Source organism: Ammospiza nelsoni, chromosome W (assembly GCF_027579445.1).
Source record: "Ammospiza nelsoni isolate bAmmNel1 chromosome W, bAmmNel1.pri, whole genome shotgun sequence".
NCBI lineage: Eukaryota > Metazoa > Chordata > Aves > Passeriformes > Passerellidae > Ammospiza > Ammospiza nelsoni.
Genome location: NC_080668.1, coordinates 9,975,559 through 10,047,647, shown reverse-complemented (window position 1 = coordinate 10,047,647; position 72,089 = coordinate 9,975,559). Strand labels below are relative to the sequence as shown.

At 45.0% G+C, this 72,089-nt stretch overlaps 1 protein-coding gene across 1 annotated transcript; it reads right to left on the bottom strand.

Moving 5' to 3' along the window:
* Positions 1-22,281: 22,281 nt before the first annotated feature.
* LOC132086175 (E3 SUMO-protein ligase PIAS2-like) lies at positions 22,282-70,726 on the bottom strand. The gene is made up of 13 exons (XM_059491644.1): positions 70,258-70,726; positions 46,973-47,057; positions 46,299-46,349; positions 46,088-46,178; positions 35,151-35,285; positions 31,904-32,009; positions 30,521-30,594; positions 29,530-29,692; positions 28,818-28,949; positions 27,145-27,271; positions 26,486-26,528; positions 24,101-24,241; positions 22,282-22,287 (listed from the first exon to the last, which is right to left on the bottom strand). Exons 1-13 carry the CDS (start codon positions 70,724-70,726, stop codon positions 22,282-22,284), a joined length of 1,623 nt encoding a protein of 540 aa, XP_059347627.1.
* Between the last annotated feature and the right edge of the window lie 1,363 nt (positions 70,727-72,089).

The window sequence follows — 72,089 nt, the reverse complement described above, 5'->3', positions numbered from 1 at the left end:
CTCCATCTGGGACATCGCTACATCGCTGCTGAAAAGAAGACCCAGTGCCAGTGCGGCAGCACCCTCGACGGGAACACTCCTGCTTGCTTGTGGGCCCTCTTGCTTTAGGCCTTTCTTTTTCTTTTTCTTTTTCTTTTTCTTTTTCTTTTTCTTTTTCTTTTTCTTTTTCTTTTTCTTTTTCTTTTTCTTTTTCTTTTTCTTTTTCTTTTTCTTTTTCTTTTTCTTTTTTTCTTTTTCTTTTTCTTTTTCTTTTTCTTTTTCTTTTTCTTATAATAAAAGCTGAAATCACTTTAGTCCAGGAGCTTACTCTCGTTTTGTTGCCATCAGACAGCCTGGGTTGTCCAGGACAGGTAGAAGGTGTGCACATGTGCCCCTTGCATGAGGCAGTTGGGAATGGTAAAGATTGTTGCTAGGGGGGTGTGGCATGGCAACACCTGACCCATCAATCAAGTTACAAGAAAGCAGTCTCTACCAATACATGGCAAAGAAGAGTTCACTGACAGACTTTGGGAGGGGCCAGGGTTGGCTGACGCAGCCCCCAAGAGTATAAAAGACTGAGCATCCATCTTGAAGAGGAACTGGCCATGTGGTGGGCAGGCACGAGGGCAGTTCCCAGCACTGCAATTTTTCCTTTAGTTCTTTTGTTGAATTTTTGTTAAGGTTGTTAGGAAAATTAATCCACAAACACCAGAGGTTTATGTTCAAAAAGGAGACAGAGGAGTCCTTTTACTTTATTCAAATAAAGGGAGAGGCCATGGGGCATTCCCCTGGGATCTCTCAAATTTTTGGAGGACGCAGCCTCCCTTTTTATCCTAATTTCCTGGCCGCATTTCCCTTCTCTCTTTCCCCATTGGCTGAGGTACTTGAGAGGTACAGACTGCCCGATACTCCTGATACCAAAGATTTCCCTCTAATGTATAACCCTCCCTTTTAATTTTTAATTCTTATGGAATTTAGGGGTTTTTCTTCCCCATTGTTTCTTTCATCTTTCAATGTCTAATTTCATTTATTAGCAAACCTAAAGTTTATTTGTAAAAGCAAATATCTTTTCCCATTCATCAATCAGTGGAATCCTTTCCATTGTTTCTTTTATCTCCCAGTACTAGTTTTATCTACCAGCAGACCCACAGCTCATTTGTAAAGATAAATCCACTATTCCTCTCAAGGTTTATTAAACCTTTTAAAATTTTTAAAGTGAGCAGTTGTCTCTCACAAAAATACAACAGAAGACTGAATAAAGAAAATAATACAGTGCTGGGAGCAAAGGATTCTATCACCACGTGCTCATCCACAAAATGGATGTTCCGCTCTTTATACCTCTAGCCCCTCCCAAAGTCTTGTCAATTGACTCCTTCGCTGTTCAGTGGTGATCACTTTCTTGCATCTTGATTGGAGGTCAGGTGCTACCATAGTAACAAGCTGACCCTCCCAAATGCCCCGACTACCCAGGCCATCCCATGATAACAGTGCAAGGGGGAGGGGAAACATAACTATATAGCTACAAAACTTCTCTTAATATTTGCTCTTGAATTGTGAGAGTCAACCATTGCAGTACTCATCTATAGCACCAAGACAAATATTTTTTCATCTATGTACTTCATACAAATTCTGTAATAGTAATGGAAGGCAAAAAGCAACAGAGATCTGACTAAAGAAATAAGAACATGAAATTAGGAAAAAGTGAAAGCTGGTTATCAGGGAATAATTTTAAATACAATTACTCAATAGAACCATAACACTTGGAAAAGCTGCTCTGTCAGCATACATAGATGACGAAAGTGAAGGGAGATGTGCACATCCTATTGATGATCATCGGTCTCAGATTTATTGATCCAGCTTACATACTTTTATAGTAGTGTTAATTAAGCTCATACATATTGCAAAAACCGAGCTCATCATTGGTTACAGATTATATGCCAACCCCTCCTTTGTTGCTAATACCTGTGGTTTCTTGTTGAGGCTAATACTTGTTTTCCACATCCTGCTGTTGACTGTTATTGACCAGCCTCAAGGACTCCATGTTTTCCACTGCGTTTTTCTCATAATTTAACCAAGGACACAGTGTTATTGTTTTTCTCGTAAGGAAAAAAGCTGAGAACTTACTACTTACAGCTGCTTTTTACTGCTTAACCAGCTGTATATGATCATGGCCTTTTTCTATAAGCCATGTCTGAACAAAGCTCTCCACGCTTCCCCCGTTTTCTTTTTGCGCAAGGTTAGTCTGACAAGTTTTTTTCTATCATTCTACTGACCATATTTTGAATACAATTAAAAATACAAGGTAAAATAAGCAAAAGCATTAAAAGCACACCTAGTATCCCTATAGCATATGTCAAGGTTCCTCAGCCATGGCCCAAGTCCCATACTTTTAAGCCATTCATCAATTCCCAGTCCTTCTTCTTCTTTGAGATTGTGAAGTCCCTGTGAAGTCCCTGCTGCAATTCTTTTATCTTAGCATGAATAGATACAGAGTGATCGGACAAATTCATGCAGCACATCCCTTCAAACTCTTCACACCCGTGGCCTTGTGCTAAAAGCAAAAAATCTATAGCGGCTCTATTTTGCAAAACAGCATGATTAACACTTTGTACATCTGCAGTTAACATATCTAAAATTTGTGATATCTTGTTTAATTCACCCTTGGCCCAGCACCCCAGTTGTTTTGCTAAGTTCATAGGTTTGTTTGCAGCACCTCCTGGCAAGATAGTTGAAACCACTACTTGATTCAGCTCACTCCAGAACCGTGGGTCTCCTATCTGACTGCAGTCTAAGTCATGTAGTCTACGCCTCTGTCTGCTTGCATTTTGACTTAGTTGCATTAATATAGATACATTGGGGTGAAATAATGACAATTTTCCCAAATAACAAGGTCCACCCTGTGGCCGGGCTGGTATACCATTCCAGTCTCGGTCCCCACAAATTAAAAATATCCCTGTGGGTAATTTCATCGGTGTCATGATGTTAGTGTCATTACATTGGCTGCATGTCTCTTTCTCAGCTGTTTTATGGCCTGGAAAGGCTCGGGATGACCTTGGACAGCCCGCGCTCCAAAGGACGAAAAGAGTCTTCAGGTTTTTTCTCGGTCTTCAGTGTTTATTAGTTTCTTATCTACAAAATTTTCTCTCGGCCCGACAGAGGTCCGCACAGCAAGCCAGCCTTGAGCACACTGAGAGCCCCCGGGGCAGTCACTTATCTTTATACTCAAAACTACGTATACGATATTTACCTATTTTCCCCAATACCTTTCACCCTTATTGACCAGTGCACTTTTAGTAAGAACCAATCCCAAAGTGCCACCACCACGACAGAAGATGGAGGCGAAGAAGAAGAAGAAGGAGGACAGGACACGCCCCAATTCCTCCATCTTACTTCTCTAGACCCCCCTGTACAGAAATTCTAAACCCTGTGTTTCACACTCTAATTAACTTATCCCTTCACCATTTATCCCAGTGAAATCCTCCCATCCTCATACAGGTGTCGTCTCCCGTGCAGGATCAAAGTCCAGCCACCAGACACCCCTGGCAACATTCCAGGACCTCCGAGCCCCCCAAGGGTGGTCTCGGTGACTCGGCACATCAGTCCTGAGGTGCTGAGATCCCACATCTCCCCCTTCTGTTTGCACTAAAAAGACCTCTTTTGCTACCTGACTCATGACACGTCTCAGACATGCAAAGATGCATGGGACAACAAGTATGAGGACTAAGAGAATTATTAAGATATAGAATCCTATCTTTAAAATTCCTCTCCATATGGGAGAGATGTCAAAGAATTCTACCAGCTCATCGATCCATGATCCTGTGATCTCGCCAAATTTATTTATGCTGTCCTTTATGTTTTGAATACTTGCATGAATTGATCTTGAATGATCTGAGAGATTCATGCAGCACATCCCTTCAAATTCTTCGCACCCATGTCCATGAGCAAGCAATAGATAATCGATCGCCGCTCTGTTTTGAAGAGTCGCCTGTCTTACACCACTGATGTCTTTTAACATGTCATCCAATGCGACAGACACAGACCGTGCATGTTTGCTCAACCAACAACCCATGCGGTCGATTTGAGTCAAGGCCACCCCTGATGCTGCTTGAGGTGAGAAGATTGCTGTAGCAACTCTCGCTGCCTTGTCCCAAGAAAATATTTCGTCATTGCAATCTGCCGCATAATGTTGTATTGATCTTTTTTCTTTGCACTTTTTCTCTCTTAGCAAGTTCAAGTCAGGCGATACCATTGAAATTTCCCCAATGCTGCATGGACCTCCCGTGGCATTAGCACTGGGACTTGGATCGATCCTCTGGTAGTTTCCTCTGTGTATTTACACTATGCTGATGCATTCTTATAGAATTCATGATTGGGAGTCAAATTGATAGTTTTTGCCTTTGTGACCTTAGGAGTTTCAAACTGCATGCAGAGTTCCATTGTCATGGACCCAAAAATCTCCAATTCCTGAGGTTCCGTAGAAGCCACAGGAAGTAGATGTGTCCAAGCACACCACTCTTTCACAGGATCTTTAATGACCTGCGAGATGTTAACTGCGGAGTGCCCTGGAATTGGCCATTCGTCCACTGGCAATCCAACTATGCATGCTGAAAATGGTTTCCCTGGCCTCGAATGTGTCAGGCAAATACTATCTAAATTCGCTGCCTGAGCTAAAGTCTCCCATACATTTTGCTTTGGTTGACTAATAGGTAAATTTTCCCCATTGCTTATTGCAATGAATGAAAGAATGATGCACACAAGGATCATGAAAGTCATGACTTCGCTTTTGTGTGAAATCACTGTTTTGTTTTCCATTCAAGACCCTAACAGAAAATCCCCAAAGTCCTTAGTTTCTTTTTATATCTCTTCTGAGTCGCCTCTTGCAGTCTGAGTCTTGACTTCTGTCTGAGTACTCGTCTCTTTGTTTCTCAGATCAGCGTTCTCCTGTTCTCACGTTCGAAATGGCTTCACGTGTCATGCTGACACCCACTTTAGACCTCGATCTGTGGAAACACAAGCGAAACCCTTGCCCCAAGTGATTAGTTTGAAAGGACCCTCTATTTGTCCTGTCTCTGGGTTTCTGATCAAAACTAAAGGATTTTCCCTTAGCTTTGCCTGTGTGCTGTTTAGAAAATGCCTCACGATGGGTGGATTAGGTTCTGAGGATGAACTATTTAGGAAATTCAACACATACAGTGCCTTATTTTATTTCATGTGAGGTGTTGCCTCTGGCTCACCCCTTCTTTGTCTGTCCAGAAGGGACTTCAGGGTGTGATGTGTTCTTTCAATGATTGCCTGACTTGTGGGCGAATGTGAAATACCAAACGTATGTTTGACACCCCATCTTTTCAGGAATTTGTCAGGCACCCTGCCTGTATACATTGGGCCATTGTCTGTTTTTATCTCCTGAGGCACACCTAATGATGCGAATGCTTGCAGAAAATGTCGACAAGCATGGTCCGCTGTTTCCCCTGCATGTGCTGAAGCAAAGACTGCACCTGAGAATGTATCTACAGAAACATGAACATTTTTGAGCCTCCCAAAGGATGGATACTTCGTGACATCAGCTTGCCACAATTGAAGACTTTGCAGTCCCCGCGGATTGACTGCTCTGGTAGAAGAAAGTGGCTGCACAAGCTGACAGTCTGGACAAGCACTAATGATCTCCCTCACCTGACTCTTTGTGAGACGAAAGGACTCCATCAGCGCCTGTGCATTCTGATGAAAGAACGCATGACTTAATCTTGCCTGCTCAAAAATGTCCAGCAGTGTTTGCGAAATGGGCATTGTCAACCTGTCCGCCCGAGCATTCCCTTCCGTTAAAAACCCCGGAAGTGTTGTGTGCGCTCTAATGTGCGTGATAAAATATTCTCTTTCCCTGCTCTCTAGCAATATTTTCAAGCTCGTCAGATATGAGTATAAAACCTCATTACTGACTTCTTTCAAGAGCAAACCCTCCAATCTCTTGACCACGCCCGCAACATATGGGGAATCTGTCACCAGATTGAGAGGTTGTTTGAACAACTGAAATGCTCGGACAACAGCTGCCAACTCCACAATTTGTGGAGAGCCCTGAACCATCTTCACGTCTGATTCCCCATCCCCTGTTGTTGAGTCTCTCCACGTGATCACCGACTTGTGTGTCTTCCCTGAGCCATCAGTGAACACTGTGATCCCGTCCAAAGGTTCTTCACTTATTCTTGGTTTTGCTCTGTAACATATTTGTGATTGTAGTATTCTATGCTGTGGAAAATGGACTGTGCAAGTTCCTGGGAACGCTAACAACGCGATTAATAAGTCTTTCGATTGTTGCATTGCCCAATAGAAATAGTCTTGCTTAAGAGGTAATCTGATGACTGAGAATTCTCGTCCTGCCATTGTCAGCAACCTTGTTCTCGCCTTTATGATGATTTGTGCTGCCATCTCTAAATCTGTGAGAATTGTTTTTGCAGGCCTGTGTGGTAGGAAAACCCACTCTATAATTATCAAAGAGTCCTTTTGTGATTCATCCCATTGGAAGATCAAACCATGGAACTGTGTTTTCTTCCCCAGCACTGCCAACTGAAAAGGCAACATTGGAACAAATCCATGTGCCTGCCTTTTCTGTATCGCGTCTGTGACTTTCTTCAACTCTTTCTTCACTTCTGGCGTGAGTGTCCTGGGAGATCGAATGTCTGTGTCTCCTCTCAAAAGATCGAGCAACGCTGGAATGTCGTTGTTTGTGATTCCCAAAACCGGCCTCATCCAGTTGATTTCTACCAAAAGCTGTTGCAAATCATGCAAATTGTTGATCTTAGTGCTGATCTCCATTTTCTGAGGTTTTATTGTTCTTTCTGAAAATTTTCCACCCTAGATATTTCCAAGGCGCAACCTCTTGAATCTTTGAAATGCTGACTTCCAGACCTGCCTTTTGCACCTCTGCAATCACACAGTCACGAGCTTCTTGCAGCTCCTGTCGTGTTGATGCTGCAATGAGCAAATCATCCATGTAATGAATGATCTTCACCTTCGGAAATTTCTTCTGCACTGGTGCCAAAGCTCGTGCCACGTACCATTGACAGATCGTCGGAGAATTTTTCAGTCCTTGTGGAAGGATGACCCAATGGTACCGCTGCAGAGGCATTTCCTTGTTGATACTCGGAACTGAAAAGGCAAATCTCGGAGCATCATCTGGATGGAGTGGAATACTGAAAAAACAATCCTTGAGGTCAATGACCACAAGCGGCCATTCTCTGGGAATCATTGAGACAGATGGAAGTCCCAGCTGAAGTGGTCCCATGTCTTCTATGACTTCGTTGATCTTCCTGAGATCATGTAACAACCTCCATTTGCCCGATAACTTTTTCTTGATGACAAACACTGGAGAATTCCAAGGGCTGTCTGTTGGCTTGATGTGTCCTTTCTGCAATTGTTCTTGGACCAGGTCTTTCAAAGCACTCAACTTTTTCCGCTCAAGGGGCCACTGATCCACCCAAACTGGATCATCTGTTTTCCATGTCAACTTCAATGTGGCGAGTGCCGCAGTAACCCCTATTAAAAATCCACTTCGATCTTCGGGCCCCATTGTGCCAAAAGGTCTCGACCCCAGACTGTGATCGGCTTTTGGACTACAAAAGGACGAATGATCGCCGTCTTGTCTCCTGGTCCCGTGACAACGACAGAATTCTCACTTTGCAGACACAGAGATGCTCCCCCTATGCCTGAGAGAGAACCCAAGGGCGCGACCAAGCTCCAATTGCGTGGCCGAAAGATGTACGATATTACCGTTACATCCGCCCCTGTGTCAAGCATACCTCTGATTGCTATTGTCCTGTCTCCACATGTCAATTGGCACGTGAGCGTGGGTCAATCTCGACCTATGTGCTTCACCCATGTTGTGTGTACTTCAACATGTTCCTTCATAGGGAAGCCTTCTTCGTCGAAGATTGACATGACCTCTCCAACTGCATGTGGCGGCAATGCAAAAGCTCTCGCAACCACAGTATTTTCCGGTACAGTCAATGGTGGACGAAGCGCTCTTGCCAAAACTGTCAGTTCTGTATTTTTGTCTGCTGAGACAACCGTAGGATACACTATGAGTCCAAGGATACTGCATTTATCTTGCCCAACTATCAAGAAATCTTGTTTCTTGTATGAGTCCCCGCGGATACCCGTTGGAACCTCCGCATGATTTTCGTCTAGAAAGCATGCTAGTTTTGAAGCTGCCAATGCACACTGTGCCCCTGGTGGGAGGAGGTCTGGGTCGCTATGGAATCGACTGAGGGTTTTGCTGAGGGCATCTGCTTGTCGCTCACTGATGATTGCCCTGTCTGCTCTTGTGCCACCGCCAGTACTTGTGTCTGAGCACGCCGGTGATTTCCCGCGCTGAGTCTTCCGTTTCCCGGATGCCGTAACGGATTTCCTTCCACGTCTGTCTGAGAATAACATCCTTTCACAGAGTGTCTTCCTTTTCCGCATTGCGCACAAATTTGCCTTTCCACTTTTTGTCCTGGCGTTGGTGTATGTGTTCGTGGACAATTCTTTCTCATGTGTCCAAACTCCCCACATTTGTAGCACTGTCCTCCTGGGGGATTGCTCTTTTTCTTCATTGTTGCAAGAACTTTGTTGATGTTCTCGTCCTGTTGATGGAGTATTTTTTCTAGCATCTTTTCTAATGTCTTGTCTTCTGATTGCCTCTCTGAATGTCCCTTTGTCTGTTCTTCCCATTCCTCTCTTAATTCGTTCTTCACAATCGATGCGACATGCTGAGGTGTCCCCACCTTGCTGCATGCCTCCACCATCTCTGCCAAGGATGGCCGTCCTGGCATGGCACTAATGACCCGTTGACAATCTGGGTTGGCATTGCCGAAAGCTAAGCTCTCCAAGAGAGGCCTCTTCGCTTCTTCAATTGTCACCTGTCGATCCACGACTTGCGTGAGTCGATCAATGAACGACATGAATGGTTCTGCGGGACCTTGCCTGATGCAAGAGAACGGAACATCCGGAGCTCCTGTTGGTGTAATCTGCATGATTGCCATTCGTGCTGCTTCTTTGATGTCGCTTAACACTCTTCGTGGAAGCCGCACTGCTTGTTCCCCTGGGTTGTCATCTGGAGGATCTCCTGCTAACTGTGCTTCTGTGAGGTTTGCGTTTGGCCCACCTTGATATCTATTCCGTAACTCAGAAAGATACTTTCTCCACCTTTTTCCCAGACGAGACTCTGTGTGTCAGTGAGAATCATTGCTACAATGCTTCGAATATCATATGGCGTGAGGTCATACGTGGTGAATGTCCCTCTTAATAGTTGTTTGAAATATTGTGAGTTCAGCCCAAAAGTTTGAGCCGCCTTCCCTAAGTCTTTGAGTGTCTCATGACCCATCCTTTCCCATCTTGGATTCTGTCCCTGGGCATCACATGTCACCAGCATTGTCAAATCTCCTGATCCTGGAAATAAATGCTTGTCTTTTGCCAATGCTTTTCTGATGCGCTTCCAATCCATCGTCTTCACCGGCTCTTGAAATTCCTCTTCTTGAGGTTCCATTGGGATTTGCATGAATAATTGTGTTGTGGATGTCATCGGTGATTCATCGCATCTCATTTTTCGCCTTGAGGTTTTTGGCCTCGCTCCTAAATCCAAAAAGGAAACTCGAGGATCCTGTTGATATTTCTTTTTCGCTGTATCAAATGAATGCAAGAAGCTTTTTGCTGCTTCTGCTGCTGACAGCATCTGTGTCGGAACACCTTCCGATGCTGTGATCCTTATGACATCTTCTCCTTGTAGCTGTGCTTCATCTGAGCTTTCATCATCCTCATGAAATCCCGAAGTCAATGGATAATCCCTTTGTTGTGTTAACATTGTCTTCTTTGAAGTGCTTTTCTTTTTGAATATTGTTGGAAAAAATTGCTGCATTGTTGCAGTCTCGCCACGAGATGGCGCTGCGGCTCCACCGAACAGATCCGGCATGTCGTGCACTTCTGTCATCCCCCCACGAGGTGGCGCTGTCACCGGACTCCGTGGCTTGGATGACGGAATGAACTCGACTGCTCCTCTTCCAGCCGACTGCCGTGATTGCGATCTCGTTTGAGACCGAGTCTGCATGGCTTTTAATTAAGCTGAAAATGGAGCTTGAACACCAGAACCTCTCCCTTGAAGGGAAGAGACTTGGACTCCAAGGGTTTTGATTAAAGGCACCAAGTCTGGAGAGGGGGTGGAGCCCCGGGATGTGGAACCCCGAGCACGGCCCCTCCTCGCCCGAGACGTCACAGGGGACCGGGCCCACCTCCGCCCGCGCTCTGCTCTCCACGCATGCATGCTCTCCGAGCCGCTCCCTGTCTCTCCCGAGCTAACGTCACTCTCTCCTCCTCATCCCGCCTCCGAAATCTCCTCCCCTCCGTCTGTCCCCGACTCTCTCTCCTCCTCCTCTGACGCTGTGTCCACTCCCCTCACCGGTGCGCGCAGCCCGCCCCCCACCGGCACCCGGGCCCGCTCCGCGATCCGAGCCGACTTCCGCACCGGGTCTGACGTCACAACCGCGCGCCTCCTGCGTCTCTCTACGGTGGCCCTTTGGGGCTGTGCATCTCCCCCGAATTCGCTGCCCGTGTCTAACGCCCCTGCGCTGGTTTGTGACTCCCCCCCCAGGTCTTTGCGAGTCCTGCTATCCGCGCGCGTCTCTGGCACCGTGCCGGCCGGAGCGTTGTGCTGACAAAAGCCGCACCGGAACTCCTATCTCCCGTTACCTCCTTACCCGTGCCCCCCGCCTGCACCTGCACCGCCGCAGCCTGGCCGCCCTGCTCTGCCGCCGCCGCGCCGCCGTGCCCGCAGCGAGAAAGCGCTTCTCCCGACCCCTTTTCTCCCCCTAGGCCCCCCTTTCCGATTTCACGTCTGAGTTGGATCCTGAATCCCCTGTGCTCTCTGGGGTTTTAGGATGCTTTGGGGATTTCCTGGGGTTTCTGGGTCTTGGAATCGGAGGCTTTGATATTATTCCCTGCTCCCGTTCCTCGAGAGCTTTTTCCCCCTGGCTAACTGAGGCCAAAGCTAATCTCTGCCGAGAGCCTTGCTCTCCTCCCCCTTCTTCTAAGGGTCTCGCAACTTTTCGTTGCTTTTCCAGTCTTTTTGACTGCACAGAAATGCCTTCTAACATTATTCTTGCTGGCGAGAGCAGCTTTAACACTGTCTCATCTTTTTTTGTGGCTAAGAGATATAAGTGCCTATTAATTTCCTGCCAAAAACCTACTTCGAATAGCAGACGTGTCTCTGTAAATGGATAATTAAGTCTCACCCACAATAAAAGCTGTTTTAGCTCCTTCTTTGGGATCCCTTCTGTGTATGATTCAGCCACGCCTTGTAAGGCGGAAAGAATTCCCAGCTGTTCCTGGGAGAGTGTGCCCCCCATGTTCTTATTTTTGACCTTCTCACCGAATCTGTCGTCAGAGTGGTCCGAAGGCTCCCGATCTCCGTCCAGCAGGTCACAGGTGATGGATCCAGAGGCGCCTTTCTGGTTCCGATCTGGGCTGCTCTGCTACGAACTTTCTTCGGCAGAAGCTGAGAGATGTAATTCTCAGTGGCTGCTGTTTTTTCTGACTCTCCTGGCCATTTTTTTTTTTCTTCTTTCTTCTGGCTTCTCTCCTCAGGAGTTATCAGTGCTCTCCTGGGAATTCGTCCAAGTCCGGAGCTCTCTGGGCTCTTCAGCTCTTCAGGGCTGACACCCCCCCGTCTGGTGGGGAGTAGCCCACACAGTGGACGCCACTTGTCTCTTTCTCGGCTGTTTTATGGCCTGGAAAGGCTCGGGATGACCTTGGACAGCCTGCGCTCCAAAGGACGAAAAGAGTCTTCAGGTTTTTTCTCGGTCTTCAGTGTTTATTAGTTTCTTATCTACAAAATTTTCTCTTGGCCTGACAAAGGTCCGCACAGCAAGCCAGCCATGAGCACGCTGAGAGCCCCCGGGGCGGTCACCTATCTTTATACTCAAAGTTACGTATACAATATTTATCATTTTTCCCCAATACCTTTTACCTTTATTAACCAGTGCACTTTTAGTAAGAAAAGTGCCACCACCACGACAGAAGATGGAGGCGAAGAAGAAGAAGAAGGAGGACAGGACACGCCCCAATTCCTCCATCTTACTTCTCTAGACCCCCCTGTACAGAAATTCTAAACCCTGTGTTTCACACTCTAATTAACTTATCCCTTCACCATTTATCCCAGTGAAATCCTCCCATCCTCATACAGGTGTCGTCTCCCGTTCAGGATCAGAGTCCAGCCACCAGACACCCCTGGCAACATTCCAGGACCTCTGAGCCCCCCAAGGGTGGTCTCGGTGACTCGGCATATCAGTCCTGAGGTGCTGAGATCCCACAGCTGTAAAGCTGCTGAGACACTGTGCCCAGACTCAGAGATGAATCTAAGGTAGCCCATGTTCCTCTATGCTGATTCAACTTCTGAAGATTTAAGGGATCAAAACTGAACCATCCGCCATTTGAGGTGTTAGTCATACTGGCGTTTGCACTTCCGAAAAGATCCAATTCCTCTGGAGGAGAGTGCAAGGTAGTATTAAGTGATAAGATTATTAAGCATTGGCGGTAGCCGTCACTTTGGCTTGCAGTATACCCTTGTTGTGTGGGTAATCTAATGTTTGTCATATTATGCATGCATAGAGTTTGGTTATTAATCAGACTGCAGAATTCCCGAGGAGACCACACTGGGAGTCCCATCAAGCATGTTCGAAATGGGTTAGTAACTCCTCCAAGGCTAAGACAAAGCGATGATTGGTTAATTTGATTAGCAAGCGTTATCCATATATTATCTCTTGGTTGATTAGAAGTGTGTTACCCCTACTACTCCAGCCACCACCGCACTAAGCAATATAACAAAAATAAGCCTCATTTTTCTGTTCTCTTTCTTGCTTTCTTTTTCTTATCAGCCTTTAACTTTACCGCTCCTGACACTTGTAGTCTCCACTCCTGTAGTTCCTTAATGCAGTGATGTAATGCCTTATCAGGATCTCCTTTAACGGGTCCTACAACAGAACGCTGTGTTAAGGGCACCAATTTTCTACACCTTGCAGAGGCTATGTATGACCTACTTTGAGCATTAACCCTTTTCAGAATATACTGTACCTCCAAAATTTTCTGTTCGTGATACTCATAAAGATCTAAAGCTGAAGCTGTATTTAGCCCTGTCTGTCTTCGTAGTTCCCATTCCCAATCATGGCCCCATGTGTGTTCATGGTCACAGGTGTTACACCACAAGCGCCAGAGCAACGACTGTTCCACCCAAAAGGTCCTACCACAACCTCCACAATATAGTGCTACCCAAGTGGCACAATTCGGGCTGCGGCACTCAAGGCAGTTCTCCCTTGCCGGCCCCCTTATGTGGAAAGATGATAATGATTCAATGGTGTCAATCAGTTCCTTGGCCGTCTGGCAGCGGCGTGTCACGGCCCTGACGACCGCTTTCAAGTGTCCCTTCAGCTGTAGCAGTAGTGGTTGTAGGATCAGGGGCAGTTTCTTCTCCAGATGTTCCTTGTCCCCTTCCGTGAGGTGGTCCACCAATCGCTGCATCAAGAACAGGTTTAGTCCACTTGGCAGGTACCCACAGTGCTCCTGCAGGGGTGGAAATACAGAGATATCCCCTTCCCCAGAACAGGACCTTAGCAGGATCCTTCCACAACCCTGTCTTGGGGTCCCTGTATCTTACCCATATTTCTTTCTTCTGCTCAGTAACCTCTTTTGGCTTATAATGCAGTCCTGCCGAGGGTTGCCCTGCATCCCCAAATACACACAAGTGATTGATCACAAACAAACTTTTTAGCAACCTCGCCTGGGGGTCAGTTACTCCTTCGTGTTTGGCTAAATACCTTTTCAAGGTACCATTTGCCCTTTCAATGATGGCCTGCCCTGTTGGGGAGTTTGGGATACCTGTAACATGTTCGATTCCCCAATTTCTTAAAAATCTCCATATCCTCTGACTGATATAGGCAGAACCATTATCCATTTTAATTCTTTTTGGTGTACCCATTACTGCAAAGCAACTATACAAATGCCTTTCCACATGTATAGCTCTTTCTCCTGTCTGAGCCATTGCCCAAATATATTTACTATAGGTATCAATAGACACATGTACGTATTTTAGCCTGCCAAAACTAGGGACATGTGTGACATCCATTTGCCATAACTCATTTGTTTGCAGGCCTTGTGGGTTTACTCCTAGGCCTAAACCACTACCCCCATTATGGTGACTACAAGTTGGACAGGCCCTCACAATGGCTTTTGCTTCCGCGAGTGTTACCTTAAACTCTCTACTTAAGCCTTTTGCATTTTGGTGAAACATTGAGTGAGCTTCTCGTGCCAATTGGTGATTTTACAGGGGTGTGTTTTGGGTTATAGTAACCAATTTATCCACCCTATCATTCCCTTCTCCTAAACCAACATTCCATTTGTGGCTCCTAACATGAATTACGGCATAAGCGTGCTCCCTTGATCTTGTAGCTTTCTTCAGCTGCATTAACAGTTTGTACAGTCTCTGATTTTCTACCTCCTTTATGGAGGCATCTTCAATTCTTGCTACAACTCCTGCAACATACAAAGAGTCTGTAACAACATGCAATGGTTCCTTAAGCTGTGCCATTGCCCATACCACTGCTAACAGTTCCATGGTTTGAAAGCTGTCCACTGCCTCTGCTTGCAAAATCTGATGTTTCCATACTCCCTTTTCTTGCCAAGTTATTGCAGCAGTTCTTGACTTCCTGTCAGCATCTGTGAATGCAGTAATAGCATCTGTTATAGGGGAGTTTTCTCGCTTTGGGCGAGTTATCCAGTCCCAGTCCCCTATCCACTGAACCAGAGCTGGTCGAAGCTTGTCCGTTTCAGTGGGGCAACATGCACCTAAAAGAGCTTCCTGCAGTTCTTTTGAATTATTCAGGTACCAATCCAAAGTGTCCTTTTTCATTGGCATCCTGTAGATAGCTGGTTCCGCCCCTACCACCTGTAACATCCTTTCTCTGCCTTTCTTTATTAGATCTGCTAACATTTCAACCTTTTGAAAAAGAGTTTTAGTTTGTTGTAACCGAGGGGAAATCCATTCTAGTATCCGTGTCTCCCCCGTTTTCTTTTTAAATTGCGTTAGCACTCCAAGAAGATATTTTGGACCATTCCAAATGGTCAAGTCTATGGGTAGTTCTGGATCCCTTCGATAAACCTGTCCATGTGTAACACAGTCCAGAATTTGCTGAATGACCCGCTGTTGTTTGTCAGTGATTCGCACCGGGCAGGCTAGGTCAGTTCCTTTCAGTAGCAGGCGCAACTCATCCAGTAGTTCGTTGGGTATTCCCACTATTGGTTTTAGCCACTGCAAATCACCCAAAAGTTTTTGAGCATCATTTAAAGTTGCCATCTTTGTTTTTAACTCCAATTTCTGAGGTTATGTGGTTTTCTCCGACATGGACCATCCCAGATATTTCCAGGGGGCTGTTGTTTGAATTTTCTCAGGAGCTATCACTAAAGAATACTGTGCCAGCGTGGTCCTTATTTTCTGGATTTGTTGTTCTGTAAAAGGCACGGGCTGAGCAAACAAGACATCATCCATGTAGTGATAGATTACTGTGCTCGGCCATTGTTTTCTTAATGATTGCAATGCTGCATTAACATAAAGCTGACACAAGGTGGGGCTGTTGCGCATTCCTTGCGGAAGTACAGTCCACTCGAACCTTTGCTCAGGCCCTTCCCTGTTAATCGCAGGCAATGTAAAGGCAAACCGTCGCATATCTTGTGGATGAAGGGCAATAGTGAAAAAGCAATCCTTCAGGTCAATGATTAGCAGAGGCCAATCCTTTGGAATCATTGCAGGGTTAGGTAATCCAGGTTGCAATGCGCCCATAGGCTCCATTTGATCATTAACAGCACGCAAATTGTGGAGCAACCTGTACTTCCCAGATTTTTTCTTTATTACAAAAATTGGAGTATTCCAGGGACTGGTAGATAACCGCAGGTGTCCTTGTTGAAATTGTTCTGATACCAGCTGATGTGCATGTTGAAGACTTTCCTCTTTTAAGGGCCATTCCTTAACCCATACCGGGGTGTCAACAGTCCAGGTGATGGGAATCGGGAAAGTCCAAGCAATGGCTTTTACTCCAAAGGGTGTTCATTGGTTAAAACAGCTCCCAATTGAGCCATAATGTCCCGCCCTATAAGGCATTGCACGGTAGGTGGTAATTGGACTACTGAAAAAATAGTTGTTAGCTGTTTTCCATCAATGCGAACCCGGAGGGGAGGCGAACGGCTAGCCAGGGTAAGGCCTCTGACCCCAGTCACTGTGGTGGCTACTGGCTGCAAAGGCCAGTGTTGAGGCCAACAGCTAGGGCTAATGATGCTGGAATCTGCTCCAGTGTCCAGCAAACCTGAAAATGACCTTTTTTGTCCTTGGAATTCCACTTCCACCCTTTTCTTGGGTCTCTCAGAAAGGTTTGAAGTCAACAAAGTAAGTCCTCCAGTAGATCCAAAACCATTTTCTCCCCTCTCTTGTCCTTTTATAGCCTGTGATCCCTTAGTCATTTGCTCAAGTGGTACCAGCTGAGCAGTCCTCTGTCCCTTATTACTTTGGAGTGGGGGAAAAGGGGTATACGCTATCACCATAATTTCTCCCGTATAATCCGCATCAATGACGCCAGGCAAAACAAATAATCCCAACATAGACGCAGATGATCTTCCAAAAAGCAAGGCACCCACCGCTTTATCCTGTATAACAATAGGTCCATGAATCCCTGTCGGGATTTTTTGCGGGTGCGGGGTCATCAACGTAACATCTACTGCGGCTGCCAGGTCCAGGCCGAGGGTCCCTGTTGTGGCGGGTTGGAGGCAGGAGGGGGTGCTGTTGCTGCTGCAGCGACAGCTTGTGTCGGGATGCGGTCGCTGCGGTTCGCGCTCCTGGGGAAGTTTCCCGATCTCTGTCTGCAGGCGCCCGTATTGTGGGTATCCGAGCGGCACTTTTGGCACCAAAGTCCTGTGGCTTGGCATTCCTGGCGCATATGACGCATGCCTCCGCATCGATAACATTTCATGTGGTTCCCTCTACTTGTTGGTGCCAGTGCAGCTGACGCTTGAAGTGGTGCAAGAGCAGCTAACACCTGACTTTGAGAGGTCTTTGCCTGTTCATGTAAGCCTATTCCTAATTGTTTGATCGCATCTACTACAAAGGCTTGCGGTCCTGTTGGCATCAAAGCCATTCTCTCTAATGCCTCCTCTATAGTCCAATTGGCACCCAGAGTATTAAACACGCTCCTAGTAGTAGAATTACAATTTTGGAGGGCACACTGCTTGAGTAATGCCCCCCTCATATATTCTGGCACCCCGTCCCTTTCGATTGCAGCAGCTGCTTTATCAATAAATGAGCCAAATGATTCTTCTCTCCCTTGCTTAATTCCCATATACACGGGTACCCTTCCCAGCTCTTTTACCCTTTCTATGGCAAGCCTGACCAACCTCATAGCCTCCCGGCACTTCTCTTGCCCCAGCAAAGCTTGTGCTTCGGTACGAAGAAAAGGTCCCAAGCCCATAAGCTCATTCACAGTTATACCATGGAGAGGATCTCCCTGCTGTCGCTGTACCGCTACACATTCATTACCAAGCCCTTGCCAATGAGCATTGAATAACAACTGCTGATGTTGAGTAAATATAAATTTAGCTATTCCCCGACAATCATTTACCAAGAGAAGACTGGTATCAAAAATATAGTCTAACATTTGTTTGGCTGGCTCACTTTTCACTTCAAATTGACTAACAGTAGACCTCAGCTGAGACAGTAATTTCCAATCAAGGGCTGTAATGGTAGCCTGCATGCCCCCTCCCTCCTGTGGACTGAATACAACAGGACAAGCCAGCTGGGTAGCAGTGCTGATAACCTCATCATCCCCTTTCTCCATGGCTTCTCTTGCAAGCGCAGCCCAAGCCCCCCTGCGCTCCCTCGCAATAGCCTCCGCTAGGTTGTTTTCCGCCCCAGGGATCGGCTCATTGATTTGCGTGAGCTTATCGGGTGGTCTTGCCCACGGCTCCTGTTCTTCAGGAGGTGCAGAAGCCTCAGAAGCGCGGTCTATACCCAGTCCTGGCAAAGCCGAGGAGGACGGCAAGGCAGGCAAGAAAACCATCCTAACTGCAGGGGCGAGGTGAGTACCCGCTTCCTGATTATAATCTTTATTACGGCCATATGCAGCTGTTGCCTGTTCGGCTGCTTTTTTCTTGGCCTGATGCTTTAACATCTCATTGTGAACCACCCTCCATAATTTACCTAACTTCTTGGCAGTTTTATCGTCCTCTAAAGTGGCCTCCCACAATACATCACCGAATTTACACCACTCTGTTAACTCGTGAACAGTATGGGGGTTAATAAAAACTCCCTTAGCGTAGCCATAAGCCAAAAGCCCTGGTAAATCCTTTTGCAAATCTATTCCCCTAACCTGCCGTTTTTGTAAAAAGGCAGTAAATAAATTATATGCTGCTTGCCTCTCCATACCTAAATCGTCAGCGCTGTTGCAGCTCTTCAAGGTCGCGGCAGCACATATCAGTCGGGCTCATCTCTACGACACCCGAGGCACGGCGCGTCTCAGCTTATTTTTTCTCCTTTTTTTTTTCTCCGCGCTTTTCTGCCGTCCCGGCTGTTTCAGGACCTGACCCGGTTCTTCACTCTTCCGTGGTGTGTCGCCATATCACGATCGGGGGTCACCATTTGATGAAAGTGAAGGGAGACGTGCACATCCTATTGATGATCATCGGTCTCAGATTTATTGATCCAGCTTACATACTTTTATAGTAGTGTTAATTAAGCTCATACATAATGCAAAAACTGAGCTCATCATTGGTTACAGATTATATGCCAACCCCTCCTTTGTTGCTAATACCTGTGGTTTCTTGTTGAGGCTAATACTTGTTTTCCACATCCTGCTGTTGACTGTTATTGACCAGCCTCAAGGTCTCCATGTTTTCCACCGTGTTTTTCTCATCATTTAACCAAGGACACAGTGTTATTGTTTTTCTCGTAAGGAAAAAAGCTGAGAACTTACTACTTACAGCTGCTTTTTACTGCTTAACCAGCTGTATATGATCATGGCCTTTTTCTATAAGCCATGTCTGAACAAAGCTCTCCACACATAGACAATGCCATTATTCCAGCTCTCTGAAAATGACTTTATTTTCCTGATCTGTAACCCCTTCTATATAGAGTACTGCTGAGGTTACCCCAGAAACACTATGGAAATACTGTGCAGTTACTACAGCTTCTATCTTCCAAAAAGTCAAGCTTCTCCCACAGCAAGTCAGAGTACAGTATTCCCACACAGAATACAGCAGTTACTGAAGTGAAAGAAACCACAAGTGTGAAATCCTATTCTGTAATCCTGCACTGGAGAGAGCAATTCCTTTTTTTTATTCTTACAGCTTCCATAGAAAGCACAACCTTCACTTGATCATCTGGCAATTTCAAAGTGTACCTAATCTAAATTTGAGTTTAAAGTCCTTTTTTCTTATCACTTCTTAAATTTCTCCAACCAGAAATTCAACTACATTCAATTGCGCATAGTTTGGAGCTTTTGGTAGTGGGGATGTGTCCTAATTCCGACATGATGGCACAGAGACTGTGTAATACAGGTTTTGCATAGATAGTCTGTCTCTGCCCCGGCCGAAAGAACATTAAGTCATAACAGCTTAGGATTTTGTTGCATTTGTGAAAAACATGAAATTAGGGTAAAAAACCCAAACCAAACAATCCCATTTACATTGGCTTCCCCTATGTCCCCATTTAAGGGGAAGATGGGGAACAAGAGACATACAACACAAGTTATGGCTATTTCAAAGCTTCATGGTCTTAAATGAAGTTTATTACAGGCCCCAGTGAAAATATTAAAAATTCACCAATGCATACACTTCTGCACTTTTGCCCAGGTTGTTGTTATTCTAGAGTAGTTAAGCACCCTTTTTTATTGAAAAGCTGTTTGTTTGTTTTTACAGTATTGCTGTGTTTTACAACAAAATTAAAAACCATTTGTGGTATCCACCCAGCAACAAAGTTTCCCCAGAACAAACCAAAAGCATAAATGGATGTTATGAAAGGGGCCTTTTCTATGCCAGCTGTTTAATGAGTAAGAAAAAAAAAATCTATCACTTCTGTTTGGTGTTGATGAATTTACTCCATTTTCCAGAAGGCAAATCCTTTGAATAAATATCAGAATAACTTCCGAGATTATGAATTTCCAGAGATATAAGCAGCAGCTCTCTGGGAGTCCTGTGCTGCCCCTTGTTTCAGTCCAGTGAGATGATGTCAGGAGCACTGCCTTTGCTTCTGGTTAATCACTTCTGTCTTGCTCCTGCTGGAGGAGCTAACATGTGTGCTGCTCTTGTGGTGGCTGGTTCATGTGATGATGCTGCCAGGCACACTGCTTGTTAAGGTTGAGGTGGGACTATCCAAAAACATAGGAGGACAGTACTGCTTGAAACAATGAAGAATGAAGAGATTAACTGCACAAGGGAAATGTATACCCTGAAGAGCGACAAGCACAAAACATTTTACTATCAGAACCTTGTTATCACATGCATAGCAAAAACCAGAGTTCTGCAAACCAGCAAGTAATGAAGCTAAGCTGAGCCATGAGTCCTCTCCCTCATCCTCCCCTTTTTGTTTTTCTTATTAAATAGTTCGCTTGAACATTTATTAGTGGATGAAGAAACACTGTCATGTCCACAAAAAAAACCCACCCACCCACAAAAACCCTTAACATTTGGAGAATGTTCACTGCCCATAGGTACCGGGCGCAACTGCCTATTTCAGGTTCCTTTCATCATGAAAGGCAGCAAAATACTTTCTGCTCCTTCAGTGGAGGTTAGAATAATTTCAGCCCCTCAAATAGCAGCAGCTGTACTAATCAACATTTTCATAGTATACACCTGCAACAATATATGCAGGTATTGAAACATTTTATTAGTGATAAATGAGCCCTGATCAAGTCTGATAAAGAAAAATTCTTAAGTTGATTTAAATTTCCTGAAGTGAAAGACAAGCCATTTCAGAGCTGAACATTCTAAGCATTTAGAAACAGAACAAGGTTGCCACATGCCAAAGAAGGTAATATACCCCATACACATGTTGTTTGACACACTTTATTTTCTCTTACCCTGTGGATTCAAATCTTGGGCATATGTTTGAAACTGAGCCTGAGCTGTTTGAACTGTCCAAAATGGACAGTTCATAGCAGCAAACCTGCTTGCAGTCTTCCACATGAACAAACTTCTGTTATTCCCGCTTTTGGCAGTTCAGATCTCAAGGTCAGACACAGAGTATTGCAAGATGCAGTAGAGTGGAAAGAAAAGGAGGAAGTTCATTTTTAAGACACCAGAAAGTCAACTCTAAGAGACCTACTACTGTTTTATTCTAGTGACAGAGGTGAAAAAGAGAGTCTGCTTCAGATCCTCTTGTCTTAGTTAGGGAGCTGATATTCTCCCACATTTCAAGGCTGTAGTCTGTCTGCATAGGAATCTAGTTACAGTAAAAATTGTTCTCCCTAATGGTGTAAAGTTTAAATTTCCAGGGAAGGAAAAATACCACCTGGTTCCTTATGACCTACAAAATTTCCATATAATCCAAAGCAAATGGAGTTGAAGTGTTGCATGGAGAATTTATTATAAAAGTATTCAGTCATGTGCCCTTCAAATTAATTATGATATTTTCTTTAGAACCTAATCTTCTACTAATATGAAAAAGAACAGAAATAACAATCAGTGTGGTCTATTTACAGAGCTTAATCTGGCCTGCAGATAGACAGCATAAACTAAGAGCATGAAGGACATGATCATAAAATCTCACAATGGTTTCGATTGGAAGGGACCTTCAAGACCACCTAGTTCCAAACCCGTGCCATGGGCAAGGACACTTTCCACTAGACCAAGTTGCTCAAAGCCCCATTCAACCTGGCCTTGAACACTTCCAGGGATGGGGCATCCACAGCTTCTTTAGGCAACCTATCCCAGTGCCTCACCACCCTGAGTGTATTTAAGTTAGCGCTGTGCAAGTATCTGTTTTGCCTAGAAAGGCAAACTACCAATAAAGACTGAGTTTCCACGCCTGGATTTATCATAGTAAGGCTAAACTCAATCCTCCCTTAATGCATTTTCATTACCACCTCTTGTTGGGAAAATGGATTTTCCAGGTCTGTGGGTAGGTCTAAGCAAGTGGACTGCATAAATATGATAGTTATTTGAGCAGTATGTCACAAAAAACAGACTTGAAAATTAACCACACAGCAGTTCAGAAACATACCTGTGAATTAACTGGGATTAGTGAAAGAAAATTCAGTCCTAGAAAGATGGATAATAAATTGATGAGTCTTTCTTTTATGCATACACAACAAATTTAAGGAACTTTTTTTGTGGTCATAGAACAGATTTTGCAATTGTTACACAGCTTCTAAATGGAATATACTAATGTGACACCACTCTCAATGACTGCCTCAGACAGCAGCAAAATGTGTTATCTAGTACAAGTGTCTCTTTTCAAGAATGAGGATGACACAATGATGTATTATTCACTGGATATTGCTGGGTGGTTCAATGTGGTTGCTTAGATGGAGGTTGCCATTTGGAGCTGTTGGTTCATAATGCAAGTTTCACTGCATATTGTACCTGACTTGGCCAAACTGGGACATGAAGAGTGCCATCACAATAAAGACGCTGGAATGAAGTAAAGTCACAGCATGCACAAGTCCAAAACCAAGCAGCAGATCTCTTCCTCCGCCCATGGGCAGTCAATAAGAAAACATTTTTAATATCATCCCCATTTTGTGTCTAGACAAATAAAAGGGACAAAGAAGAGGAAACTACAAGTAGTTCAAGGTATATCCTCTAAGATCAGTGACAACTAGCATCCATCTTTTATACCAATAGCATGTAAGCATTTAGGGAAGATGTTTAAAAATATGAAACCAATGAGAAATTATGGCCTTTTTTTGTTTTGTTGTTAAATATTTGCCTTGTGTTTGCTATGACAACAGAAAAAAATGGTAAACTTCTTCCCTCTCTCTCCTCTCACCTCCAAATCTGTTCTGGCCAGTGTTATCTCCCCTTTTTCCATCAGAGAAAAAAATTGAAGGAGATTTAAGCTTAGCTGCTTTTACAGAATTGACAGCTTGTTTTGGTCTTGCACATTTTAGAACTTCAGTCAATAGAGATAGACAACAGTTCTAGATTTCTGCTCTCTGAGCTTTCTCTCCTATCCAATTTGGGAAGACAACCAATGTCTTAACAAGGGAGAAGTAGAAGGAGGGAGCAGTAAGGGAAACAAAATGGACAGGGAAACAAAATGGACAGAGAAACAAGGGGAATTATATCCATTTCACTGCCAAACTGGTGCTGAAAGAAGAGGGGGAAAAATGGGCAATGTTTCAGGGCAGAAATGAATGCAGGCAATGAAAGGAGGAGAGGGGAAGTACAGGAGGGCAATGTGACACCTGTCAGCACAAGTAACCATTTCCTGGGCTCTGGGTTTGTTACAGCCAGCAAAGAGAATCCTCAGAGTCTCTATACACAGTGTTTTTTTCAAGGAGCCAGGACAGAAAACAATCAGTATCCCCACCTTTTGTCTGATATTTAGCAGCAGTGTTGAAGAATACATCATAGGCATTTAAGGTATGTCTAGGTAAAGAAAGTCAATAGATGTCAGCTTACAGATTGTAGCTCACCTTAACACCTTTTTCATACAGTCTAGACAGAGCACTACTACAATCAGTTAGCAGAATATCTACATCTAGGTTTTGGATGAGTCAGTGCCATCCCACATCTATTAATTTAAAGAAGTAGCTACTCTCCCTCGCATCTACAACACGTAACTATCAGATGTTTACACAAAGTCTAACTGAACATAGCAAGAAGTGTTTCTGGTTGCCATTTCAAAGTGCCAATTTGTACCCCAGAAGCAATGTTTGTCACACCCCTGTTGCAAAATGCAATCTGAAACTGGAAAAAAGTCTGTACTGGGCTTGTCTAGACATCACATCAGTGCAATACTGCATATAGTCTTGTTCCATTAAAAGCAGTTGATCAATTCTCCAATTTTTACCCACCCCACCATTTAATAATGCTGTCAAAATACATGTGAAAAATAAGCACCACCTACCTGGCAAGTCTGATAAATACTGGATATTGGTGGATGATGGAATGGTACTGGGTAGTCTGTTAATGAAGGTGGAATAGCAGCAGCATCAACTGTTGTCATGCTGGGCACTCTGACAGTAGGTGGCTGATACACAAGAACCCCGTTTTTCAAACAGCATGGGAAATTACAAACAACCTGGTTGTTAGTTACAGAAAAAAAATTATGCACCACTGTGCACTTTCATCCACAGGGTCACTATGTTATAATACAACTATAGCATGGCTACTCACTGTACAGTATTCCAACTCTAATTTCCTCTTTCATACCAGTCTTCATAATAACATGACCCTATCTTGGCTCTCAACAGCAGCTGTGACATAAGAGCAAGTTAGCATTAAAACAAAGTACAGTGCTGGAGTAATTTATAACAGTCTACCATTCAGAGAAAGTAATGTAGTAAGTAATCTATCTGTGGAGTACCCTGGAAGGGATGTGCAGGTAGCCAGAGCCAGGAGAGTGCTTGTTTGAATTTCTCTATATAACTGTTCCTCAGTGACAACCTGTCACGCCAAGGGCGCAAGTGACCGTTATTCAGCCTCTGAAGCACAGATTACACATGGGAGTTAAATATCAAAACTCATCTTTACTCACAGCCTGAGCCCAAGCTAAGTTCAACTCTCCAAGAGCATACAACTAGTTAAAACCCTTTTGCATCCTCACCTGCTGCCCAATTACTTCACAGCACTGTTAAAGATGACACCACAGGCATTCAGGCACCAGCCATATGCATATTTCATAAACTCCAAGTCAGATGGAAACCCCCAGAATCCCATTTCCAGCTGCTCTGCATTGCTCCCTCCAGCCCACCAGCCATGAGTGTTATACACTCATGTCTTCCTCCCCAGACTGCTGCCTTGCTACTTCTGAATTCAAAACCTTGGATTTCAGACCCTTCCTTCTCAAGCATCTCTTATAATTCAGCCTACATTGTTTCTGCCTATAAGAAGACACCCCACAGTTTTGTCAAAACTAGCATTCAGGCAACATTGTTTAGAGGAGATAAGATATTCCCCAAAAGCCTGGCTTTGACTTGGATTTGAAGAAAGAAAAAATGCCATATCCATACCCAAACAGCAAGGAAAATACATCACTCACAGAGAGACAAGAAAACTCAGTCCCTCTACAATTACGGTTGCACATAGCCATCTCAAACAAGCACAGGAGCATGGAAGCAAGTCTCGGTGCCTTCTGAAACTTCATTAAGAGATGCATTTGCAGCTATTTTTTCATATAAAAATTAAAAACCATGTCTCTTGCAGAGGGACTCCTCCACAATTCTCACAAAAAGCGACAGAATTTCAGTATTGCTGCTGAAAGTGGTTGAAGATGACCAACTATTTGCTCACCAAAAATCACACATTCCTGTGAACTATAGACACAGTACACCTACTCATTACTTCAAGAGTTGGCAAAACAGAAGGGGTTTGTTTGTATTACTATTATTTTAGTACAAGACATTAGCCACTACAGTGAGAAACAGAAACACACCTCGTGCAACACTAACAACTCATTATTAAAACCTGATGCTTGGAATCACCCTGTCGAGCAGTGAGCACTGGTGAGCCTAACCAGTGCCCCTCACTCCCTGCAGGTCTCCTGTGCCCTACGGGCCATGAGCAAGAATGTTATGGAAGCCACAAACAGTACCTGCAGCCAAGGTGGGCAGACTGGGACAGACAGGTGACATAACAGTAAAGAACTTGGTTAAGCCTGCCACTGAAGTCAGGCATGACAACAAAGATGGAGCAGTTGACAGAGTACTTGGGAAGTTATTGGTTGTGCTAACCAAGTTGCAGGACTGACAGATAACCATAGCCAACAACAGTGTCCAAGACATTCCAGAGTGTAATAGAGGAGGAAAAGCTTGTCTTGATTCAAAACAGCAAAGTGCCTCCCTTCCAAGACTGACAGGATGGATGATAAACACAACATAGCCTCATTTCCTGGGCACCAGAGCAGATTAGATAAAGGGTATAACAGTGAAAAAAAAAGCCTTAAGATGACACTAACTTAACAAGAATGCATAAAGCTACTCCACTTGGCATAATCTACTTTCTCAGGAGAATCTTGTCCATTATCTTAATCAACTTCCTTTTCTATGGAGAAATGGCCCTGCAAACACATCAACAGTGAGCACAAGCTTTTTGTGATATGTAAAACTATTTAATAGTGTTTTGTCTGTACAAAGGTACTGTATCAATACAACCTTCTGCAAGGAGAGGCCTAGAAATTCTCCTCTCGAAGTGTGGAGCTGGATCCTGAAGAGAGATTAAAAATCCATTTCTCTACAGATCAGTTTATCTGAAACATTACAGAATTACAACTAACTTTAAAATTGACAAACCCTTTGGTTGGGCTTCCTTGTGTTTCAGACATAAATATGCACTTCCTTTTGTGTCCTGGGGTGACGTTATGATGCTTGTATCCACATTCATATGTTCTGTGCCTTTAGGACCGGCTCTGAAGAGTGGAAGTTTTGTTTGGGTTTCTCTTATCAGGGACACAGAGATGGGCAGTACATAGGGCTGTTTTCGCTTCTTGCTTTTGGCTTGCTGCTTTGCTTGCTCTCTTTTTTCTGCTCTTGCTTCTGCTCTGCTTTGGCCTCTGCTTATTAGCTAGTTTAGCTAAACAGTCCAAATTCCTCCCTGGGCTGTTTCTCTTCTCCTTTTCTTCGACCATCTCGAACCTGCTCCGGACTGGGACCTGGGAACACCGAGGGTTTGCACCGTTTGGCTGCAGCAGCTGCCCAGCGCTGGAGGGACTGAGAACAGAGCAACCACCCCCGAAAGAGACTTTCTGATTTTGTCATCTTTCTCAGAGCGGTGTCATCTGGTATTGTTCATTTTGTGTGCTGGGGGGTGCTGGGCCTGTCAAATAAACAGGTTCTTTCCATTCCTCTCTGAGGAATTCTTCCCGAACCAGTTGGGGGGAGGGGCCGTGTGGGTTTGCTTTCCGGAGGGGCCCTCCTTTGCAGATTCTTTAACAAATTTGCCCTAAACCAGGACATTTTGGTAGGAGGATCTTCCTCTTCATCAGAAGAGCTTTCTACTGTCAAGTCAATAATATCAACTTTCTTCTTGTTCACTTCATTGGTCACTGTCACAGAACAGGGTTTCCTAAAAACACTGGAACCTGAAGAAGATAATAGAACATCACTGTTTTCTAAATGCTATTGACATCAGCAGTTTCTATCTGCAACAGCACCAGATTATCTTCCTGGCCACTACAGAGAATGCTATTGCCAGGAACTGTTTTATAAGTTTTCTATGTGTCGAGGGTTGACGCTGGTTGAGGCTGGAATTACAACTGCACCACGAACTTTGCTTTGATTTCTTCTTACATATATTATCACAGAGGTGTTACCACCATTTCTAATTGGCCCAGTCTTGGCCAGCAGCATGTCCATCTTTGGAGCCATCAGGGATTGGCTCTGCTGGACATGGTGGAAGCTTCTAGCAGCTTCTCACAAAAGCCACCTCTGTGGCCCCCCACTACAAAAAAACAGCCCATGCAAAACCAATCCATTCCACCCCTCATCTCTGTGAATCACATATTTAAGAATAAATCAAAACAAAGTGTGTGGTGCAGTTGTAATTGCAGTCAGAGAAGGGCAGGAGTGAAAACATGTGAGAGAAAACAACTGTGCAGACACCAAAGTCAGTGAAGATGAGGGGGAGGAGGTGCTCCAGGTGCTGGAGCTGAAATTCCTCTGCAGGCCGTGGTGCTGACCATGGTGAAGCCCTGTAGCCCATGGAGGTTCACAGGGGATGCAGAGATCCACCTGTAGCCCATGGAGAAGCCCCATGACAGTGTAAGTGGATGCCTGGGAGGAGGCTGTGATGCTGTGTGAGACCTGTGGAGAGAGGGGCCGCACTCCCAGGCTGGAGCAGCCTGTCCTTGAAGGACTGCATCCCATGGAACAGTGACCCACGCCACAGCAGTTTGGGGAGGACTGTTGCCCATGGGATGGACTCATGTTGCACCAGTTCGCAGAGAGCTGTCTCCCATGGGAGGGACCCCACAGTGGAACAACTCCTCTCCCTGAACAGCAGGAGAAGCCTCGGGTGATGAACTGACCATGACACCTATTCCCTGCCTCCTTGTGCTACTGAGAGAGGAGGTAGAGCTGAGGAGGGAGGGGTGGGGGAAGGTGTTTTTAAGGGCTTGTTTTACTTCTCATTATTCTGTTCTGATTTTGTCAGCAATAAATTCACCTTATATCTCTAAGTTTAGCCTGTTTTTCTCTGATGGTATTTACTGAGCAATCTCTCTTGGTCGTTATTTCAACTCATGAACCATTTGATAAATTTTCTCTCCTCTGTCCAGCTGCAGCAGGGGAGTGAGTGAACATCTTTTGTGGGTGCCTGGCATTCAGCCAATGTCAACCCATGACACTATGTCATGTTGAGAATATTAAAACACAAGTTTTAGTCTTCACTTATCAATTTAAGGACCTAAAACAAGAACAACATTTTGCTTTCTCAACTGCTATGATAAAGAGCAAAGACAAAGCCCAAAACCACATACTTTTAGAGACACAACCCTTGCTTTTTAGTTTATAAGACAAGGAGGTTAGAAGTATTAAGCCCTCCAGTAAACAAACATCAACATTCAAACATTATCCAAGCTGCATCTAAATATCCAAGTTGGTTTGCAATCAGTACCCATATGTACATACTTTCTATTTTGTTGCACTGTGGACTTGAGACTTTCATAGCTTCTTTCTTTGGCCTCATGGGGCACCAGGACCCATCTTCTTGGAATTTGATCTCATCCACATCTGAACATTCATTAAGGATTTCCATAAAGTGGTTTCATTTTTGATTCCAAGTGAAATTTTTATTCTAACTGAAAAGGAGACAGTGGAAAAGCCAATTATGATCACCTTCCATTCATTGAATGTGCTCTCTCCCTAGTTCCTCTTACCAGAAAGCCTGTAATTATAGACTTTGCAGACATTGACAACTAAAAGAATATCCCAACCTACCCATATTCCACTCCAACATTACTGCAATACATAGATTTCAATACAGGAGCAGAAATAATCATACTTTGAACCAAGTTTGACACTTTGTTATGAGTTAAAAGTTGAATTTTAAAGTTAATAGCCTCAGAGATAACGTCACATAAAAAGGAGACATCTTTAAATATCAGACTTGGATTTGTTCAGAGGAAATATACCGAGGCTCATGAGTTTGATGATGCAGTTGGGAGATAAACTTATGCCGTTTGTTACATGGTAAGAAAAACTAACAGTCAGTTCCTCTCAGTCTAAAGTATTTTGACAAAGAAAATAATATGAAATGGCTAAACCTCAAGTCACAAAAGTTGCTATTGAGTACATAATGAAAAATATTAAGTGATTGTGTAATCTGCAAACCCAGTCTCTTACCCATCTAATATTAGGCTCTCATAAGTTGCCTTTTTGTCACAGACAGGGCAGATCCAGGTAGGCTTCTTTTCGTTCATTTGAAGATAAAGAGCAGCATCAAAACATTGCAGGTGTGCACAAGTAACAGCCCGGCATGGGATTGTCAGTCTCATTTTTCCCAGCTGCAGAAGATACATTTAGAGAGAGCCAGAACAGAAGACAGTGAAGTAGGCCTGGATAGCTAACAACTGTCTCTTCTCACTACAGAGGGTGCCCAGGGCTAAGGGCGCTGCAAGCAAATCCACCCTATCAAAGCACTTATATTACACTTAAAGGAACCATAAAGCCATCCTCAAAATCTCTACTGAGTTGTCAGAAATATTTCTAATGGACCTGCATCAACATTATTTCCAGGATTTTTTAATGAAATACCCACTTTTATAATTTTCTTTTAACCAAATATTTAAAGGGGTTTTCTGAGGTCCAGTTACATGTTAGACTCATTTTAATATTTAACTGAACAGACCAGTCACAAACACAAGGCCAGTTTCTACCTGGGAAGAGAAACCCCAAGGCAGTGTTGCCTTGTTACACAATCATCAATTTTTTTTTAATAGTAGCTGACAGTATAAGTAATACCACAAAGATGAGCAAATCTGAAATTTTATTTACCACTGTATCCTTTAATTATTCTGTCACCCTGCCCAATTAGTCTCAACACCTCAATATGAGATTACTCCTTTTAAAGACCTTACTATACACACACGAGTAGCAATTTGATTCTGACTGTGCTACATCTGAGGCATTCACAGTTCCAAACTGTAGTTCAGTGAATGCTGCTACAATCAGATGCTTGTAGATGCACCCTTCTCCCCACTATTTTATATTATTGAATCAGTATATAACAAAAGCCAGTGAAGTTTCTACAGTGAGTCTTTTTAAAAGCAGCCCAACTCTGCACTGAAGATAAAAATAGAATTCTGTATCTGTAAATTTCCAGATGTACTTACAGGACACATCAGAGATACCCACAGACTGGTTGTGGAAATCTCACTATCAGAATCTGCAGTTAGTTTTTCTTTAACTATAAAAATAAGAAGTTATACACAGATGTCATTATTTAAAATGCTAGTCTTGATACACCGGTACATGTCCTTTATTTCCAGCTATCTAAGAAAATTAAGCATCTAGCAAACTAGTTCATAGCAATGTTATAGATGGATAATGAGATGATTGGTTCTCACAATTAAGGGATGAATATTGTGTGAATATTAGGAGAAGCTTTATTGATGTATAGTTATGTTATTGTAGTTTAGATGTCCTCTGTTCTCCCCATGGTCCCCTCCCCCCCCCCCCCTCCACCCATATTGTTGCTATCAGACACCCTGGGTTGTCTAAGACAGGTAGAAAAAAGGTATGCACATGTGCCCCTTACATGAGACAGCTGGGAATGGAAAAGCTTGTTTCTGGGGGGGGTGCGGCATGACAACACCTGACCCTCCAATCAAGTTACAAGAAAGCAGTCTCCACCAATAAGAAGAGATGACTGAAAGACTTTGGGAGGGGCCAGGGTTGGCTGATGCAACCCCCAAGAGTATAAAAGACTGAGCATCCATTTTGAAGACGAGTTGGCCATGTGGTAGGCAGCCACAAGGGCAGGTCTCAGTGCTGCTCTTTTTCCTTATTTAGTCCTTTTATTGTATTTTTGTAAAGGTTTAATAAATCTTTTAAAATTTTTTAAGTGAGCGGTCATTTCTCACAGCAATACCAAACAACAATAGCTTCATTATTTATAAGCAACTGGCAAACACTGTGCATCACAAAGTTGTTTGATGTGCAGCAGATGCGCAAACAGCCACAATGATTAGTAGAGAAAACTCAACATACCAAGAGAGAAAATAATTATCAGTGAGCAAGGTGCAATCAGCATCACATGCAAGTGGAGAGAATTTAGAACATCTATGTTATATGTAGTAGAGATAATTCATGCTATAGAAAATAAGTATATGTATGTATAAAATATTAGTAAAGTTTAAACCTATGCTTGTGTATAAAATGTCAGTAAAGGTTAAACATATGCTTGTGAAACCACCCTGTTCAGGAGCAGAAGCTATTCACATTCACATTATAACTGGTTCCCGGACAACCCTGTTCTCATATGGACAGAGTAGCCCTGAGCCACGGTGCCTGCAATTGTCTTTGTCAGGGCTAGGGGTATTCACATGGTAACCAGTTCCCGGACAGGCTCTGGGATTATACTGGACACGTTTGATACTCTGGGCATGGACTTTCTTCTCAAAATTATGCAAATTCTTGAAGTATTACAAATTCTAGGTTTAAAGAGCCACCAACCATCCTCAAAAAGTATAGACAAGCAAATTAATTAGACTTACTTAGTGCTCTGGAATGATCAGGGTTTCTGATACCTTTCATTTTTAACCTCTGTAAAAGCATAGCTGAAGTGAGCTGGCGAACGAGATAGACAGACATGGAGTAATTCTACAAAAAGAGTGATTGAAGATTAAATGTTGATTTCATACAGTACTTCCACTATGACAACAGATTACTATTTACACTAGTTGTAGCATCCAGCAAAAAAAACACACGTGACTTGTTATGAACAAAAATTCGGTTAATATTTTTTTCTGTGAGAAAAAGTTACCACTACTGCTGGGCTGCTGCCTTTGTTATTGTAATCACGGGTTGTTGTCGTTAAAAGCCCTGGCTGGGGCGAGGTAATGGCCTTTCTCCTGGGTGGGGACCTTGCCTGAGGCTAAGTTTTACCTTTCCCAGAATAGTGAAGACACCTGAGAGGGTGGGGGGGGGTTATGCAAAGTGACTCCCAAGACCAGAATGCTTTGTGGAACCCCCGACTCCAAACCCACGGAGAAACCCCAAAAACAACGAGCCACCTAAGAGTTGAGAGACTGGAGTGATGTCTGGACGTGAGGAGCCGAGTGCTGAGCCTGCAGAGACGCGGAACACCTTCGGACCCTCTCGCCCTGACCACGAGAGTTGACCCCGGCGGTGAGACCAAGCTGACGGAATGGGAGGGGCACCATCTGACAGGAATACCACGCCCCAAAGGCTCCCAGCGAGGACTGGATTCCCCCAGCTCTGCCCTTTGCAGACAGAGCTGTGCATATCCTCCTCCTCTGAGTCGCCCTGGGAGACGACGGGAAGCTGCAGACCTGCCAAGCTACCCAATCCTGAGCTGAACACTTTTAATAAAGGCATTAAAAAGGAGAAGAATTCTCCTGGCCCTTGTTTATTTCATGACTTTTGCTTAATAGTTATGAAAAGCAGACAGACGACTTCATTACTGCGAAAGACTCCAATACTCTGCCAGAATTCTCCTGCCAATCAAATCCAATTGTCCCACTCGAGTTATTACTTAACTAAGAATGTTGGAGGTCAGGTTTTTCTCTTTTTATTTTCTTTCTCTTAGGGAATTTTCTCCCATTTTGTTGCTAAGAAACAATAATGACTGATACTTAAGAGAGACAAAAGAAGTAACCATGGAGAAGGGGGAGGAGTGAATCTGGCTTTATTATTTTAGCTGAAATTATGTAGCAATGAGATGAGAAAAAGAACAGTAACAGCAACAATACTAATGACCGAAGGTACAAGAAAAGGAACAATTCACACAGAAACCCCCGACAACCAGATGGCTCCCTCTCATCTCATTGCTGTTTTCAGTAAATTGTTCTTATCTCAACCCATGATCTTTACCTTTTGTGCCTCCATTTCTCCACTCCAGCCTGCAGCAGGGGAGGGGGAGACGAAAGCAGGGGAGCGAGTGGCGGGTTTGGAACAGGTCTCCAGGGGAGCACTAAATTGGGGAGTACCATTGCTAAACCAGGACATTTACACAAATAGTCACATAGGAATAAGTAGTTCTTGACTTAGCAACAGCTTGAAGGGCTGTTGCAAACATTATTTAAACATAAGATGAATTCAGAAATTTCCCACTGTCCTTTTCTTTCTTTAAAAAATCCATAGGTAGATTTCTAAACAACCACACAGCCATTTTAAAGGCCAATTTCTTTCAGCTATGATTAGTGATGTGATAGATGACTAATGCGATGATTGACTCTCACAATTAAAAGGCAAATATCATGTATATATGTTAAGAGTAGTTTTATAGACTTATGTTTTACCCCCCCTTGCGTTGTTATCGGGGTGGCCTGGGTTTGGGATATTTGGGAGGGTCGGCTTGTTACTATGGCAACATCTGACCTCCAATCAAGATTTAAGGAAGTAAACACCACTGGAGAGTGAAGAAAGAGTCGATGGACAGAACTTTGGAAGGGGCTAAAGGATTAAAAGGAAAAACCTCCACTGTGTGGATGAGCACATGGTGGGAAAAAAATCCTTTGCTCCCAGCGCCATAATATTTTCTCTATTCAGTCTTCTGTTGTATTTTTGATAAGGTTTTAATAAACCTTTTAAATTTTTTGAAAGCGAATATGATTTCTCACAGTGATCAGTTTAAAAAGTTTTCTCCAATGGACAATTCCAACAGATACCAAGAAACATGCCTTAGAATATATGCCTACATAATTTCATTTTCCACACCATCAGGCTACAAAGAAGTGAGTGTTATGAACAAAAAAAACTGCCAATTTTTTTTGAAGAAAAAAGTTACAAAAACTAGGCAGACCACTGTTGGTGCTGAAGTGCTACCTGTTTGTTATGATAATTACAAGTCATTGTTGTTAAATGGTTCTTTTTTGTATAGATGAGGGCCCTGGCTGGGGCTGGGTTGATGGCTCTTCTCCCGAGATGGTGAAGGGCGTGGACCTCCCCAGACAGTGAGGAGAAAAGACGAAATGTGGGAGGGAGCCATGCAAAATAACTTCAGGACCAGCATGCCATGAGAGGCTACTACTCCAAACTTACTGAAAAGACCCCCAAAACAAGGAGCCAATATAGAGTTAGGAAATTAGAGTGATGTCTAGACATGAGGAGCGGAGTGCTGAGCCTGCAGAGATGCTGAAAACCTTTGTTGCCTCTCACCCTGAGTGGGAGAGTCCCCTCAGACTGGGACCCGGAGAGGACGGAAGCCGAGAATTCAACATCTGGGTTACCATGCCCAAACCAGCTCCCATGAGGACTGGACCCCAGCTCTGCCCCTAGTGGACAAAGCTGCGGGTATCCTCCTCCTGTGAGTCACCCTGAGAGAGATGACGGAGACTGCAGACCCCTCGAGCTGCCCAATTTTGAGCTGATCACTTTTAATCAAGGCATTAAAAGGAGATAAAGTCTCCTGCCCTGTTTATTTCAGCGATTAGGTCTTCCTTTTGTTATTTTGTCATGTCTGAACTGTTTTGTACTATTTACACTACAAAAGGAACTTGTTATTTTTGACACTCACTTCAGGCAACCCCTAACAGCAGGCTTTCTAATGTGAATTCTATAAGGAAGTCTTTATCATCTGTATGTGAATCTTATTTATGTTACTGAAAAGTACAATAGTTCTGGAGCAAATTTTGTTTCCTGGCACTGATAAGTTCAGCCACCTAATACTAAACACTTGCTGGTGTATGCATTGCCAGCAACATCAGGCAGCAGGAAAGAAGAAATGCTAGATGAGGTTATTTAGACAGCTTCCCACATCCTACACAACATGCAGATTACCTTTCCAATTTCAGAAGCCCAGGAAATGGAAATCTGGTTTGGCACTGCTGATGACAACCTAACTAGAGGTGTTATATTTAAGGGGCGACCAGTTCGCTTCTGTTCAATTCCATTTTTTTGTGGTGGAGCATATCCCTATAGGAAGAAAGGACAATTAACGTGTTACCAAGTCTCCCTGCTGCACTCTGAAACCTTCTGACAGAGACTTGTAAGTTTTAAACAGATCTTAGGGAAGCAGGTAAACCTAGAGGATCTCTAGGCTGGAGACCAAATCCAACACAATCTGAAAAATAACAATCTTTGACAGTATAACACTATAAGTCAACCACAATTATAAGGCATTTTTTGTTTTAAGAGGTTTTATAGAAATGCTGAAAAGGTGAAAGAACACAGCTTGGGTCCAAGTAAGTTCACTGAAAAAATAAAAAGTAATATTGATGCTTGCTTTTTTCCCACATACACACACATTGAAAGAGAGTGGAACATCACAAGGATACAGCCTTAGTGACAAACACAGCAAGTCATGAAGAGTTAACTCAGTGTTTCACACCCAGAAAACACTTCAGTGATTCTATGTAAAAAACAAGTCTTGTTCCAAGAGCTCCACATCTCCTTGGTGCCTGCTTTGTCTTGCATCAACTACACCTGGCCCAGTTAGCTACGAGTTGCCATCTGTCCTCTGCCAAGGTCCCTAAAGAAGGGCTGTACATGGAATATCAGCTGTATTTAAGAGATCATAGAATCATAGAATGGTTTGTGTTGGAAGCAACCTTAAAGATCATCTAGTTTCAACCCCCTCACCATGGGCAGGGAATAATAGGCTTTGCTGTTGTCTGCAGAAACAAAATAAACTAGATATTGTTTGCTCAGTTTTGGTGAAAAATTTCATAACCTGGACAACTTTTCTCTGTAGTTTTATTTCATAAGTGATGTTTACAAATTGAATCGGGAGTCATCCAGTTCCCTTTTGCTTCTAGGCAAGCACATAATCTCCAGTGTATCATGAGCAGAAAAGTACTTGTGCTGTCTGAAGGAGCACATGGCCTAACTGCAGCTTATTCATCTCACCTTGCATCTGTCATGATGAAAGCAAGCCAGTCTGCAATAGGAACTGAGAATCTGTTCTGAGTTCATATAGACAGCCTGTAGTCCACTCATTTCAAAAACTCATCCTGCACTGGAAAAATGCCAATAAAAGATTACAGCTCTATGCCTTAGACAGAACTGACCACCAGATTTTATTTAGTTCAAGACAGTATTGTTCTATACAAGAAACTCCCAGAAAGGATATGCTGTAAAAACATTCACATGTATATATTTTTTTACCCAGAGAAACACACACATTCACAGCCTATTGCTTGGGAAAAGTTACTGTGAAAAACCCTAAGTCTGAAAATGAAACCCAGAAATAAAGAGCCTCTTCCACTGTCCTAGGGTGATATTATGATGCTTGTATCCCCAGTCATCTGTTCTGCTTATGCTGGATATTGAGTTTTGTGCTTTTAAGACTAGACCTGAGAGTGAAGGGAGGGGGAAGCAGTGGCACGCAGTTTGTCTGTAGAAGCTTCAATTTACTCCCCCGGAATTCCTTTTCTCACTGTGCTGCCAAACTTGGACAGCGAGAGAGTGATAAGACTCTCAGTGCTCTCTCAGAGTTCTTGGCTTTTGCAGAGAGAGAGGGAGAAACAGGGAGTTTTTCTTTGTTTTTTTTCTGGTTTTCCTCATAAGCTGCATCAAGGAAATTTTTCCCAAAACTGTGTCTTTTTTCCTGGAACTGTTGATATGGGAAACACATATGCTTATGAAAACACAGAATTTTAGAGGCATATAATATACTTAGGCAGGTGGTGGGGAAAAGAGAAAATGTTTAGCAAGCAGATACAGCTTGTACCCAGGACACATAGGAATGTAACTTGCTAGATAGAGACAACTTGTAACAGACTACATAAGAATTTAGTTACCAGGTAAAGGCCATAAAGATTAAAAAAACACCAACACTCAGTAAAGCAAGACTCAGGTATTGTTGAAACACATAAAGCAGAACCTTTTGCTTAAGGAGCCAGCAAGAACCAGGCTCCTGGTTTTGGCCAGGACAAACTGACCTGAGAGAAAGCCAAACCTCCACTACACCTGCCCAGAAGAAAGGGTCAAGCAGCAAACATCAAAGAAGATGATGTTACTTCATCAAAGACGCCCACCCACGACCACCAGGAGGCATGGCACCACCAAAGACTCTGGGCGGGAAATGGGCAGGCAGGGAGGTGTGGGCTTGGGGGATCAATGTGTATTTAAACCTGAAATCTGTCTCAACAGGCAGGCATGTCTTTGGTGGAAATATCTCCCATGTTTCCCAGCTGGAATAAAACATACCTGCTTTACAATTTTAATTGTAAAGTCCTTATTTCGCAAATCACTGTTTCAATATGCTCTGGACTGAAAACCCAGAATAATACTGGGAGCTAACACCTGTGGCCCACCAGGGGCCCAGGATGCTGCATTCCAGCACCGGAGGACTCTCTCTGAACTACAGAAGGATTTTCTGAATTTGCCATCTCTTCAGAACAGTGAGAGGTTTTATTGTTTAATATTATTTCTTTTTCATGCTTGTGAATACTTTGCTTGTTAAATAAAGTTTTTCCACTTTTCTCCAAGGATATTATTCTCCTGAACCAGTTGGGGGAGAGGGCCGCTGAAATCGACTTTTTAGAGGAGACTCCTTCGGAGGTTTCCTCCCAAAATTTGCCCTAAACCAGGACATCCACTAACTAGACAAGTATACCATAGGATAATCACTGCCTTTTATTGTTCTTACCCCAGATGAGTGACCCGGTAGCTATTAGGGACCTTACCATGTGGACTTCATCACAGAACATAGAGGCAGCAGATTAAAGGAAACTACTGATTATTTCACATTTAAAAGAAGAAATTATTTGCCTTTTCTTTAATCAGACGTAAGAACTTCTGCCATTTATAGGGTATATATCCCTATTGCTTTGGTGTATTAGGCCTTTCTCTACTATGGTGACATTATCAGCTTATGTGGACAAACACACAATTCCTGCAATATTCAGGAGAGTATTTCCCCCCATACTGTACCAGCCACAGTAACCCTGCTGGCCTCCAACCTAAAAATGAAATCATGTTGCTTTCAAGAGAGAAAGAATGCAAGTTCTCCTGTATTTCTCATATTTCTCAATTTTTTTTTCTTTTTTTTTTTTTTTTTTAGAGACAGACTCTATTACAGCGTCCTGAGTGGGTCGCTGCTGGTGAGAGAAAGACGGTGAATCTTGTTTCTTGAATCAGAAGGCTTGATTTATTAATATATGATATAATACATTATAGCTATACTAAAAAGAATATAGGAGAGAGGTTTTGCAGAGCAGCTAGGCTAGCTAGGAAGAGACAGAAAAGAATCTATAACAAAGTTGTGTCCAGGGACTCAGTCCCCTAGCTTGCACTGATGATTGGCCCTTAATTATAAACATAGAAAATGAGCCAATCAAGGTGAATCCTATTGCATTCTACAGCAGCTGATAACAATTGTTTACCTTCCCTTCTGAGGCCTCTGCCTTCCAGAAGACACAGAAATCTGAAAGAAAGGATTTCTGTGGAGAAATGTCTGCGACAAGACTCTGCAGTGCACATGCTTCATTTCAGTCAAGCTTTTGATGTTTTCTTCCACAATGACCTTGAGAACAGATTCAATCTTGTACTCCTAGAACAACTTAAAACCTTCCTTTCCTGGTCTTCCAGGAGTTAAGAACACTCTGCTTGCCTATCTCAACCAGCATGGTCTAGCACTGTTTAGTTAGGCTGCCAAATCTAGTGGCTAGCAAGTCCCAACATTATTTGTTTCTTTAAGTCTTCCACACTTGTTTCAAGAACCTTATTAGTCAAAGCAGGTATTACCTGCAATAGCCAGAAAAATATATCAACAGAAAACATGATTGCCCTTTATATCTGGCTATTTCCAGCCTTCCCTGACATATTTGATTTTGGCCTTTGAAAGAGACCTGCAGTGGTTTATGGAGGTTCCCTAAGAAAAGCAAATTACCTTTTGAACTTTTACATTCTGTCTTGCCTACAAAATCATCAACAGGAGAACCACCTGCTGTAGTTCATTGTAGCATCCCATGAACTCTCTCTCCTCAGCCAACTCCCAGGCACATTGCCCTGGAAAGACCATAGAATTCATTCCTCCTGTGGGAAAAGACAAGACTCTCCCATGGACCTCTCTCTCACTGATCCCTATATTTCGCAACCTACCCTGGTTTCTCCTTTCTCTGTTTCCTCATTGGTTGGGTACCCCTGGTGGCTGCCCCCTCTCCCCTGGAGACTAATCCCCTTTGCCCTGCCCTTAGCTCCGCCCTCTCATCCCTTCCCATTCTTAAACTGTTCAGAGCACATGCTCTTCCTCTTTTGCCTGGGTTTCCATCAGCTTCCATGTAATCAACCTCTGCTGGAACATACCCTCAAAAGAGCCTTCTGCCTCTCTTGCTGAGCCAGCTGTGGTGAGTGTTGTGTGTGGATCTGACTGTGTTGCTTGAATGTTAACCCAACCTGCTTTTCTACAGGAGAGGTTTGTTGGGAACAGATAATAGGCAGCAGCACCCGCCATCCAACTCTTGCATTTTTAGTTCATCATGTATAAAAACCTTGTTACTTACCAAGATAGCAGCATGCAAGACTCTACATTTACTCCTTTTAAGTCAGAACCAACACTACAAAAGGAGGACACAGATAGTTGTATGAATACAAGGAAATACCATGTTAACATGAGTTGGCACAACCTGAATCAGTACTGGTACACTGGCAGCATTTTTCTGGAGTTTCTGGTGAGGACTGCAGACAAGGAAACAACCAAGAATAATTTACAGACATCTGCAGACGCATGAACTTCTATACTAGGGAAAGGCAGAACAATACTCACTTAAGAACTGTGCAAGTTGGCAATAGAGGCTGGCATCACTGATTAATTATTTAACACCAACACTACTGAGTTGGAAAATAGTGGTCTTTGAGACAAAGAAGTTATCTTGCATTTCCTGCAACAGAAAGGAACCACCAGAGGGATACAGACAGTGACAAAAATCAACAGAAAATATTGGCAGAAGTACTTGGACTGAGATTGCATTTATCGTTCAGCTCATACTGAAGGAGTGGAAAGGAAGTTGCCAAGGCAATAATTTATTCACTTTCTCACCTAAAGTTCAGATGAAGAAATTAAAGAATCCTGATGTGCAGGAAGACCCTACAGGATTTAGATCTAAAGCAAAGCAATAATCCAAAATTATAAACAGTTTTTGCTAACACTGTGACATATGTTATGTACAAAATGAAGAGCATAAGACAGCATCGCAGGACATAAACTATATTAACAAGACAAGGCATCAGCAGACATTGATGTCCATAAGATAATATCAGACTGTCGGTTTCTCGGCTGTTTCAATGACCTGGAAAGGCCCGGGGTGGTCTTGGACAGCCCGCACTTCAAAGGACGAGAAGAGGCTTCAGGTTCTTTCTCGGTCTCGGTGCTTATTAATTGTTTATCTAAAAGATTTTCTCTCGGCCCGACAGAGGTCTGCACAGCAAGCCAGCCATGAGCACACTGAGAGCCCCCGGGGTGGTCACCTATCTTTATACTCAAAGTTACGTATACAATATTTATCAATTTTCCCCAATGCCTTTTACCCTTATTAACCAGTGCACTTTTAGTAATAACCAATCCCAAAGTGCCAACATCACCACAGAAGATGGAGGCCAAGAAGAAGAAGAAGAACAGGACACACCCCAATTCCTCCATCTTACTTCTTTAGACCCCCCTGTACAGAAATCCTAAACCCTGTGTTTCACACTAATTAACTTATCCCTTCACCATTCACCCAGTGAAATCCTCCTATCCTCATACAGGTGTCGTCTCCCGTGTAAGATCAAAGTCCAGCCACCAGACACTTCTGGCAACATTCCAGGACTCCCGAGCCCCCCAAGGGTGGTCTCGGTCACTCTGCACATCAGTCCTGAGGTGCTGAGATCCCACATCTCCCCCTTCTGTTTGCACCAAGAAGACCTCTTTTGCTATCTGATTCATGGCACGTTTTAAACATGCAAAGATGCATGGGATGACAAGTATGAGGACTAGGAGAACTATTAAGACATAGAACCCTACCCTTAAAATTCCTCTCCAAATGGGAGAGATGTCAAAGAATTCTACCAGCTGATCGATCCATGATCCTGTGATCTCGCCAAGCTTATTTATGCTATCCTTTATATTTTTAATACTTTCGTGAATTGACCTTGAATGATCCGAGAGATTCATGCAGCACATCCCTTCAAACTCTTCACACCCATGTCCATGAGCGAGCAATAGATAATCGATCGCCGCTCTGTTTTGAAGAGTCGCCTGTCTTACACCACTGATGTCTTTTAACATGTCATCCAATGCGACAGACACAGACCGCGCATGTTTGCTCAACCAACAACCCATGCGGTCGACTTGAGTCAAGGCTACCCCTGATGCTGTTTGAGGCGAGAAGATTGCTGTAGCAATTCTCGCTGCCTTGTCCCAAGAAAATATTTCGTCATTGCAATCTGCCGCATAATGTTGTATGGATCTTTTTTCTTTGCGTTTTCTCTCCCTTAACATGTTCAAATCAGGCGATAGCATTGAAATTTCCCCAATGCTGCATGGACCTCCCGTGGCATTAGCAGGAATGCCATGCCAAATTCTGTCCCCGCAAATTAGGAACAAACCCCGTGGCAATTGCACTGGGACTTGGACCGATCTTCTGGCAGTTTTCTCTGTATATTTACACCATGCTGATGCATTCTTATAGAATTCATGAATGGGAGTCAAATTGATAGTTTTTGCCTTTGTGACCTTCGGAGTTTCAAACTGCATGCAGAGTTCCATTTTCATGGACCCAAAAATCTCCAATTCCTGAGGTTCTGTAGAAGCCACAGGAAGTAGATGTGTCCAAGCACACCACTCTTTCACAGGATCTTTAATGACCTGCGAAATGTTAACTGCGGAGTGCCCTGGAACTGGCCATTCGTCCACTGGCAATCCAACCATGCATGCTGAAAATGGTTTCCCTGGCCTCGAATGTGTCAGGCAAATACTATCTAAATTCGCTGCCTGAGCTAAAGTCTCCCATACATTTTGCTTTGGTTGACTAACAGGTAAATTTCCCCCATTGCTTACTGCAATGAATGAAAGAAGGATGCACATAAGCATCATGAAACTCATGACTTCGCTTTTGTGTGAAATTCCCAAAGTCCTTAGTTTCCTTTTATTTCTCTACCGAGTCGTCTTGTGCAGTCTGAGTCTCGACTTCTGTCTGAGTACTCGTCTCTTTGTTTCTTGGATCAGCGTTCTCGTGTTCTCGCGTTCGAAATGGCTTCACGTGTCGCGCTGACACCCACTTTAGACCTCGATCTGTGGAAACACAAGCGAAACCCTTGCCCCCCACTAGGTGGCGCTGTCACCGGCCTCCCCAGCTCGGATGACGGAATGAGCTCGACTGCTCTTTTTCCGGTCGACTGCTGTGTCTGAGACCGAGTCTGCCTGGCTTTTAATTCAGTTGAAAATGGAGCTCGAACACCAGAACGTCTCCCTTGAAGGGATGAGCCTTGGACCCCGAGGGTTTCAACTAAAGGTACCAAGTCTGGAGAGGGTGTGGAGCCCCGGGACTTAGAATCCCTAGCACGGCCCCTTCTCGCCCGAGACGTCACAGGGGACCTGGCCCGCCCCCGCCCGCGTTCTGCTTTCCGCGCATGCGTGCTCTCCGAGCCGCTCCCTGTCTCTCCCGAGCTGACGTCACTCTGTCCCCCTTGTTCCACCTCCGAAGTCTCCTCCCCTTGGTCTGTCCCTGACTCTGTCTCCTCCTCCTCTGACGTTGTGTCCATTCCTCCCACCGGTGTGCGCAGCCTGCCCCCCACTGGCCCCCGGGCCCGCTCCACGATCCGAGCCGACCTCCGCACCGGGTCTGACGTCACAACCGCGCGCCTCCTGCGTCTCTCTACGGTGGCCCTTTGGGGCTGCGCAGCTTCCTCCAATTCGCCGCCTGTGCCTAACACCTCTGCGCTGGTTTGTGACTCCCCCCCCGGGTCTTTGCGAGTCCTGCCTTTTGCGCGTGTCTCTGCTGCCCTGCCGGCCGGGGCGGCCGCCGCCCCCGGCGTTGTGCTGACAAAAGCCACACCAGAACTCGTGTCTTCCGTTATCTCTTTACTTGCGTCCCCTGCCTGCACCGCCGCAGCCTGGCCGCCCTGCTCCGCCACCGCGCCGCCGCGGGAAAGCGCCCCTCCCGATCCCTTCTCTCCCCCCTGCATCCCCCCTTCCGATCCTGACTCCCCTGTACTCTCCGGGGTTTCAGGACGCTTTAGGAGTTTCCTGGGGTTTCTGGGTTTTGGGACCGGAGGTTTTAATATTATTTCCTGCTCTTTCCTCAAGAGCACTTTCCCCTGGCTAACTGAGGCCAGAACTAATTTTTTCCTGGAGCTTTTCTCCCCCCCTCCTTCTGAGGGTACCGCAACTTTTCGTTGCTTTTCCAGTCTTTTCGACTGCACCGAAATGCCTTCTAGCATTATTCTTGCTGGCGAGAGCAGCTTTAACGCTGTCTCATCTTTTTTCGTTGCTAAGAGATATAAATGTCTAATTATTTCTTGCCAAAACCCCACTTCGAATAGCAGGCAAGTTTCTGCAAGTGGATAATTGAGCCTCGCCCACAAAAATAACTGTTTTAATTCCTTCTTTGGGATCCCTTCCATGTATGATTCAGCCACGCCTTGTAAGGCGGACAAAATTTCCCGCTGTTCCTGGGAGAGTGTGCCCCCCATGTTCTTATTTTTGACCTTCTCACCGAATCTGTCGTCAGAGCTGTCCGAAGGCTCCCGGTCTCCGTCCAGCAGGTCATGGGAGAAGGATCCAGAGGCGTCTTTCTGGTTCTGATCCAGGCTTCTCTGCTACGAACTTTCTTCGGCAGAAGCTGAGAGATGTAATTCTCAGTGACTGCTGTTTTTTTGCAGACTCTCCTGGCCGGTTCTTTTTTTTTCTTCTTCTTTCTTCAGGCTTCTCTCCTCAGGAGCTATCAGTGCTCTCCTGGGAACTCGTCCTAGGCTGGAGCTGCCCTCTTGGCTCTTCAGCTCTTCAGCTCTTCAGGGCTGATCCCCCCCCGAAAGGTTGGTGGGGGGTAGCCCTCGCAGCGAACGCCACTTGTCGGTTTCTCGGCTGTTTCAATGACCTGGAAAGGCCCGGGGTGGTCTTGGACAGCCCGCACTTCAAAGGACGAGAAGAGGCTTCAGGTTCTTTCTCGGTCTCGGTGCTTATTAATTGTTTATCTAAAAGATTTTCTCTCGGCCCGACAGAGGTCTGCACAGCAAGCCAGCCATGAGCACACTGAGAGCCCCCGGGGTGGTCACCTATCTTTATACTCAAAGTTACGTATACAATATTTATCAATTTTCCCCAATGCCTTTTACCCTTATTAACCAGTGCACTTTTAGTAATAACCAATCCCAAAGTGCCAACATCACCACAGAAGATGGAGGCCAAGAAGAAGAAGAAGAACAGGACACACCCCAATTCCTCCATCTTACTTCTTTAGACCCCCCTGTACAGAAATCCTAAACCCTGTGTTTCACACTAATTAACTTATCCCTTCACCATTCACCCAGTGAAATCCTCCTATCCTCATACAGGTGTCGTCTCCCGTGTAAGATCAAAGTCCAGCCACCAGACACTTCTGGCAACATTCCAGGACTCCCGAGCCCCCCAAGGGTGGTCTCGGTCACTCTGCACATCAGTCCTGAGGTGCTGAGATCCCACATCAGACCAATTTTTTTTTGTTCCTTGCTTGAAGAAAAGAAGACAATCTGCATAAGAAAGGAGAAAATCCTCAAGCTTATCAGAGAACATAGCTGGCATTTGCAAAAAATACTGACTAGAAAACATATGAAAGAAACCTTCTTACACACTGCAGACAGACAGGAGAACAGTGATGCAATGGCTAAAGAAGTAGGAGGAAGAGAAGCTGAAGTCTCATTTAAGATGAGTAAAGGCAAAAACACTAGTCATGGGTTGCAAATGCAGGCGGGAGCATACAGGACAATACATCTAACCCACCAAGGTGGTGACAGACATTATAAAAAAGAGGGTTCATACCTTCTCTCTCCACACAGCATTTTTCCAAACCCACTGCTGAAGAAAAAACCTCAGTACTACTACTTTTTCCATCTTCAGTAGCTTCCAGAACCATTTCAGAACAGATTGCATAAGAGTTTCTCTGTTCTATTGTACAGAGATACCCATTCCAGAGATTTTTTAAAGAATAATGAGGTGCTTTTACCTTTTTGTATATATGTATATATATTATGCCGTGAGATAACCGTGCCAATGTACTAGTTTTTAAACATCAGATACCGGTGAAGTGTATGACTTCCAACACTGTTCTGTTTTAGTATCAGGAAATGCTAAGAACCCTAAGACGTGTCTGTTCTTCATTCATGCAATGAATTCTGCACTAACCAGACAGATGCAGAGCAGCATACAAATTTGTACACAAGAAGGTGATACCATTCCCTTGCAACAAGAAGGAACTCAAGCCAATCACAAATATAAACAGTGAGGGCTACTACCAGGCAAGTCAAACTAAATTTGAATAGCTAGAAGGAGGATTCTTCATGCAGACACTGGTTTGGTTTTGATATATTTTGTTAACTGCAATAGATTAGGTTTGTTATAGGTGGCTAAAACACAATTACTCCATGCAGTGTCTGTAACATGATTAACAGTAGTAATGGCTATCTCACACAGCCAACATACAAACTATATACCTAACAGTATCCAGAGAAATTTAAATGATAATAAACAGCTTGACTGCTTTAGCAAGCTAATGTTACAGATAACACGCACACACTGCAAGTCATACAAACAAGCTTACCGGCAATGGAAACAGCTTCCCATTTACTTTAATACACAAACTATTAGGGTAATTATCTTCTTGAGGGCAGCTTGTCTCTGCTAGGCATAACCTATATCCCCAAAAAGAAAAAGCATAATTTTTAAGTGTCACCACATTTATATGTCCCCACAAACATCTTATGTTACATTAGCCAATAAAAAGTTGTAAGAGAACATTATGAAAAAGGTACCTTAGCTGAACTTGGACTGTGTAATCTCTTCTGCCCCCAGGCAAGAAATCCCTGTGACAAAGAGAAATAAAAAGAGAAGTATCCATTTAGACAGCAGGTCTCATATTCCAGTCATACGGAGAAAGAACTGGCACACCTGCCCCAACATCACTAAACTTTGCTCTTATTTTTCTTTTATTGAGCTATGAACAAGTCTTATAAGCAACACCTTTGTTTACCTACTGCAAGTTACACAGGACTTTAGGATCAGCATCCTCTGTCAAGAGTTTATAGTAACAATTAAATATGATTTTGCCAGAGAAGAAAAAACCCTCTTGGCTTACACCATAGGTCTTGCAACAACATGAATCCTGTGACAAAAAAGCATCCTTCTATTTCTGCAGTCAGGAAACATGCAGGGAAGAAAAGCTTACCACTTCTCTAAATAGTGACAATTATTTGGAACAGAGTAATTGTTAACTCTTTAATGGGGTAGGTTGTACCCTAAATACACATAAATTCTGTGCATAGTAGTCCCTGAAGAAAACAGAACAGTTAAACTCAGAGTAACTTCAGTGAGGATTATCATTCAGCATCTGCAAGCTTTATGTGCTGCATAAAAATGAACAAAAAATCCCACACTTTCTCCTGAAATTTTGCAAAATTTTACCTGGACTATGCCACACTCTTCTTACCTGGAAATACAGATTTCTCTGACCTGCTGAGGTGTTAAAGCAAAGATAAAAAACTTCTCTTGGAACCTCTGAATACTGCTCTGTACTACAAAGAGAGAGACACAAAAGAGTTTTAGCCATGGTAATTAAAGAAATTGATTAAAAAAGGATCTGCAATTTTGGTTTTGGGTGGTTTTTTTGGAACGACGGTTAAGTCACTTATATTCAAACTGTTACTGAACTGCATGCAACAAAAAACAAGAAGTAAGAATGGAACAAATAATTCATTCAACTATATTCAGATGGCTTAATATCACATTACACTTCACTACTAAAGAAGCTTGTCAAAGAGCATTATAATCCTTTCTCCTAAGAGAGAAAGGTGCAAACAAACACACACCAAATCATAACACAACTATTTTAATGTACTACAAGAAGAGAACTTACACCAGAAGTTATTAATGGACAGATGGAAAACTACTCAATTCAGAAACAACGAATTGTAACTAAACCTTTGAGAAGAAGGGGAGAGGAGAAGGGGGAGAGGGTACACAACCCCTAAGGCCACAGAAGCCAGCTAGACTTGATGTCTGGGAATTACATCAGTAGCATTTAACAATAAATAAATAAATAAATAAATAAATAAATAAATAAATAAATGGAAATTTCATATCAGAAACTGGCTTGTCTGTCAGTGATGGGAAGCTGTAATATTTTAGTATTAAAGGTTCAGTGTATGTACATGTTACTTTTTTACTTTCTTTCAACTTGAAAAGTTAGAAATCTTGACCTGAATAAAAGTACATTGGAGTTGTTCAACAATTTAAAGTAAGCAGAAAGAATGAAAACCACAAAAATAGCACAACTAAACCAGGCAAATTTGGAAGAGCTACTAGACTGTCTTGTACACTGTGACAGTGAGAGAATAGTATCTCTATGCCCAGAAAAAACCACTTATAAAGGACACAAACATGAAATAGTACCCAGGTAGAGCAAACACACACCAAGTTCCTCAAAAAATTCAAACCAGCTACATTGTACACGTATGCATGTGTGCACACACACATACCACAGACAACATTTTATATTTTAAAATAATACTTGAGCACATGTAAAAAAGATCATGGAAATGTTTTGTTATTGAATTGAGTGTTGGCTAAAATGAAACTCCAGACCTACACCTGCTCTTGTGTTCTCAGTGCAAAAGAATAACTACATTCATCTCTTTTAAAGAGTTGCACTGAAGTGGACTATACTCCTAGCTCTCTGACCTACCTGTTATTTGAATCCTTAATTCTCAAATACACAAAACTTGTTTGTTCCATATCTCAATCACCCAGGTCTACTAACTGGGACTCTAAGCTATGCATATCAATTAAAAAAAAAATAAAGGAAGCCTCATGTCCAAATTTGAACATGAATCCATGGTAAGAGTAATTTTCAGCCAATGCTCCTGTCCTTCTAAAATCAGTCATAGAATCATCAAGTTTGGAAGAGACCTTCTGGGATGCTGTGGTCACTACCATCAGGCCACCAATGGATGCTCAGATTTTAGGATTGGCATTTGGTACCACCACTGAGGACTAGATCCGCCTCTGAGAAAAACACAGGGGTTAAAAACCAGAGCTGTGCCCCCGGGAAGCTCTCTTTGGACTTCCGTTGGGAAAGGCTTTGGATCTCTCCCGTTGTCCCAGCTGCTGGCTAGGCGGGGGGAGGGGAAAAGCCACGCGGCCATGAGGTAGGCCCAGCCCAAGGATGGAAGGGTGGAGGAGCACCAAGAGACATCGGGCAGCCACACACGCCCCCCCCCCCCCTCAGAGAGAGAAGGAGGGAGAGCAGGCATCTGAATTTGATAGCGGCGCAGGCCCAGGAGGAGAAGGGGGGGAGCATGGTGTGAAGGTGCTGAGGTGCCCGGCAGGGCAGCGTGGGAGTTCCGGAGCTTTGGGACAGGCAGAGACTGAAATTTTTAGCCCTTTTCTTGCGTGATTGAGACTTTGCAAATGCTGATCCTCCTGGAGCTGAATAAGAAGAGAGATAAGAGATGACATAACAAGGAATAGGCCCGAGGGAAGTGGAGAAGACTGGCTGAGTGGGGGGAGAGATGACAGGGTGGCCTGGCTGGACTTTTCTTGTGTGGCCATAGACTAAACCAGTTTTTCCTGTGACACAGAGACTGCATTTAGGGGGAGGCAGTGCCTCAGAACCAGGAGGGTTCAGTGTGGGTACCCCTCGGCCCCAGGGGGTGAAAAAAAAATGGGGGGGACAGATGTCCCGAAGGAGAGACTGTGCCTTTTTTGGAGTGAGACAAGGCATCCTTGAAAGACAACCCTAGAAGCAGCTCTGGTCCACGCACAGTGGTGAGAGCACTGGGCATGGAAGGAAGATGTCACGATGGCAAAGGATTTTCCGGGCGGTGCTGAGTGGCATGGAAACACACGAGGTTTCAACGTGTTTTCAGGGGAAGCCTATGGGGCAAGAAGGACTTCTCTCCTCTTCATGAACTGAAGATTGAGTATTCTAAAGGGTGGTGCCAGACCAAGAGTTGGTGATTTGGAGGAATGTATTGCATTGGGAAATTTTGTGGGGGGAGGAGGAAAGTGCTTTTGTAAGGTTTTCATTTTTTCCCTTATGATTTTTTTTTCTTCTTTTCTTGTAGTTTAGTTAATAAAGTTTTCTTTATTTCTAAGCAGGAGCCTGCTTTGCTTATTCCTGGTCACATCTCACAGCAGACACCAGAGAGAGGGTATTCTCATGGGGGCACTGGCATTGTGCCAGGCCTAAACCATGACAACAATACTAATAAATAGTTAGGGAACATTTTTTACTATGTTAGGTAAGCCAGATTGAATTTCAAGACAGAAAACATATTTCAAAATAATTAAATACATTGAAGAGTAAGGCATTTGAGGAAGTGAAACTGAGATTTCAAGTTATTTGGAGGACAAAGGTCCATCCAACATTTTAACATCCAGTATGGCAATAACTCATAGGCTGAGAAACCTTCACTAATCTGAGTACAACACTGAACAGTGCAGCACAAAGTATCTATTTCAGTGTTGGATATCAGAACCTGCAGAATTGTTGCAACAAGATAAGGGCAAACTAACAAACCAGCACATTTGTTCTATTTACGTTGTTGCAACTTATTAATAATTACTGACCCTGAAATCCTTTTCTGTCGGGAGTTTAGTTCAAGCATGGCTTAAAGAAAAAGGCCATGAAGCCATGCAATTGAGAGAAAAGTAAAAGGTAGTTGCGAAGCAGTTCCAAAAGCAGTTCCCAGTCTGATTACTATAAACAATTAGACTCTCTCAGGCATCACTCTATAAACAATAAGGTTCTCAGACAGTCTTCCCATAACAAGTGTAACACCCTCTCTGGGAAAAGATGGCACCCTGGGAACAGATGTGGAAGTTTTGGGAACCTTTCATATCACAGTGGGAACACTGGTTTTGTTTTGTGTAAACAATTGTCGGTATTGTAAAACAAAAGGAGTGGTTAGAGTTTTCTCTGTTAGCCTATCGTAAACCTGGATTTTGGAATATGCATGAAGTTAATTAACACTGTTATTTAAAGTGACTGATCAGTCAATAAATCGGAGTTCGATGCATTATAGGATGGCCGTTCTCCCCTCACTTCAACACTTTTCCTGTTCACCCTCTGTATTGGGTCTGGCTAAGCTGGAGTTCATTTCCCCATAGCAGCCTTCACAGTACTGTCCTTTGCATTGGTAGCAGGAAAGGTGTTGAAAACACACCAGTGTTTTGGCTACTGCTGAGCAGCGCTGGCACAGCATCAGTGCTGTATCTCAACATTTTGCCCCCATCAAGGGGCTGGAGGTGGGCAAGATCCTGGGAGGGGACACAACCAGGCCAGCTGACCCAAATTGACCAAAGGAATATTCCATACCATACGACATCAACTCATATAAAAGCTAAGGGAGGGAGGAGGAATGGTGGGGGGGGCATTTGTTATTCTACAATGTTTGCCTTCTGAAGCAACCACTATGCATGCTGAAGCTCTGCTTCCTAGGAAGTGTCTGAACATCGCTTGTTGATGGGAAGTAGAGAATAAACTTTTTTTCTTTTTGCTTGTGCTCACACAAACTTTCGCTTATGCTTTAGTAAACTGCTTTATCTCAACCTACAAGTCTACAAGTTGTTTTCCATCTTATTTTCTCTCCCCTGTCCCACTGGGGAGTGATAGAGCAGCCTGGTGGACACCTGGCATCCAGCCAAGGTCAACCCACCACACCCTGACAGACGTGTTCCTCACTTGCACCAGGCAGACTTCAGGTCCAAATCTTTCAGTCAAAAGCAGAGGTTCAGACTAAATATTAGGAAGCATTTATTTACCAAAGAGGGTGGTCAAGCACTGGAACAGACTGCTTAGATACGTGGTCAATGCCCCAAGCATGTCAGTGTTTAAGAGACATTTGAACAATGCCCTTGACTATTACTCTAACTTGTGGCCAGCTCTGAAGTGATCAGGCAGTTAAAGGATCATTGCAGTTACCTTCCAACTGAACTATTGAGACAGAGTAAAGATCCATTCTGAATTAGGTGAAGTGTCTAGCAGCGGTGAAAAGTCTGAGGCCAAAGCTGAAGGAAAAACTCGCATGCCAAGACAGCAAGGAGACAGAGAAAGAAAAACAGAAATGACCACAAGGTCAATTTGCCCCCGACCTAGGAATTCCTTTGATAAAGAAGAACTGGCGATAAATGTCACGTGGAACGAATATGTATGAACCTATTGTGAAACTGTATGCATATGCATTTGGAAGGGGGGATAAAAGGAGACCTGAGATCTTCAGGGGTACGCATGCCTTTTGAGGAGAATTTTCTCCATATGCGTCCGGCGCCGTAAATAAACATACCGGGCTTTACAACTTTTATAAAGTTGTGAGGTTTCTTCTTTTCTCCGCAAAACATTATGGCGAGCCAAGCCAGGAGTTCTCTGTCCCCGCAGGGGCAGGGGGGATAGACGGACCTCCAAGGCGCGCCCTAGGATTTTTTTCCTGGTGGGGCTCCGCTTGTCTCAACTTGCCACCTGCGAGGACAGACAATGACCCGCTGGCCTGCGGAGGAAGATACGGTATGTACTGAGGGGCCCCCGGGGGAGGGAAAGGAGAGCAAGGGAGTAAACCACCCAGAGACGTCTGGGTTCAGCTGATGGAGCAGCTGTATTAGAGACGGGGTTCATCGTTCTGATAGAGCAGAACCGCTAGAGGCTCTGGGGGTGAGCCGGGTGAACCCGTGTATGTGTGTATTGGGGGTTCATTGTTCTGATAGAGCAGAACTGCTGAGCCCGTGTGTGTTTTGTTTGTGTGTGTGTGTGATGTCCGGACACTGTGTTGCTGTATGGTTAATGTGTGCATTGTGTGGTCAGTGCACTGTGTTTGTAATTGTGCAAGTGATAAGTGTATGGTGTATAAAAGAGAGTAAATCTACAGTGCCCTACAGTGCGGGGGGGTCAGTACTACCCATGTTTGAAGCAGCCGAGTGAGGCCTGAGGCACCGGCTGCAGCAGGCTGCGGGGGCAGGGAGAGAAGTGCCCTGCGGAGAAGCGAGTGGAGGAATGTCAGTGATGGTATTTATCATCTTTAAATGTAGTGATTTGTGTAGATTTGGTACATTTTAACTGTGAGTATGAGCTCAGAGAGTTCCTTTGCCTTGGATGTTTGGACTTGATCTCTAGACTGTGTGCTGTTATTTTGATTGTGTCCAGGAAAAATTGATGTGAGTAAATGCTGAATTATGGTATGCTGTGTTGTGTTGAGAAAAGTGAGCACTTTGAGAAATATGCCCTTTCCCAGTGATTTTGTGTGGTGATTTTCTTCCGCTGCATTGTGGTAATTTGATTCTCAGATTGTATAGTGGTGTTTGTGGAGATTTTAAGATTTTGTTGCAACAAGACTAGCATTTTACACAGGAGAACTATAGTACGGTGATTTATGCTTAACTACGATAAAGTGAGTTAAAGGAATTCCAAGAATTCTCCCCCTCACAGCAATTCAAGCCTTGGCTCTAGTGAATTTGATATAAAGGGGGGGGGGGTGCGTGTGTCTGTGGGCATATCAGAGTTTCGGCTGTGACTAGCACAGCCTTTTTGCAAAGCAGTAAAACAAGTGTAAGTAGACACAGGGCTTAATTAGATTGTGCAAGAAGAGAACTAGAAAAGACTGATATTTTGTAAAACAGAGTTTATATAGAAGAGATGAATGAGATTAATTAGTTAATGAGACTTATGAGATTTATGAGACTTCAGTTGGTACTGCAGTAAGTCTGGACTGGAAACAATCTGCTGTAGGGATTTGAAGTTCTCTGTAACAAACAGAAGAGCCTGCCTTTGTGGGCAATTTCAGGGAGCCTTTGGTGCATCAAGAGGCTAGCATGCTGTGTGAGGTGACAGTGGCTGTCCCCTGGGCACAGGGACAGCTCTGGCTTCCCCGTCTCCCCAGGGAACACGGGAATGGCCTGTGGGCAAAAGCTGGATGTGCAGGTATTATTGCAGTGCGGTGTTTATGAGAAACACTGGTATTGCTGTTTTGCTGTTCTAATAAGTGTCAGGACACATGCCCCGAGTGTAAATTAGAGGTTTCTGGTCAAGCGGATTCAGAACCTAAGGTCTTAGAGCTTGTGTGTGGGAATCACATCTGATACCTGCCACCTGGAGCTGTGTGTGTATAGGAGGAAAACTGAGAAACTACTGTGAAGGTGTCTGTAAAAAGGTGTGAGTGGAAGCGAGATAGGGCAAGGAGAAATAAATAATGAGAACTGACCAGAGCAAACAGGTTCCTAAATTAGCCCCTTTTGGGAGGGGCTCACTGGGAGGAGGTTGCCAGTAAGAGCAGCTCAGAAAATAAAAAGATTTATAATACTTCATTGCTGTTAGTACTGTTTTATAATAGGAAGATAAATGGGAAAGAGTTTTTGTATGCTGAAATGTCTTTTTGTTTTAAGAAATCACCCAGAATGGCAAAGAGACTGTGAGATCAGACCGCCCTCTGGTCTTGGCCCTTGAAAAGGAGAACAAGGCAAAGAGAAAGCAAATCAAACATGTTGTTCAGCATGCAGCATAAGATAGCAACATATGAAATCAGGCAAAGATTATCATGCTGAAATGCAAAGCAATCACAGTTCGCAAAATGAGTACATATGATTTGCTAAAGGCTCCTCCCAAGGTAAGGGAGGAAGGGTAAAGATGACCTCCCCAAAAGGGAAGAATTTTTGTCGACACAAGGGTCATATATTCAGTTTTAAATAAAGCTTTAGTACCAGTGGAGAATGTTTATGTTGTAGTGTGGGGAATGAACAACTGGCCAGTCTGAGAAGACATACTTGTGCAAACCTTTAAAGTAACATGTGTACTATGTGTACCTAAAAGCTTTTGTACAATTCGCTCAATTTGCTAAACATTCTCAAATGAGAAAGGTTACTCTGGAGGCAAATGATATAAAGATGTTAGGCTTAACATTAACAGACACTGAAATTAAGAAAGACATTAGTAAGGAGATATTAGAATAAGTAAATAAGTGTTTTCAAGGGTATGGGCCTCTGCTGTACCAGGGAGACTGAAAGATGCTCCCCCATGAGCATCAAGCTTAAGCAGAGAACACAACTAGTGAGAACTGAGTAGTACCCTCAAAAGGAAGATAAGGAAGGAATCAGCCCAATAACTGATAGTACTGGATTAAGGGCTGTCAATAAGATAACACAGAATTTATACCCTGTGGTAGCAAATCCATATACTTTACTAACTTGTTTAACACCTGAGCTAACCTGGTTCACTGTTTTAGGCCTAAGAGATGCCTCCTTTTGCCTCCCTATCCATGAAGCCAGCCAGAAAATTTTTGCATTCAAACACAAGCTCACATAGTCCATGTGCCTGAAGGCTTCAAGATTCCCCACTCCGATTGGAGAACAGCTTGCAAAGACCCAGAGTCCCGGGAAGCTCCACAAGAGGAAAGGAGGCTGTTGCATTACGTGGACGATCTTCTAGTAGCCACTCGGACGAGGGAAGCAAGAGAAGCCTGGACGGTAAGCCTTTTGAATTTCCTAGGATTCCAAGGACGCAGAGTCTCAAAGAAAAAAGCACAGGTAGTGAAACAGAAGGTAATCTACCTGGGGTAAGAAGTGAGTGCTGAGCAGCAGACTTTAAGGCAGGGAAGCCATATACCAAACCCTGAAACCCCAGACAATGAAAGAACTTCGAACCTTCTTAGGCATGGCAGGGTAGTGCCAGCTGTGGGTTTATAATTATGGACTGTTCACCAGACCCCTCTATGCTCTTATTGCCAATGGAAACAGAGATCTCCAGTGGACAAGGGACGCCACACGGGCCTTTCACCAGCTAGACAGTGCCCTCATGTTGGCTCCAGCTTTGAAACTTCCAGATGTAAGTAAAGCATTCTTTCTATTTTTTCACGCAAGGAATTGCCCTGGGAATATTGGCTCAAGACTTGGGTCCATACCAGAGGGTAGTTGCTTACTTCTCTAAGCAACTAGATGCAACAGCCAAAGGATGGCCAGGTTGCCTCAGAGCTGTAGCAGCAGTTGTGCTGAATATTCAAGAGGCATGCAAGTTTACCCTGGGACAAACATGACTGTGCTACTGTCCCACACAGTGTCCGCAGTACTGGAAGTAAAGGGTGGCCACTGGCTTTCACCACAGAGGTTTCTGAAATACCAGGCCATCATGGTAGAGCAAGACGATGTAGAGATAGTGGTGACTAATATTGTCAACCCAGCTTCTTTTCTCAGTGGAATCAAGGAGAAGCAGTACACCATAGTTGCCTAGAGACCACTGAAGCTACCTACTCCAGCCGCCCAGACTTAAAGGACACTCCTCCGGACGATGCAGAGACCTGGTTCACTGACAGGAGCAGCTACATTGCCAGTGGAAAGCGACATTGCAAAGTTCACAGTGACTACCTGCAGAGAGGTAATACAGTCTGGACCCTTACCAACAGGTACCTCTGCACAGAATGCTGAGATAAATGCATTGACCCATGCCTTAGAAACAGCAAAAGGCATTCAGAGTTGTGCATGCACATGGAGCCATCTGGAAGGAGAGGGGACTGCTGACCTCACAGGGATAGAAGAGACAATCCAGCTGCTGGAAGCAGTTCAGCTATCTGAAAAGGCATATTAAGGGCATATTAAGGGCATATTAAGGCACACCAGAGAGTGAGCTTAAAATTGGAGGAAAGAAATGAGCTGGCGGATGGAGAGGCAAAGAAAGCAGCAAAGGATGAGGTACAGATTTTCCTCAAAGGTAAGCCATAATACAATAATACTAATCAAAAGAGACGTACAACTGCAAGGGGTGGGCTACCATTGAAAGAGAGCTAGTAATCCCTTCCCATTTTCGTGGTTACTAGTGAAGGAAGGGCACTAGAAAACACACTAGGGCCTAACTACTTAGAAGCCTTTTATAGAGTGTGGCTCCTTTCTCGAAATGACCAAGGTTGCGAGTGATACAGAGTGCATTGAAATGAAGTGTTGACTTTGAAGTAGTAATTTCCACAGGCTTTCTAGAACACACATCTGATTGAAAGAATCGTTGTATCGTTGTCAGGAATTTATATGCCACTATCACTCAGGTGAGCTGATAATGTGGTCCTTGCCTCCAGACTAACCTCAAAATACCCCCCCGGGCCAAAACTCGGTCAGACTGGGAGAGGCCATGGGCCTGTACAGCAGTGGCAAATCAACTTTTCAGAACTCCCAAGGAAAGGGGGGTATCAGTATTTACTGGTATTAATAGATACATTTTCAGGGTGGCCAGAAACATTCCCCACCAGAACTGTCGAAGCTCAAGAGGTGACCAGATTATTTTTACAAGAAATAATACCACGCTTCAGAGTTCCAGCCACGATATCCTCAGATAAAGAATCACATTTCATTTCCAAAATAGTGCGACAGATTAGTAGCCATCTGGAGCAGGGAGTTAGATAGCCTGGGGATGATGTATATGTTAAGTCTCTTACAGAGAAGACTTCGGAACCACAGTGGGAGAGACCACTGCAAGTACTTCTCACCACCTTCACTGCAATCAAAATCAAGGAGCAGAATGCCTGGATCCATCACTCTCGGGTGAAAAAGGCCCAGAAGCCCCTTCAGGAGTGACACCAGGAGACAATGAACTGAGACTAAAACTTACTCAGGCAAAATGAGTATATTGCGGTCGGGAGTGTTGTAGTGTGTTTTTAAGTTTCTCAGTTTGCTCCCTCATTTTATGTATGTTCTCCCTTTGTTCTCCATAAATGGTTCCTCTCTTCCCAGTTTTCCCGCCACTATTGCCCTGACAGTTGAGTTACTATGGTTACCCCTGCCCCCATTAGTTGTCAATCTCCCAAGTTACATAACTGCTCCTCCCTTATCCCACCATATAAGTAAAGTTTTCCTCCTCCCTGGGCCCAGTCAATCACCCCCCACTCCTCCCTGCTTTCGAGAACATTCTTCTCTCTGGGGGTTGTGGTTGGCTGGCGTCCCGGGGCCCCTCCTTTGTTCTATGTTTATTGGATAAGTTCTTGTGTCAGTTTTCTTATGTACAGCCCCACATGTTCCCCTATTGGTTAGCTGGGCTTCCCCTCCCTTCTCCACCCCTTCCCTGTAAAAACTTTGTCTCCCCCGTGTTCGGGGCCATTTGCTGTGGGTTTTTCCACCTGTTGGTTGCCCTTTTTGCTGCCTGTGGACTCTTCAATAAACCGACGTTTTACCCCCAGCAAGTGGTCGCCTCCTCACTCGTCTCGTCCTGCGTGAACCCAAGTCCGCAATCCAGCCCAGCCCAAGGCCAAGACGCCAAGGGGGGCTGGCTTCTGATGCGCAGGGGCGTCGGCCGCTTCTCCCCTTTTACTAGCCAGACTTAGGGCCGCGTTCACCCTCGCGCAGTCTGCCGCCCAACGTAGGGGCTGACGAAGTGGACATTTCACCACGGACCGGACCCTGCGGAATTGGGATTTACTTACCCTCTGGATGCCGGACTACCCCAGGTGGTAGCAGGCCCCGTTATAGGGGCAGTGCTCCCTGGGGACCGGAGTCGGGACTCCTCGCACCCTCAGAGGACGACTCCTGAGATGAGGACGCTTGCCTGGTTTTTCGTTGTCGCCGCTGCAGGATTGGTAAGTTCGGGCCCCGACCTGGGGACTCTCCAGTTTCCCCCCTGCCTTTTTAACCTTCCCTAGGTGTATATGCCCTGCGTTGGGGACCTACCCCCTGCCTTCTCTCCTTGAGGTTTTTCCTCACCCCCGCGCCGTTTTTGTTTTCTCTTCCCTGTGGGTGCCGGATTTCCCCAGACGTGGGGCCGGACCCATCACCCAATCTCCTTTTTTCCCTCCGGCTGTAAACCCAGACTTTGGGGTGGTGGGGGGAGCAGGGGCCGGCGGCGGGCGGCTCATTGTTTAAGTTCTCGTTGTTTCCCAGGCGTGCGGTTGTGTCATCAGAGGATTTTCCCCCTTTCTAGTGGCAGCAGCTCCTGCTCTAGAAAGGCGCCATGAGTGCCGGCTTGGGAAAATCCCAGAAGGAGGTTTATTATGTTGTAAAGGGTTTGTTGCTTGGGGGTGGTCAAAAGGCCCCCGAGCAGGAGTTAAAATGTTTAGTTAAGTGGGTATTTTCTAGGTTCCCCGAGGTCTCCCCGGAACTCGTAAAAGAGCCACGGTTTTGGGCAGCCGTTGTGGCAAAATTAGAAGAGGCCATAAATTCCGGGGAGACAAAATTGGCCACCGTGGCGTATTGCGCGCGCAGAGTGTATGCGACACTCCGCACGTCTGGGGAGCCTAAGAAAAGTCCCGCGGGTTCTGGTTTGTCCCCTCGTTCTCCTCGTTCAGTTGCCCTTGCCCCTCAAACCTTTCCCTCATCCCGTAGGCAGGAGCCCTCGAGGGGGATTTTGAAGGCCGACCAGAGGCAGGGGGCCCATCCTGCCCCTGCTCCCCCTCGACCTGCTCGGCCTCCCCCCTCGAGGAGCCCTGGCCAGGCTCCTTCTCTTCCCTTACCCTCTACCCCGGTCCCCAAGTCCCCGGCTTCAAACCCCAAAGTTGTTCGGTTTTGCGAAGACCTTCAAAAGGGCTCCCTTGGAGCCTGAGATGGCGGCGGCCACGCGGCCGTTCCCACCAGGGCTCTTTCCTCTCCTCCTAACCCTTTCCTCCCTGATGCCAACCCCTTCCTTCCCCTGGACCCAACCTCTTTTTCGGTTGTCCCTCCCTCATATCTTCCCTCTGCCCCTTCCATTTCTCCGCCCTCCAATCCTCCGTCGGTTCCTCCCCAGGTTCCTCCCCCGGTTCAGCCCCCTGTTTACTCCTCCCCTGCACCACCTTCATAGTCTGCTCCACCTCCGAACTCCATCAAGGAGGTGGAGAGGGGTGGTGTGCCGCGCCCACTCCCTCGCCCTGCCCCATTGCCAGACCCTGCCCCGACCTCCTCCAATTCCGGTTCCCACGCTCCCCCTTCCGGTTCTCACGCCTTGTGTTCGGGGGGGGGGGGTGGATGACTGGAAGCCGGGGCAGGCGCCTTTATTGGAAGCCGCTCCGGTTACGTACCACCTCAGCAGGGAGGGGAGCCCTCAGGCCCAGTGGGTGCCTTTAGCACAGGCCCGGATTAAGGAACTGTGCAAGGCGCAGAAGGACTACTCCCAGGGGTCGGAGTACTTCCGGGGTATGCTCCGGAATGCCCTTGCACTGGGAGATTTGGTGCCGGTGGACCTGAGGGCCCTCTTCTCCAGTTTAACAAGACCCATGGAGTTTAGGGTCTGGGTGGGGGAATGGAGGAGGGAGATATTGGAGGTTGTCCCGATTCTTTGGGGGAATCCTTCAATGTCTCATGATGCGGACGGTTTAGTAATCTCCCAAGAACATCTTTTGGGCGAGGGACAGTGGGCAGAGGGGGCAGCTCAAGCAAAGGCCTTGTTCCCGCCTCAGCTTGTAGAGACTGCTAGAGCAGCAGAGCGGGCCTTTTATAAGCTAGAGGTGGTGACCTCCCAATGGGAGGACGATGAAGTCCGGCAGGGGCCGCAAGAGCCTTATATGGTCTTCATCGAGCACCTCTACCGATACATAGTGGCGCAGGCGACCGGGGAAGATGACAGGGAGAAGATACTCCTGAGGATGGCGTATAGCAACGCCAACCAGGAGTGTCGGAAGGCCATCAGGATTCTCCCTCGCAGTCCCCGGCCCACGGTGGAGGCCATGATAGAGGCCGTAGTAGGCCAGGTATCCCTACCATCGCGGCCTAAAAGAGCCTCAGTGACTTTTGCGGAGGGCCCTGAACCAGACTTCCTTGATATAGAAGCTGCCCCCGTTGCCGGACCCCCAACACCCGGGTCCGGCAGAAGAGCAACGGCCACCCACCCCTGCCACCTCTGTGGCAAGACAGGGCATTGGATGCCCCAATGCCCGATGCAATTAGATTATTTAGAGTATAGAAGGAGGCGGGAAAGGGAGGAGAGTAAGGGCACAAAAAACTAGGCCCGGAGCGCAGCCCCTCCCTGTGCGAAGACAAAAATGCGGCAGGCCACTTAACAACAAGCGGGGAGGGAGGAGACGAGAGAGAGCCGCCAACATTTGCTTTGCCGGACTTGACTTCTTTATCGGATATGACTACACCAACCTGTGGTACTGTACCTGCGCTTAACACCATGTCCTCTGTTTCCCCTTACAGGCTACAGCTAACTAGGGACTTTTATCTCCCTAGTAGTGACATCCAGCTGGTGTCTGTCGACCTGCAACACCCGGGTCGCTGGACGAAACTTGGACGTTGCAGGTGGACTGTCGTCGGGGACACGAAGCACACACCGCGAGACATTCACATCGTCCCTGGTCTGGTAACTACCGACCGGGACAGTTTCGCGGTAGGGCTGTACTGTGTCCGACCCCCACTCTTCCTCCCTAAGGGACAGATTATTGCCCAGGCTATTCCGGTTCCAGATAAAGATCATTGGAAAAACTCTGTGGAGAGGACATCGCCTCCGACAGTAGCCTGGGCACAGCTGGTGGGGAGGGAGAAGCCCCGCCTGACTTGTCAGCTCTCGTTGGGCGGGGACAAAAAGATAGTGAGGGGTCTTTTGGACACGGGTGCGGATGTGACGATCATTCCCTCTCGGGAGTGGCCGTCACATTGGGACTTGCAAAGCGCTGCGGGCACGATCTCAGGTGTTGGGGGCCTTCAATTGGGCAATCAGTCTAAGAGCATTGTGCAAATTAAGGGGCCCGACGGGCAATTGGCCTCTATACGCCCATTCGTTTTAGATTACACTGAGCCTCTCTGGGGAAGGGACCTACTAGCCCAGTGGGGAGCCAGAATTGACCTCCCAAAGGCTCCCCAGGTTTTTCGGGCAGTGGCCACTGAGGAGCGCCAGACCTGGAAGCTGAATTGGCTGTCAGATAAACCAGTACAGGTCTGGCAGTGGCCACTCAACAAGCAAAAATTAAAGGCGCTCAATGAGCTCGTTCAGGAGCAGTTACTGAAAGGCAACCTGGTGGAGACCATGTCACTTTGGAACTCCCCAGTGTTTGTAATTAAGAAGCCTAATAAGGACAAGTGGCGGCTCCTGACAGACCTCCGCCAAATTAACGAACAAATAAGTGACATGGGTCCTCTTCAGCCAGGGATGCCCTCCCCAGCAATGCTCCCCCAAAATTGGAATTTGGCAGTTATAGATATAAAAGATTGTTTTTTCCAGATTCCCCTGCACCCAGACGATGCCCCGCGCTTTGCGTTCACGGTTCCGTCCATCAACCGTGAGTCCCCAGCCAAGCGCTATCATTTGCGTGTGCTTCCGCAGGGCCTTAAGAACAGCCCTGTGATCTGCCAATGGTATGTCGCTTCGCTGCTGTCACCCATACGTACAGCCCTCGGGAATGCCGTCATCATCCACCATTACATGGACGACATCCTCGTGTGTGCGCCCGACCACAGTCTGCTTGCCCATGCGCTTGACCTGACAACCAATGTGTTGGTTGCTGCAGGGTTCGAGCTCCAGCAGGACAAAATTCAAAGGATGCCACCTTGGAGGTACCTGGGTCTTGAGATTACCAAGCGGACCATTGTTCCGCAAAAATTGGCTATTAGGACGAAAGTCCAGACCCTAGCGGATGTCCATCAGCTGTGTGGGTCTTTAAATTGGGTGAGACCCTGGCTAGGCATTTCAACTGAAGACCTATCCCCCCTTTTCAATTTGTTGAAAGGGGGAGAGGGGCTTAGTTCCCCTAGGGATCTCACCCCAGAGGCGGAGGTGGCCTTGGAGAAGATACAGAAAGTTATCTCAGCCAGGCAGGCCCACCGTTACCATCCGGGCCTGTCCTTCAAATTTATTATACTGGGAAAATTGCCACACCTCCATGGCATGATACACCAGTGGGACACCAGTGTAAAGGACCAGGGGCTGGGTGACCCCCTCTTAATTATAGAGTGGGTGTTCCTCAGCCACCATCGGTCCAAAAGAATGACACGGCCACAGGAGTTGGTAGCCGAACTGATCCTCAAAGCAAGATCGAGGATCAGGGAGCTGGCGGGGTGTGATTTCACATGCATACATATCCCAATTAAATTAGAATCGGGCCAACTTAAAGACCTTTGAAGAACTGCTGCAAACTAATGAACACCTGCAGTTTGCACTAGATAGCTACACTGGGCGCATCGCAGTAGATCGGCCGGCCCACAAATTATTCAATTCTGAGTTCAAATTATCGCTGAAAAAGGTTCAGAGCAGGAAGCCGCTGGATGCCTTGACAGTTTTCACAGACACGTCTGGAGCATCCCACAAGTCAGTTATGACTTGGAAGGATCCTCAGACTCAGCAGTGGAAGACCGATGTTGTTGTTGTGGAGGGCTCTCCACAAGTTGCTGAGTTGGACGCAGTCGTCCGGGCATTCCAGAGATTCCCTGGGCCTTTTAATTTGGTTACAGATTCTGCGTATGTCGCAGGTGTAGTGTCTCGAGCTGAGTCTGCGGTTCTTCAAGAGGTCACCAACAAAAGATTATTTGATTTGCTTAACAGGCTCATCGAGCTAGTCTCCCACCGCGAGCACCCTTTGTATGTTATGCATGTGAGATCACATACTGATCTGCCCGGGTTTATTGCGGAAGGCAACCGGCGTGCCGACTCTCTGGCCGCAGCTGCTGTTACGCAGGCCCCTCTCCCAGACGTGTTCGGCCAGGCTAAGATCAGTCACCAACTTTTCCATCAGAATGCGCCTGGCCTGGTCCGGCAATTCAATCTGACGCAGGATCAGGCCAAGGCGATAGTGGCCACATGTCCCCAATGCCAACATGATCAGATGCCTATGGTGGCCTCGGGGGCCAATCCCCGAGGTTTGGCAAGCTGCGAGGTGTGGCAGATGGACGTGACACATATCCCATCTTTTGGTCGATTGTGTTACGTCCATGTCTCAGTTGATACCTTCTCTGGGGCTATCTATGCTTCTGCCCACACAGGCGAAAAGGCAGCAGATGTCCAGAAGCATCTGCTTCGGGCATTCGCTGTCTTGGGCATCCCTAGGGCCCTAAAAACAGATAACGGCCCTGCGTATACCTCCAAGGAGCTGCGGAGCTTCCTGCAGCAATGGGGAATAGTCCATAAGACTGGCATCCCCTATTCCCCAACAGGCCAAGCCATGGTGGACAGGGCCCACCAGAGCCTTAAGAAGATCTTATCCCGGCAACAACCGGCGATGAAGGTGGAGACCCCCCACGTCCGGCTGTCAAGAGCATTGTACATGCTTAACTTTCTAAATTGCTCTTTTGACAGCCAAAATCCTCCGGTGGTCCGGCACTTCGGCAGTCACCAGCAGCTGCAGCCTAAAGCCAGGCCACCGGTTCTTGTAAAAGATCCGGAGACCTGGCGGACGGAGGGCCCCTTTGACCTGGTGACCTGGGGGAGGGGATATGCCTGCGTGTCCACTCCCTCAGGCCCCAGGTGGATTCCATCCAAGTGGGTCAGGCCTTTCGTCCCGAAACAGAGGACCAAGAAGGAGGCAGTACCACAGGTCCGGCATGCTTGTTGGTGTCGGCGGAGGAAACCACACCATCAGTCTTCGTCCTTCTCTCCAGATCTCCCCTCGGTTACCGAAGAGCCCTCTCCTCCAGCTTCTCCTCCACCCCTTGACCTCCTATGTCACGTTTCCTCCCATTCACCCCCTGCTCCAGCTCTTACCCCCCGTATGTTTTATTTAAACTGGTTGTTTGGAGAGGAACCATTTTTGTGAATTCGTTATACTTTTACTATATTCTCTCGTTTCAGTTAACATCTCCCCCATGGCCTCCGTTTCAACATCACCGGCTCCCAACCCTAGCCTGCTAATGGTGATCATGACGACCTGCGGACTACTTTTGCCACCTTCGGAGCCGTGGGTCATCCCCCAGCCGAAAGTCAACAACTGGCGTGCCTTGGCTCAATCGTTAGGACAGGACAATATATGCCTAGACACCGGCGCAGCAGAGGACCCGATGTCATCTTGCCTTGTGGGGACCCCTTTCTCTCCAGGTGAGTTCCCCCCTGCCTTCCAAAGTGCCTTTACCCCGATCCTAGCCCAGAGCCTTACTATACTCCCCAGTTTTGATTCCTCCAACGCCTGGAGAGACGGAGTGAGCAGGCTGGATCCTGCACCCTCCGAGCCCACAGAGTTACATCTCCTCGGCTCGGCCAATGCATCAATTTGCTTTCAGTTTGATTATACAATCACCCCCGTCGAGAGGGGTAGTGAGGTGGTGCTAGAGTCCAAGTTGGAATACCAAGCTAAGCAGTGGTGTAAGGCTGTCCTAAAGATCCTCGGCCCCACCACTACTGGACGGACCCCTTACTCCCTTCCCCGAGGTGTGCTTTTAATTTGTGGCATCCCCTCTGGCCTGGTCGGAGGGCCGTGCACTTTTGGCCGGCTGACGCTGTTTACCCCCAACATCACTCAAATTATCAATTGGAAGAGGACAAACATCACATCCAAATTGGCTAGACCTAAAAGAGGTCTCAAAGATCTCACTGAGGACTGTGATGATGAAATTACTCATTGGTCACACTCAAAATCCGTCGCCTTTACCATCTTGTTGCCTTGGGTATCGGTGGTGAAGGCTCTAGGTGAATTGGGCCGCCTAGAGTGTTGGGTGGCTAAACAAGCAAATTTTACTTCAGCCGCGCTCTACGACCTCCTCACAGACGAGGAAATAACAAGGAAGGCGACACTCCAAAACAGAGCAGCAATAGATTTTCTATTGATGCTCCATCATCATCACTGCGAGGAGTTTGAGGGCCTCTGCTGCCTGAACCTGTCCTCTCGAGCTGAGGACGCCAGACACTCCATCAAGAAACTCCAAGACCTTCTACATCAGGTTAAGCAGGAGACATCAGACTGGCTGGGAGACATTTTCAAGGGTTGGGGCCTTAGCGCGTGGGCCAGTTCTATTTTAGAGTCAGCTTTTAAGGTTGTTTTGAGTTTGATCATATTTTCCGTTTTAATCATGTTGATCCGCGGCTTGGTCCAAAGACTAATAGCAAAGGCCACCTCACCCACTGTAAACCACGCTGCAATTCCGTCGGAAGAGCACTTCGAGCTGGAAGACTTCTCCCCAGAGGCCGAAAAAACTGTGGACGAGGAAGGGTCAACCGAGCCGCCTCATGAACATCCAGAGACAGACGAACTCCAGCTCGGAGAAGGCGAAGACTGGCAGGACCAGCCGCGGGCCTCAGAATTTTGAGTTTATATGGACATTCTTGTTTCTTTTTATTTTATTTGTTAAGAAACGGGGAGATGTTGTAGTGTGTTTTTAAGTTTCTCAGTTTGCTCCCTCATTTTATGTATGTTCTCCCTTTGTTCTCCATAAATGGTTCCTCTCTTCCCAGTTTTCCCGCCACTATTGCCCTGACAGTTGAGTTACTATGGTTACCCCTGCCCCCATTAGTTGTCAATCTCCCAAGTTACATAACTGCTCCTCCCTTATCCCACCATATAAGTAAAGTTTTCCTCCTCCCTGGGCCCAGTCAATCACCCCCCACTCCTCCCTGCTTTCGAGAACATTCTTCTCTCTGGGGGTTGTGGTTGGCTGGCGTCCCGGGGCCCCTCCTTTGTTCTATGTTTATTGGATAAGTTCTTGTGTCAGTTTTCTTATGTACAGCCCCACATGTTCCCCTATTGGTTAGCTGGGCTTCCCCTCCCTTCTCCACCCCTTCCCTGTAAAAACTTTGTCTCCCCCGTGTTCGGGGCCATTTGCTGTGGGTTTTTCCACCTGTTGGTTGCCCTTTTTGCTGCCTGTGGACTCTTCAATAAACCGACGTTTTACCCCCAGCAAGTGGTCGCCTCCTCACTCGTCTCGTCCTGCATGAACCCAAGTCCGCAATCCAGCCCAGCCCGAGGCCAAGACACCAAGGGGGGCTGGCTTCTGATGCGCAGGGGCGTCGGCCGCTTCTCCCCTTTTGCTTGCCGGACTTAGGGCCGCGTTCGCCCTCGTGCACAGGAGTAGTTCATACTTTAGTTTACAGGATTTTTTTGTATGGAATTATAACTGAAGTTTTAAGACTAGAGAGTACCTCTACCCAAAGCAGTGCTGAATGGCCTTTGTCCCTGGCATTTAATCAGTATACTGGATCATAGGAAAACCTTCTGAGATAAAAGATTTAAACATATCTACTGTAGTAATCCACGAGAATCAGGTATGTGAGGAGCAAGAATAGCAGGAACAGGAACTGTGAACACTTCAAGGAATCAGAGGAGAAGAAATCAAAGTAAAGTGCTGGGTTATCAATAGGATGGCTTATGAGAGACCAGATGTAATTAGTGTCTGAACCTCCCCTGGTGTATATGAACACCAGGAAGTCTGTGATAACCTAAGTGAATCAGACTGTTGGTGTAATTTCACCTTGATACAGCCTGTAGAAGTGACCTGCCTTTGAGCTCGAATTGCTATCAGACTTTCATTTGAATTCAAAGTGGACACTGCACTTTCTACCACAGCAGGGCCTTATACACCCCATACTAGTTCAGACTCTACCCAAACTCCAAACTTGAACCTAACGTAGTAAAGAATGTGACTGAACAACAGCTATTACTCAATCCAGAATGGTCTCTCAAATGTGTGGAGTTGATAATGCAAATTAACATCTCAAAAATCCAAACAGCCTGCTCCTCATTCCTAAAAACTTCCTTTGAGGGCTGGACAACATGGTTACAAAAACAGACATATCTCAGGAGCAGAACAAGAAAGGGAGGAGCCAGCTCTCCTGGTGCCTAAAACCAGGAACACCAAGAAATCAGTTTCCTTAGGTCATTTTCCAAGCTGGTTGGCTGAACACTCAGGCAATGGCTGGTAAAGGGTGCTGAACTGCAGGTGGTGAATTAACCCAAGCAAGGAAGGTGATTTTCTTTATTTATAGCTATCCCTTTTCCTACTGAGATTTGGATCAGTGATTGTCCCAGTCTGAGGCAGTTGGATTCTGCTTAAAAGAGGTAGAGAGAGAGAGACCCCCCCTCAGAGCTCAGCAGCAGGCTGTAGGATTTTGAGCATCACTTTTGTGCTGAGTGTTTCAAGTAGCAGAAACCTCGTCCCAGTTTCTTCTGAGGCACTGCAATGAATTTAGGCTCTTCTCTCAGATTTCCCTTTCATTATTTACTTGAGGCTTGGACCTGAAATCTTTCTACCCAAATCCCATTTGTTCCAGCCAGTTTTATTCTTATCTGTTTGACAAATGTTGAAGTGAAGGGGAGACGACCATCCTTTAATGCATCCAACTCCGATTTATTGATCGATCAGTCACTTTAAATAACAGTGTTAATTAACTTCATGCATATTCCAAAATCCAGGTTCACGATAGGCTAACAGAGAAAACTCTAACCACTCCCTTTGTTTTACAATACCGATGATTGTTTATTAAAAACAGAACCAGTGTTCCCACTGTGATATGAAAGGTTCCCAAAACTTCCATATCTGTTCCCAGGGTGCCATCTTTTCCCAGAGAGGGTGTTTTGCTTGTTATGGGAAGACTGTCTGAGAACCTTATTGTTTATGAAGTGATGCATGAGACAGCCTAATTGTTTATAGAAATCAGGCTGGGAACTGCTTTTGGAACTGCTTTGCAACTACCTTTTACTGTTCTCTCCACTGTATGCCTTCATGGCCTTTTTCTTTAAGCCATGCTTGAAATAAACTCTCCACAGACAAATACTGTTATCTTCTACCCTGAACACAGTCCACAGCTTGATCTTAGCTAGGGGCAAGGTGGGTGAGGTTTTGTAGACCAGGAGAGACATTCCTGCTTGCCACACATCTGGGAAATCAGGTGCTTTGCAGGGGGAAGGAGAGGTTAGATTCCCTGAGGTCTCTACATTTCAGAACAAACATCTGCCTCAAGTATGACCTAAACCTCTGTCAGATACACTTGTGAAGTGTGTCTGAATTTGCAGTGTGAGCCCAGCACATCCCTCTGGCAGGGAGGGATGGTCATGGACAGAAATCAGTTCCTGTTCCCCATAACAAACATCTAACTGGCATATTAGGGACAGGATTAGGAGTTTTAAATGGAATTGATTCAGAAATACTGATGAATAAACTGGCCACTGCAGCAGGTAGCCTAACAAAATTGAAGCAGCCTTTATAGTAATCTCTATTGGCATTAGGAACTAGCCAGTGACAGATTTCAAAAGTACTGCCAAAGTAAGGAAGTATGAAAAGGCCGGGGACCAAGACCACAAGCTGATAGTAGAAGCACTTAGTATAGTTCAAGATAATGTGTCTTTAGCTTTCAGTTGTATAAAAGCACAGTTATGGATACAAGCAACAGCAGCTCTGATCATATGGGAAAGGGGTGAAGGTAATTTTCCAGTTGAAATTCAAGAAATTGTGTGGGATAATGCAATTGATATTGAAAGGAAGTTTCAATCCTGGTGGACTATGGTGAATTTCACCTATGATCCTGTTTCTAATATGGCCACTGCCTTTGTGCTTACCATACGTAATGCCCAAGATGTGTGTTTGGACACTGAACAGAGTATTTGCCACTTTGAAATTCATCCAGTCACTGACCAGAAAACTCTGCTCGTATATACTGGAAAAGGGTGTATGCTTGAGAACTGCTTGTGCTGCTGTACAAATTGATAGCAATGATGTTATTCTGTCTAGTAGAAACCATTCTCATCTCTGTATTTGTAATTTTGTTAAGATTATTGGGTGAGATTTTTCGTATTTGATACCAGTAACATCCCACCAGCTGATTAAAGCCAATTACACAATGTATCACAGACTACCACCTACCCCTATTGGGATGAACCTTACATTAGTAAAACAATTAATTAAGCGCCAAGACCTATTGGAAGTCTTGAAAGAAATCCATGAAAGTGGAAAGAAAACCTTAATTACTCTCCAACATGATACAAAGGAGATAACCAGAGTTCTACAAAGAATAAAACAAAATATGGATCATCACTGGTGAGATGTGATCTTTGGATGGTCACCAACTGCAAATGGAATCTTTAATAAGTTGTGCCACCCCATTGCAGTTTTACTAATATTAGTTGAGATAAGCTTAAGATTATCTATTATATTGTTAATTTGGAACTCGAGAATACTACAACGAATGGCTGTACTAACCTCTTTATCAAACGTACATAATGAAGCATTAAAAGACACTTATTGCCATGAAGGTTTTCATTAAGTAAAAGAATTTACTTATTTCCTAGGAAAGGGGGGAATGAGACAGAGTAGAGATCCATTCTGAATTAGGTGAAGTGTCTAGCAGCGGTGAAAAGTCTGTGAGGCCAAAGCTGAAGGAAAAACTCGCATGCCAAGACAGCAAGGAGACAGAGAAAGAAAAACAGAAATGACCACAAGGTCAATTTGCCCCCGACCTAGGAATTCCTTTGATAAAGAAGAACTGGTGATAAATGTCATGCAGAATGAATATGTATGAACCTATTGTAAAACTGTATGCATATGCATTTGGAAGGGGGTATAAAAGGAGACCTGAGATCTTCAGGGGTACGCATGCCTTTTGAGGAGAATTTTCTCCATATGCGTCCGGGGCCGTAAATAACTTTTATAAAGTTGTGAGGTTTCTTCTTTTCTCCGCAAAACACTATTCTAGTCTATTATTTAATATTCAAAAGACAAAGATCTTTAATCATATAATATTAACAAAAGAGAACACTGTTTTCTGAGGTGTGGCTTGGCATTGGGTGACAAGTGGTGAAGAGAGGACAAGGGTAGAGATGAGAAGGGAAAGGAGTTTCCACTTTTTCCCAGCTGCAAAAAGCCATTTAAGTCAACTTTGTACTGTCATTAGCAACACTTATTTCATGAATTAAGCAACTTACAGAGCTATTGAACACTTACCTAGACTTGTAGGTTTTATGAGCACATCAAGCACATCATAAAATGATAAGCTTTTCAGTTGAATATCAGGATGAACAGGTGGAATTGGAAGGGATGGCTGCTGCATCTCAAAGTTGGGCTTAGTGTCTTGGAGGAACACAGAACTGACAGGTGTGGAAGGAGACCGAGGTGTGACTGAAGAAGAGAGTGGATGAATGTCAGCAACAATGAGGTCAGGCTCAGCAGGAGAGGAACTACTGTCCAAATTGAAAACTGCAGGTTTTATAGCTGATAAATCTGAAAGTCCTTCAATCGTCCTTGGGTAACGACGGCTATAAAGTTCTTGGATTTTTATCTGAACTGCTGGGCTGCAGCCGCTCTTCAGTAAGAGCAGTGTCCTCATCAGGAGGTCATGTTTCGGCCCGCTTTTATTATGTCCAGCAAACCCCAACAACACTTGCAGTTCAGAAACACGAAAACTTGATACCATATTCTAGAAAGAAAAGAGAGGTAAGCACAGGTAAACCAACAGTACCCCAAGTAGGCACTTTTGAGGAGCCCAGTAAAACATGTTAACTTAAATCATTCTAGTTTCACACTTATCTTAGGTACTACCTGACACAAAAGTATAGTTAAAAACAAAGTGTCCAGGATGAAGACTGAGTTTGGTTGTATTATAATTTCAAAGACTTGTTTCCACACTCAAACAAAATACATAAACCTTCATGCAACCCATGCATTAAATAGGTTAAATGGGTCTCAAATTCACAGGCAGAAACACAAGTTCTAACACAAAGTATCAGTCTCACTTCATGAAATAAGCAAACAAACAAACAAAAATCCTGATGAATATTATCACCTGTCTTCCAACACATTTTAAGCACTCCCTTATTTTATTTCCTAAGTTCTGCACAGTTTATTTTGAAAATTCTTTTATTTTGTACAGCATGTTAAGGGCATGCATGAACAGATAAAGGCACATCAGGTTTCACTCCTAAAAGGATGGTACAGCAAGGTAGACAGTTTTTAAAAGGTTATATTATATTATATTATATTATATTATATTATATTAACCAAGTGCTTAACCAACATAACTGATTCTTCAAACTTTGCAGAAAACTTCTTGTCCTTTTCATATAACAGTCTGGTATGGTGGGTCACAAAGATCTCTTCAAAGGAAATAATACTATTCAGTTGGTTATCACAGTTAGTTGTGGGAGACTTTGAGGATTGAACTATGAAGTTCATAAACAGAAAAAAGTCCACTATGCAAAAGGAAACAATCTTCTCTCCCCATTACTAAAAAAGAGTAACTTAGCATAGGCACATCATTTCACATTTCTGTGAGCAAGCTCTTACAACCATATAGTCAGCCAGCAAAAAATGTCCAAACTTCTCTTGGCTGCTTGGTCCCTATTCTCACCTTGAGAAATTTGTTGTGACAGAAAGACAGCCCAGGGAATTGAATCAGAGTAAAACTGAACTTAGAATCATGGAATCATTCAGGTTAGAAAATACCTCTAAGATCATTGAGTCCAACCATTCACCCAGCACTGCCAAGCCCACCTTTAAACTGTGTCCCCAAGTGCCGTATCTACATGTATTTTAAATCCCTCCAGGGATGGTATCCTGGGTAACCCAAAATGTTATTGTATTCCATATCTGTGCCCAAAATTGTTACTGTCTTTTTAAGACTCAGCAGCTGGAAATAGAACCACAGGGCTGGGGAGTGCTGGTCCCTTTTTAAGGTTGGGGTCACTCATCCTGGTTTAGGGCAAATTTGGGAGGAAACTTCCAAAGGGGCCCCCCTAGAAAGCAGATTCAAGTAGCCCCTCCCTCTATTGGTTCGGGAA

What these genes read in the sequence shown, in the direction of transcription:
- LOC132086175 (XM_059491644.1), bottom strand. Translation starts at nt 70,726, where the DNA reads ATGGTATCAAGTTTTCGTGTTTCTGAACTGCAAGTGTTGTTGGGGTTT. An exon ending in GAGCCTAATATTAGATGGGT is followed by an intron (nt 28,950 to 29,529) that starts AAGAGACTGGGT and finishes AAAAATGAAACC; the next exon opens with ACTTTATGGAAATCCTTAAT. An exon ending in GAAGATCCTCCTACCAAAAT is followed by an intron (nt 26,529 to 27,144) that starts GTCCTGGTTTAG and finishes AGGACACAAAAG; the next exon opens with GAAGTGCATATTTATGTCTG.